The sequence below is a fragment of the Patella vulgata genome, chromosome 1 (genome assembly GCF_932274485.2).
Source record: "Patella vulgata chromosome 1, xgPatVulg1.2, whole genome shotgun sequence".
NCBI lineage: Eukaryota > Metazoa > Mollusca > Gastropoda > Patellidae > Patella > Patella vulgata.
Window position 1 is genome coordinate 17,285,325 of NC_065879.2, and position 72,089 is coordinate 17,357,413.

Below are 72,089 nucleotides of genomic sequence, written 5' to 3' on the forward strand. Positions count from 1 at the left end.
ACGTCACAGTACCATAAACTATAATAATTGTTATCCATAATTCGTGTTTTATTTGATTATGTTCCAATCCCTAAATGTGGGTATGGAATGGTGAAGCGGTAAGATGGGGCTGTATCTGGTGCAAATAGAATGGTCAAGCGGGCTGTATCTGGTGAATGGGTGTAGAATGACCAAGCGGTCAGACGGGTTGTATCTGGTGAATGAGTATAGAATCATCGAGCGGTCAGACGGGGTTGTAGTATCTGGTGAATGGGTGTGTAGAATGGCCAACTGACAAATTGTATGAGAGATAACGGACAGGAAGTGACTGATGAGGTCAATATAACAGATGTTTAAACCAGATTAAATAGTATCCAGTTGCCTAATTACAATCCACTCACTCGTAAATATATAATGATTAAAATAGCACCGGGCTTACAATATTGAGGATGTTAGTGCAATAAGGTGGATAAGTGCCATTTCACAAAATCTGCCAAAAATAGTATTTTTACATATTTTTAGACCAGGGCCCTGTTTCTCGAAATCTTAACTAAAGATAAAATCCAAATTTTAGTAGATACTTCGATTTTGATTGGCTAAGCACTAAAATCAAATTACTAAAATTTGGATTTTATCTTAGTTAAAATTTCGTGAAATAGTCCCCAGAACACTAAAATTGACATATACTGTGATTCGAGGAACATGTTGATAAAAAATCTGCTAAAATTGGATTTATTTGAAAAGATCAAATGATTTCATTTTTAAAACAACGGCACTAATTGTCTACCTTATTGCACTAACATCCTCGATTTACATGGGGGAAGTTGGATGGCCGAATGGTTATTGCGTGCGCTCTATATCATAAGGTCTGTCATTGAGTCAACTGGTGGGGTTTCGATTTGATTCCCCGGTTGTACGTGACAAGGAGTAGGGCGGCTGTCCAACCTCGTGGGATTTCTCCGGGTCCTCCGCTTTTTTCCCACTGCTAAAGACCCCTACGCGCAAGCGAATTATTGAAATAAAATTGAACCATATGTTATTCCCAAAATAACCTAGTTTGTGTCGAGTGGGCGTTAAACCCCATTTCTCTCTCTCTCTCTCTGCATGTCTGCCTATACCCCCCCCCCTCTCTCTCTCTCTCTCTCTCCCAATTTACCTAAAGAATGCTGTATACCCTAAAAAACACTAGCAACACTGTTAAAATATATAGTGTTCAAACTAACATTGTTGTTGTAATTAGTACGTTTAAAAATTCTCATATTTTGCATCCAGTTAAATAAAGAATTTAACTTGTGACTAATAACACTGTGGGGGCCACGGTGGCTTAGTGAATAAGCCATTGACTCGCTAACCTGGAGGTCCCGTGTTCGATCCCTGTGTTCACCGACACAGCTCATCGGAATTTTCCGGCATGGTTCCCTCTTGTCAGTGGTGCAGGACAGAGGGCCTACCTAACAAGGGACAACGTATAGTCGTTCGATTGGAACGAAAAACCGAGATCCCGTGTACACAATGGCGTGCACGTAAAAGATCCCTTGGCAGTTAGAATTGGATATAAGCGTAGGCCGAGAAAATTTTCCCTTATAGCACACTGTATGGCGTACGCCTGTCTTCATTAGCCCAATCGGAGCAGAGCAGTAGGACGTTAAACCCCATTTCATTTCAGTAAGACTGTGTTAATATCGTATTTCAAAACCACTCTAGGCTGTTGTAATACGTGACAAATACAAGCGTAGTATGGACAAGGAACCGACCATGACGCCATCGCAGCATCCTGAAACTTAGACGCCAGGTTTACTGTCGATGGCACTAGAATTGCTTGAGCCGAGATCATCACAGTATCCTGAAATTGCGACGTCATATTGAAAATCAAACCGTCAATCGATGCGCAATTGACCAAGGAGCAGATATGCCAGGTTTCATGTCGATCGTGCAATGGTCAGCAATATGAGTACCGCTAAGGGTTCAGTTCCTGGTCCAAAAATCAATCAACACCGGGATCGAGTCCTGGTTAGAAACTTTGAAAGTAGTCGTTGCCCTCGTGGATTTTCTCGGGGTCCTCCGGTTTCCTACAACAGACTATATTATGTTAGTAACTTTGAAAGGAATCGTTGCCCTATTTTATGTTCTGTCTACACCGCCTGTTATAGTAAACCATTCCAGTATTATAGGAAGCTGACCAGATACGATAGAACGAGTTTTCCAATACTACCCATTGCTAACACAATATTACCAAATACTACCACATTCTAACTCCTTTTTGTCAAAAAGTGGCAGAATACTTCAAATGTATAACAAAAATTGATTTCATTTGCGGAATTATCAAAAAGCTAAATTGATTTAATTCGCGGAATTTGCAAAAATTGTACGCTAAAGTCGAATGTTTACTTATAGAAGAGGATATTATCGGAAGCTGACCAGATATACGGTCAGTAGACCAGATGATGGTAGAAGATAATGACCAGCACGTGTTAAATATGTCACGTGGTTAACATTCTCTATCTGTCAAACTCAGCCTAATTATTCTACACATAAACCATTCCACATTCCATCACATCCTGATTCATTGTCTGAGGTGTACCCGGTGTTAATGCGGACTCTCGAACCAAGGTTTTTTTTTCTGATGTTCTCGTTGTATTATTGCCACACCGTAAAAATTAAAAGTACATTAACTGTCCAGAAATATATCACAGAACAAATAATAGGCCCACCTCGTACAGGAGACGGGTTGTTCAGGAGGGTTTGTATATCCGGTGTTTTCGGAGTTTAGCTTTCGGGGCATTTCAAACCCGCAGTTAGAGGTATTGTCTGGGGCCTACAAGAAACCTGTAGAGGTGTTTCAAAATGTAGGCCCATCTTTAGACACATATGCATACGCCTAAAAGAAACCATGGCAGTTGAAATTCGAATCGTAAGGATGACTTTCGATCAAGGGCGGACATAGCATAAAGCAGTGGATACATTAGCCGAATCGTTCGGTCGAATCAATAGGGTGTTGCACTTGGGGCTCTAGCTGACCGGTCACCCCTGGCGTGCGTATGTGGCTTCGAGATAGGGGCGCCTTCTCAACCTCGTGAGTGTACTCCGGGTACTCCGGTTTCCCCCCACAGGAACGACTCCTACGCGGGCGCTAATATAATAACAATAAGACAACGTGTTTGCGATATCACCCTCGGTGGAAGCGGACGTTAAACACCACGAACAACAACAGATACCCCGGGGTTATAATTGATTTGAAACACTTCTCTACTAATCTTCTATAAACAACACGCGATAAGCTTCTATATAGATCATAGATTAGACCACAGGTAAAATAAACCCGAGATTAGGGCGGATTACCATAAAGTGTTGACTTTACTTCGGTTGGATGCTCTAATGGTTTAACGAATGCGCGCTAGATCATGAGGTCTGTCATTGAGTCAGGTGGCGTGGTTTCGATTCCCCGCTTGTACATGACCGGGAGTAGGTTCGCCCACCCAATCTGGGTTTTCTCGGTGTTTTCCGGTTTCCTCCAACAGCTAAAGAATCATATGTTGGTACCGAAATGACCTAGTTGGACCCCATCTATATCTCTCTCTCTCTCTCTCTCTCAAATATTATCAAAATTGTGGATAAAATAAACACGCTACCTTCAGATATAACATCACTATTTTAATACACAACCAGCTCTTTGAACATAAACAACATAGACTCGTTCTTATTTGTATCAAAAACGACACAATCTTCTTTAGGTAAACTCAGAATTCTACCCTGTCATCACTATTAACACAATCGTCTTCAGATATACCCCACCAATAGGATGCTACCCTGCAATCACTATAAACACAATCTTTATCAGATAAACTACACCAATAGAATTAGAACAATCTTCATCAATTAGCTTATCATCTAGTGTTTGTAGATCTTATAGATTATTATAGAAAGCATTTAAACAATGACGACTGGAGAGCTGATCGAGAGGTCATCAAATACGTTATCGGAATGCAGTCACAGACGCGGTTATTGTCTCCAATATGAGATACTGCACAGATTTGTGTTCTTGAAATCGCGTTATCACTGTTTTTAAATACACAACAGTTTTGAACAAAAGGACCCAGTATTGCGGCTTAGAATACTACTTGTGATCATCTATGAGATAGCTCCTTCATAATATTATAAGAACAATCAATTTGGAATCGCGGTGACTGAGTGAGTAAAACTAGTTTGCTTGCTAACCCGGAGGTGCCGTGTTCGATCCCGGTGTTATCCGTAAAAGTTTATCGGGATTTTCCAATGGAGGACGGAGGACCTGACAAGGGACGACATATACTTGTTCAGATGGGACGAAAAACCGAGGTCCCGTGTACACATTGGAGTGCACGTAAAAGAACCCTTGACGATTAGAATTCGAAATAAGAGATGGCAGTATAGTGTACCCCATTCATTTCTTTCACCAATTAGCTATCTCAGTATTCACAGACGCTTGTAACACGGAAAGTCTCAGCTGAGGCTCAGCAGGGCTGTGTGGAGGACTGTACTATAAATAATAAACCTAAAACAACCCTCAAATTAATGTATTTTTAAATTCCACCCATATTTTGAAGTAAAACAATACATTTGTTAAATAATGAATTGGAAGTCACCAAAATCATAATGAAATATATGAAATGAAATTGGGTTTAATGTCCTACTGTTTTGCTCCAACTGGCGTAATTAAGACGGGCATACGCCATACAGTGGGCTAAAAGATCCCTTGGCAGTTGGAATTCGATATGAGACTAGGTCGTAGCTCCACTGCCCGGGCAAAAGTTCTCTAATAGTACACTGTATGGTGTATGCCCGTCTTTATTATCCCAGTCGGAGCAGAACAGTAGGACGTTAAAACCCATTTCATTTCATTTCGTTTTCAATATATAAATACATGCAGTCCGTATCGAACAAAAACAAAGTTTTGTTTCTTCAAATTGCAGATGTTTTTGCAGGAAAACAAGACATCTATTGGTAATTCTGCCTCCCGGTATAATACAGCGACTACTGTTTTAAATATGTCAATAATTCCTACTGTATATACTAGGTCTTTGTTTTACTGTGGTATTTAGACTGTGGTATATAGACGAATTTACCATGTGTTATAGGGTAGAGTATATATACATCGTCTGACTTCAGTAATTAATATTCACGCCACTGATGAAATCGGAGAAGCTCGGGAAAATCTTTTGAAGAGTTAAGGTAGCGTTTAAAATAATTCTTACCTTTTCCTTTGTTTGATCTTCTGAATTAGTAAAATATATGACGGACAATCTTTAGTTTATTAGTTTGACAGAACTATCGTTTTTCAAAAGAAAAAATATTATCTTGACCAAAGTCGAAAAAAACCCAACTAAAATATGTCGATCTAAATGACCGATGCGACCTTTAATGTATAATTCAGCAAAATCTCGTTTCTCCCAGCATGCATAGCGGTAGCTCTGTCTTGCCTTGAGTGATGGCGGTGTGGGATAAGTCCGGGGAACTTGGTGGAACTTTTTCTTATGGAATTTTTACAAGGAAAATGATATCGTTTGTGCTTTTTACGTACTTGGGACTTTTATCCCATTCTGTGTCAGCCCAGGAGGACCAATTTAGGGGACGTAGCAGTTGTTATGACGCTTATGGTCGGCCGCAAAGGTGTATGCCTGAGTTTGTTAATGCTGCCTATGATGTGAGTGTAGAGTCAACTAATACTTGTGGCTTGGACAAAACGGAGGAATATTGCTTACAGACCGGAGTCACTGGTGCCACCAAGTCCTGCAACAATTATTGTGATTCCCGTCGCCCAGGATACAATCACCCCCCGGAATTTATGTCCGATTTTAATAATAATTACAACTGGACCTGGTGGCAATCGCAGACGATGTTGGAAGGCACCCAATATCCCAATCAAGTTAATCTCACTATACATCTTAGTAAGTATATTTTATTCATTTAGTTATTCTTTCTATCTCTCCAAGGATCTTCATTTCTTCCGACTTCCATACATTCTTTTCACTCATTCAAAACACGCTTTTACATTTACACAGAACTGTGTATTATACACCAATAGACCACAGTTGAAAACCCATGCTTAGTGGACAGTATTTCATAGTCGGTGATTGGCATGTTGTCATAACGTTATACTTTAACTGGTGTATATTACATGATATTCCCGGCTCATTGTTGGGACTTGAGATTAATATTATGTATATTATATAGTTCAAAAACTGTGAATTACACTGGACCCAAGTGTGTATTGTATGATATTTCTACATATACGTCATATATTAATGTAAATTCCATGGTTCCAGATATATATTACAAGATATACCCTGACAACATTCAAACTGTTTTCTTCAAATAACTATGAAATATACAAACCGAAGTGTGTATTATATGATACCCTCCCCCACCTTATTTAATTATAAACATCATATATTGCATAGTCATGTTACAGTTAACAACATTGGCCACCCGTGTATAATGCATTATAATCCCTGTTAATGTTCAAATCTAAGTGTGCATTACATTTAATGTATGATATTTCTACTTACATGTATGTGTATATATTGCACTTTTAAATTTTATGTCAACTCCAGGGTTCTTGGTGTAGAGTACATGAAATTCCCTGGTAATTTTCAACAGGTCTAATAATGAAATCTATGACAAACACAGCCAAAGTGTGTATTTATGTAATTGAGTGACAACTCCATTATACTTGATGTATATTGCATGATATTCCCTGGTAATATTCAACAGGTCTTAGAATAAAAAATGTGAAATATACAGTCAAAAGTGTGTATTATTTATGCATTGTGCAAAAACTGTGAAATACACAGTCCCTGGTGTATTTGACATTATATTCCCTGGTGTATATTACATGATATTCCCTGGTAATATACAACCTTTGATGTGCTAAAGTAGCCTGACTTGGTGTATATTACTTGTAGTATACAACCTTTGTATGTATAATTAAGTGTGGAATACATGTAGAGCCAGTCAGATGTATTTTCAGGATATAACATCTGGGGTTTATAAAAAAAAAAGTGTGAAATAACATTGTCTGTATGTATTGACTGCCACAGTTCCTTGATGAAAATTAGAGAAAAGTGATATATTAACACTGGTACATCCCCGGATAGACTGAAACAGTCAAAAACTGGTGTTACTTTGAGCGCCTCAAACTACAGGAGATATATTAGATAACAAACCTTAATCTCTCAACCCTCCGTGTTTCGAGATAAGAGATGATGCCATTACTTTCAATGTAGCACATGCGGGAGCGATTCACACCCGGCATTTGTAAACAAAATTGACAATATTTTTAATCAAAACAACGATTGGTTATTGTTATTTATAATATTTCTGCCACACCCAACTACAATTAAGCATATACATGTAATACTACCTGAAACCGGTACAAATCCCCTCATTTTAAATCGAAGCGACAGTAGATTGCTTTTTCCGACATTTTAAATTTACGTCTGTAACACATAAAGGCGGGGCCAATCAAAGTACCCATCTGATCAGAGTTACGCAGTACCTATTAATACGGCGTAATTATGAACGTCCGAATCAATTTTGATAAAAACAACGCTTGATTTACTTTATTGTCAATATTTGCTGATAAATGAATGTTGTTTCAGTAGATTGGACTGTGTATGTGTAATAAGTACTAATAGTATAAAATTAACTTATTTTTAAGATGGTACATACACTAATAAAGAAATTGAGTTTGCCACTTGGAACTAAAGACATCTAATCGTAGCTAAAAACAAGCACATCAGTATATCTCGGCGTTTTTACTAGTTACGTTCTCGTAGCTAGAGATATATGTGAATAGCTTTCCGTATTATAGAACCATGTTGTTGCAGCAACAAAAGCAAAACTATATATTAAAATTAATCTGGCAGTCAACACGAATAGATCACATTTAACCCTTGCTGTCTGTGTGTGTATTTCTCCATGTTCATAGAAATTATGTAATCAACCCTTTAGCATTTGATACATATATAATATTGACTACCCCTGTTCCATAAAGATACATTAGTTAAGAGTTTAATAAAAATAGATGATCAAAAAAGAAAATATTGAAAATTTCATTCGAAATTACTTCATTCTCAGCCAAGTTATCATTGTTTGTAGTTTTGACAAAATGTGATCAGTCACAGTGGTAATCAGGGCACTGGTATAATCGGGACTTGGCCTCGCTTTCCCATTTTTAAATTGAATTTTTAAATGGCAAACCGTTTTAATCTAGTTACATCTTGAATATCCGATGCCATCGGGAGTTGATTATGGCCTTGTTTTGTTAATAAATGTCTAATTAATAGTTTATATAACATTTAAGACCTAAAGAAAGACCTGCTATAGGCAGATTTAGCTCTTGCATAGTGTATGTTTAAAGGAAGGAGGGTTGGGTGACCGAATGGTTAACGTGTATACGTGTATGAACATAAGGTCTGTCACTGAGTCAAGTGGTGTGGTTTCGATTTCCTGCTTGTACGTGACAAGGAATAGGGACTAGGAAGGTTAGGATGGCCTAGTGGTCCAGAGTGTAGTGCTTCAAGTTCAAGCTGGCCAGTCACCGCTGGTGTGAGCTTATGTGGCTTCGAGATAGGGGGTGCCTTCTCAACCTCGTGGGTTTACTCCGGTTTCCTCCCACAGGACAGCCCCTGCGCATGCGCTAAGATAATATGACAACTTGTCTACAGTGTCACGCTTGGTGGAAGCGGACATTAATCACTAATAGATGAAGATATGGACTACAAGAACAACACAAATCAAAACAAAACAATGTCAAGCCTGGAAATAAGGCACCTGTCACAGACAATGTCAGGCACAGATTCAGGCTTTGTCAGGCACTAAAGCTCTTGTGCCTGTCATTCTGTCTGACACTGATTTGTCTTTTTTATTGATATTATTAATACATGTCCTGCACTAAGTTGAAAATGTCAGGTACTATTTCATTAGTGCCTGACATTTTGTCAGGTACATCTAAAACCGTTATTTCCAGCCCTGACAATGTACAAAGCACCAACACCAAAGAGTGAACTGAAACCTTTTTAACTGCTGAAATGTACTTTAGTACATCCAGGCCCTTTCACAGATGAACATGTACTTCAGTACTGGGGGTTGGATGGCCGAATGATTAGCACGCGCACGCTGTATCATAAGGTCTGGCGTGGTTTCAATTCCTCAGTTGTATGTGGCAAGGAGTAGGATCGCTTGTCCCGCCTCGTAGGGTTTCTCCAGGTCCTCCGGTTTCCTCCACTGCTAAAGACCCCTACACGCAAGCAAATTATTGAAATAAAATGGAACCATGTGTTAGTCCCGAAATGACCTAGTTTGTGTTGAGCGGACATTAAACCCCATCTCTCTCTAGTACATGTACATGTATATTCATCCCCTCTCACAGATGAACATGTAAGAAACAGCTCAAATTTCTAGGTCCGTCAGACTTACCGCTTGATTTTACCTAGAGATTTATTGAAATACCATGTATTTAAAATATTTTATTTTTTTATTTTTAAATGTAGGCATATGTATTATTTCTTTTATTTGTGCCACAAATGAAATGAATGTTGGTATTCTTTATTTTTTAAAAACGTTGACAGAAGGTAGATTTATTATAATGAAATACTATACCACAGCCTTAAACCCTAGATAATAAAAAATATTCCCTCTAAAACCTCTCTAATACACCACAGTTTTATTTCATTCATCGGTTGACTATAAGTGGGCATTACGTGTGTATTGACTGTTCGTATACCATGGTTTGATAACATCAAAGGGTTTATTCATGTGTTATATCCCCTTGTGTACTTATATTTAACCAAATATTATACAGAGATCAAACTGTTTATCAACTGGTTGTTTGATTTATAAAATCCATATTTATATATTTACTAGTTTAATGTATAGAGGAAAAAAAGTGAGACATTGGAATTTACCAAATATATAAGTCTCTAATAATCTGTTCAGTTTGTACACTGGCTTTTGTACGAGGTGTAGAGTTTTTGTAATTTTGCTGAGCCGCATTTAGCAGTTGCTATGCATAATAAAAACACAATAACGTAATACAAATTAAATCCACATTTCCTGAAAATAATAGTTGTGTACTATATATACTTTTAAATTATATTATATTATATACTTTTAAATAATAAGTGTCTTTTCTTTGATAAAAATACATCATTTTGATATACACCTGAACTCTCTAGCTTGTTGTGCCTTTAGGAATGGAATAACCACTAAAGTATTTTGTATTAGATTAGCAGATGCTTAAAGATACATTATGTAAGATTTAGATAAAGAGCTAGTTGTTCTGGTTATAATAATTCAAAAATAGATAATGAAATATATATATTGAAAATTTCATTCAAATTACTTTATTCTCGGCAAAGTTATGACTGTTTGAAGAAGTATCGTAGATTGTTTATTATCATAGCAACGGTATTTGACAACCAAGACGTAGGCTTGATTATCCTTTATCTTTAAATCCATTTAAATCCAGCCATCTGATGAACTAGAGAGTGGATTATAGGCTTGTCATGTGATTAAATGCATAAATAATAGTTTATATAACATTTGAAGCCAAAATAAAGAACTGCAATAGGCAGATTTAGCGCTTACATAAGGCATCTTTAAGTAAAGGCAACCAGATTTGTATTAAATTAAATACAAGTGAATTGTACCAAAAAAAATAATGGGTGACCCTTTTCTAAAGTATCTAAAGATGTTATTTTTTGTTGCTCTTTGATTCATAAAGTTTTTGCTGTGTGTTTTATAATTGGTTTTCTTTTGTATACAAATACCAGGGCTCGACCCACTATTTAAACCGAAACAACCCAAATAATTTACACATTTTTTTTATAAATAATATACCCATATATATAAACACAAAATGTAGCAATATTGATATTTTATCAACCAACAAATCTACAATCTTTTGAAGTGCTTGGAAACCAAAGTTTGTAAACGTTGTGTATAGTCAGTGTAGGTTATATTGACTGGCCTCGTTGAATATCTGGGTCATTATTTCTGCCACTCAAGCAAAAAGACAATAACCCGACTTAAGTACAGTTCTTCAGCCCGCAATCAAAAATATAAAATATACAAAAAAAATCTTTTACTTTGATTTTGTACTTGTTGACATCCCCCATATTATTTCGTTCAATTTGTAAATGTTGATAGGAATTTGATTTGAAGGTTGAAATTTGGCTGAAAGTAGTTTTATCATGTGTTAAATGGTTGCCTCCGTAGATATAGGAGAGGGTGGGTGGCCAAATAGTCTAACAAGTCTGTCATTGAGTTAAGTGGCATGGTTTCGATTCCCAGCTTGTACTCAACAAGGAGTAGGGTCAGTTGTCCAATTTTGTGGGTTTTCTCTGGGTCCTCCAGTTTCTTCCCACGGATAAATGCATATAACCCTATGCGCAGTCGAATTATTGAAATAAAATTGAACCAAATTTTGTGAGTCAGTCCTGAAATGACCTAGTTTGTATCAGTTGGACAATAAACCCTGCTCTCCTCGTAGATAATACAGGAGTAGAATATGATATGTGTGAAGGTACATATGTTTTGTGTTAATTAGTAGTTGCCCTTTGACTTGTGACGTTAGTTGTATATAAATTTGGGGTTGTCCTTTGACCCGTGAAGTTATTTGTACATAAATTAGGGAGATGAAGGGTGACCTTTATAGTTCTGATTACATATACATGTAATTGTATAAAGTTGATGATAAACTAGGTCATTTCTTGATGTTTGGAATTTTAAGTCATCTTTTACATTGGCGTGTACGTAAAAGATCCCTTGACAGTTGGAATTCGATATAAGAGTAGGCCGTAGTGCTGCTGTCCAGGCAAAATTTCCCTCATAGCACACTGTATGGCGTATGCCCGTCTTTATTAGCCCAGCAGAACAGTAGGACGTTAAACCCCATTTCATTTCATTTCATTACTGGCCAACATTCTGCCAGGTTAATGGTTATGTCCAGTTATAGGCAACAATTAAGTTTCACAGTTCCTTCCTCCATCCCACCCCATTTCAGTATTTCAAAATTCTTGCAGGTCTGTCACTCTGTTAAGATAGCTAAGTATTTTGGCTGAAATTATATATTTTTGCATCAATTAATTTTATTCCTAACAGACCGTTTATGCTTATAAACATTTGTCTGAGTTTTTACAATGCATTTAAGTGACTTCTCTGTATAAATTTGTGCATATTGTGTGGTAATTTTGTGTTTAGACTTGTGTGTAATTGTTTTAATTTGTGCATATTGTGTGGTAATTTTGTGTTAACACTGTGTAATTGTTTAAATTAGTGCATATTTTGTGTTAAATTCATATAACTTTGTGCATATTTTGTGTTAAAACCATGTGTAAGTTTGTGTGTATATTTGATGTAGACATGCTATTTATATGTTTATCATATAACACACTATGTAGTACAGGTGTTTTAAAGAGTTTTTACCTGTTAACGAGATTTTTTACCTCCCGTCAGGTAAAACAAGTGACAGGATGAAACAAGGTTAATGGGTGATAGGAAGATCATAAAATGGTCTCTAGGTATTTTAGCGTGTTTGTGGTCATATATTTAAACTGACCAGTGAGAGACATGTATGTTTGAGTTTTTATGAGTTGTTGGTCTGTTTTTTTATCATGTCTTTATCTATATTTAAAATACAGATGCGACTTAATATTTTGATGTTGGTGTACCATTATTTCCAATAATGTACGGTCAACTTGCCAATCGTACATTATCTATACTAGATGGAATATTGGACTCGGGTGACGTATTTCATTTAAAAGCACGTGCAGGATAGTGTTTGTATTTTAAGTTGTTTAATGGTCTCAAGCTAAAGAAATTACGTAATATATTGAAACAACACACGGCTAACGCTCTTGACCATTAAACCATACATATACATGTATATCTATATACACACTGTAGTTTGTGTGTATGTTGTGGTAATTGGGTGTATAAGTTTGTGCATATTTTTTGATGAAGACATGTAATTGTGTATGGTAAAACTGTGTCATTTTATAAATTTGTGCATATTTTGTGTATGTGGTTGTATATTAAAACTGACCAGTAAGAGGGATGTGTGTTAGGGTTTTTATGAGTTGTATTATTGTCAGGTCTATATAGTAGATGTTAAAATTACTTACTACAGATATCAACAGGTGTTATAACTTTTATCAATAAAACAGTAAAGATGTAGGTTACTAACTATAGATGAAATGTACCATGAGAGTTTTGCTCACTGCACAATAATCAGAAATTCATTTCCTTAAAGGAGCTAAATCTGTATTCTTTTGCACCTAGAAATGGACACAAATGGGTCGCAACACATATAATAATGTAATATGAATTTATATAAACTGATTTACATTCAATCGTTTCTAATCAGTTATGTTCGGCGAAATACATGAAGAGTCCCAATTTAATGGCAGTCTACACCGATAATATTCTCCTGTGGGATGTGTTTAGCCTCGTTCATTGAGTTGCTTCATTACAAATGGCACCCAAAATCATTCTGGCACACGATTCGTGTGCCATTTTTAAAATTTTCATTTTGTCTTAAATAATGGATATCAGAAGCCCATCTTTTCACGGTAAGATAACAACATCAATGTTAATTTAAATTGACCAATATAAGTCCGTGTTTGCATTGTCGAAGACTGTGGATGATATTGAGTTAAAGACTTGCCTCCTTTAAAACTGTTAAATACCATTCATGTAAAGGCTGTTAAGATGTGTTGACTCAGTAAGTTTATGGTTGAACTGTTATCACTGTGGGTTATGTTAGGTTATAACTGTTATCTCTACTATGTAGATGTTAAAATTCTGAGGGGTTATGATAAAAATTGAGATGAAGTTGGAACCATTCCAAACTTTTATATAAACCACTAGATAGGCTGGCTACACTGTAAAATACCATAGGAATACAAACCACATAATAGGCTGGCTACACTGTAAAATACCCAAGCTTGGATAGAAGGTACAAATAATTACACAACATTTTTATTGTAATACATGCATGTATGGTTTAATGGTCGAGGGCGAGACATTAAGTAATGTATTGATACTGCACGAAGCATTAGCCGAGTGTTGTTTCAATATATTATGCAATGTCTTTAGCTCGAGACCATTAAACAACTTAAAATACAGACACTAACCCGCACGTGCTTTTCAATGAAATACATCACACAAGTCCAGTATTTCATCTAGTATAGATAATGTATGATTGGCAAGTTGCCCGTACATTATTGGAAATAATAGTAGCCAACATTAAAGGATGATGTCACATCTATATTTGAAATATATCTATAGATTTAAGTCATGTGATAATTTGTGTCTGACGAAATGTCGGTGACAGGTGCCTTCTGTCAAAGCTTGAAAATGCCTGCCAAATAAAATTTACATTTAAAAGTAACTCTCCATTTCTAATATTGAGGAAATCTGGACAGGTCGTGTGAAAACTACCAAAGGCAAAATGATTCTATTTTCTGCACTCAATGAATGTAATATGTGTACCGGTACTCAGTGAATATAATATGTGTACACTGTACAGTTGGTGAACAGGGCATATAAAATGGTTTTGAAAATTAAATTAAATATAAAGGTTTTAGCATCTTGATTTTCTGCACCGACTGGCCTAATAGTAATCAAGACAGGCGTACAACACACAGTTTTCTTTGAGGGAAATTTGGCCCTCGTTGCCTCTGATTTTAATTCCCATCTGTCAAAGGATGTTTAACACTATTGGTATACAGGGGACCTCCATTTTTAGGTTTTTGAAAAAAGGATGATTCAGTTAGGACTTTGGAAAAGCTAGAACTTTATATATTTATATACACATGTTCATGTAGGTGAAATTATGCTGTCTCCTTGTTTTTATCTTTTAAATGAAATAGAATTCAACAGTTCATTATTGTGCACGACAACGTAAACACAAGATCTAATTTTTTTTCCCCATCCGAACAACTAGATTATGTTCCTTGTCAGACCCTCCATTCTGCACCACATTAGACATACAGAAATCACTATCTGATTTTTCGGCCAAAGTTAAATCTGTTTTTATTTATTAAAGAGGTGTTGAGATAATTATGTAATGTAAATATTATTGTTTTATTATGTAATTATTTTATCATTGTTGATAGAGCTTGTTTATTTTCAACATACCGGTACATGAGCTGATACTGGTTACATTGAAGTCATTGGTCGTCATTTCCATTTTTTGAAAAATATCTTATCTTTCACGGCTTAATACATGCTAAAATGTACAGAAATTGAATATTTAACATTTTAATTAATAATATGAAATCAAAATATGAATTAGGTAGATAATCTCCCAGTTTGAATTCAGTCATATTAAACAGAGGCCCATAAAATTGTGAAGATTGTAGATATCAAACTATTTAAACAACAATTAGGGTATGTTAACAATAAAAATGAAATGAAATGGGGTTTAACGTCCCACTGTTCTGCTCCGGCTGGGGTAATGAAGACGGCTTACGCCATACAGTGTACTTTGAGGGAAATTCTGCCACGACAGCGGTGCTACAGCCTACTCTTTATATCGAATTCTAACTGCCAAGGGATCGTTTACGTGCACATGAATGTGTACACAAGACCTCAGTTTTTCATCCCATCCGAACGACTAGACAGTTATCCTTAGGGTACATGTATGTTAACAAGCATTGATACATAGAATGATTTGATCCTTACATGTATCTTGGACAGAACCCCAAATGGTGCAGAATAATTAGTAATTAGAATGAAAAAAATGAAATGAAATGAAATGTGGTTTAATGGCCTACTTTTCTGCAAGATGAAGTCAGAGGTAATTAGCATACAATTACAAATTCATTCATTCATTCACCTAAAGATGTTTCTAACCCAAATGTTGATAATGAAGCTATTATAGAACACAATATAATCATAAAATAGCAGACGGGTAACTCTAACATTTAAATACCCAGGTAAAAACTCGTTAGTTATACTAAAAACAGGTAGACTAAAAGTCAATGTTTACATATGGTTAGCTAATAAAGTCTAGACCAAACTCAAGTACTACATGTAGATCTGTATTATGTCTACATAAAACATTTAAAATTTACATATGTGATTCTTATTTTGAGACTTTTCCTTGCCATTTGATTACAATTCTGTCAGTTCATGATGTTCCAGACTGACAATTGAGCATCCCCAATCTAAGATCTAAAATATATAAAACGATCTAACTCTCCTTTAAACATATAAGTAAAATTCAAATATTAGAGAAAAAAACCACTAAAAATTAAATTTTTGGGCTAGCACTTTCATCGTTATCAAACGAATCGTCAGGCCATTTTAATGTGTAACGTGTATACATTTGGATGCATGTAAAAGAACCATGGCAATTGTAAATCGATATAAGAGTAGACCATAGCACTGCTTTCCGGGCAAAATTTCCCTCAAAGCACCCGGCATGGCTCCTGCCATCTCCATTAGCCCAGTCAGAGTAGGACAAGAAACCTTATTTCATTTCTATATATAAATATGTGTGTTGACATTACATGAAATAATCTGTCTAGACTAAACTGTACGACATGTATATTGTGTAATATTGATAGAGATATAGGTTTATACACTAAGTTGAACTAAATATATATACATTATCATATCACTGTAGAACATTAACAACAATATGTTCTATCGTATCATAGGAGTGTTCAAATACAAGGTATGCAACTATTGAAAGGGACCAGGTTATAATGTTAGTTTATATATTTTAACTGTCATGAGGTTTCTAGTGAAACTGTATAGATGTTTCTATGATGTCTGACCTGAAGGTCCCAGTTTTGATTGACGAGAAAATTTGTCTGTATTTTCAGATGTGGTTCCCGATTGTCAGATATGCAGGGCGGGAGAGCCTGGCATGGAACAGCGTTTAGCCAATCGAATAGTATGAAAAATTGAAGTACCATGTACACATTAATAGATACATAGAGTAGGCCAAAGTGCCACTGTCTGGGCAAAATGTCCTTCATTAAGGCATAGAATATTAAACCCCATATGATTTCTGTGTCATACTATATAAGGTATGAAAGCTTTGATGTAGAAGAAATAGTAGATACATAGACTGATCGACAGTTGTAATTGGAACTAAGAGTAGGCCGTAGCACCACTGTCCAGGCAAAATTTCCCTGTCCCGATATTTCATGCTATATAAAGGTATGAAGGCATTGATGTAGAATATATAGTATAATAGACTGATTGACAGCTGATATTGTATTTATTATATTAAACAGTCAGGTGAAGTTAATGTTTTACCTTTATTATTGTATACAGGTGAACCATAAACTTGTCAATTAATACCTGGAGGGCACCTGTTGGCTACCTGGGTCTCCTTATTACTACTGACCACCTACAATAACATCTTCACTTTATTTATCTATTGAAAATAATTTGATTTTTCAAACCTTGGCATATGTTTGTCTCAAGTTATCCTACATGTGAAATGAAATGAAATGGGGTTTAACATCCTACTGTTCTGCTCCGAACTGGGCTAATGAAGACGGGCATACAGTTTTTTTATGAGGGAAATTTTACCTGAACAGCGGCACTACGGCCTACTCTTATATCGAATTCCAATGTGTACACGGAACCTCGGTTTTTCGTCCAGCTGTTCTTGTCAGGCCCTCCCTCCTACATCACTGACAAGGGGGAACACCTGACCTCCAGGCTAGTGAACCAGCGTCTTACCCACTTAGCCACCATGACCCACATCCTACATGTAGATATTAAATATTTCAACAGCATTCCTCATCTTGGGTTTCCTTTCATACAAAAACAATGCATTGTTTTGTCACAAAATGGCCAGAGGTATTAATGATCAAGAGATATGTTGTTTTTTTTCAATGAATGAGGCTTTATTAAAGTACTTTTTGTTAAATTGTGATCTTTGTGGAACATCCTACAGTTGATTATAAATTATACACGGTATATGTTTGACACTGGTTGAGCATTATGATTATAATAGAGAGATGGGGTTTAACATCCAATTAACACAAAGCAGATCATATAGGGACTAAAATATAATTTAATTTTATTTCAATAAGCTTGTGTGTAGGGCTCATTAGCAACGGGAGGAGACATAGGATGCCAGAGAAAATCCACAGAGTTCAACGTGCGACCGTACTGCTTGTCACGCTAGGAATCTAAACCACACGATTTGATGCAGTGACAGACCTTATGATCTAAAGCGCACACATTAAACCTTTTGGACACCCAACCCCCTTCTGATTATGAAGTAATGACAATAAGAATTTAACAATAGCAATGAAAACCATTGCATTGAAGGTGGGGATACCAAATACTCTAACGTAATGACGCAAATCACATCATTTCGTCCCTGTCTCCTGGCACCGCCTTTGTTAATGTGTAACTGGATAAGATTAACTGAAGTGTAGGAAATTGAGGGGATTATTATTTCAAATCTTTTGCAACTTTCCAAAATCTAAGCATTTACACTCAAAGAAAATTATTGGCGAGAAAAATGTAGGCTGATTGTTTATTAAATCATGTCTGTTCATGTCACCATACATGTATATGGTAAAGCTGTGAGTCAATGAATTGGTTTATATACATCTTGCACTAGAAAGGGGCACCCGCTGCTCACCCGCTGCTCACCAACTTAAAAAATTTTCCAGGCAATATAGACCTAGTTACAGTTATTTATGTTCTGCAATGTATTTATATCCTGTAACTTTAGGCCTCCCAAATTGGGTCCACATTTTCTACAACTGGCCCTGTGCACTGACTAGTAAATGGTCCTATAATACGGAAAGATATTCACACATCTCCAGCGGTCAAAGGAACACCAGTTTCAGATGGTTTTGGTCTTAGAGGGGGTCATGGTGGTTAAGCGGGGAAGACGCGGTCTCGCTAGCCTGGAGGTCGGGTGTTCGATCCCTGCGTTGGTTGAGAAAGTTCATCCAGATTTTCCGGCGTGGTTCCCCCCTTTGTCTGTGATGCAGGACGGAGTGCCTGACAAGGACAGCTGTCTAGTCGTTCAGTTGGGACAAAAACCAAGGTCCCATTGGAGTGCAGGTTAAAGATCCCTTGACAGTTGGAATTCGATATAAGAGTAGGCCGTAGTGCTGCTGTCCAGGCAAAATTCCCCTCATAGCACACTGTATGGTGTAAACCCGTCTTCATTAGCTCAGTTCGGAGCAGAACACTAGGACGTTAAAACCCATTTCATTTCATTTCGGTTTCGGTCTATCTGGGGATGTACCGGTGTTAATATATCACTTTCTTCTAATTTTCTGCAAGGAACTGTAGCAGTCAATATTTGCATGTACCAAGAGCTAAAGGGTTAAAACTTGCCCAACATTGGTACACAATTTCTGATACCAAGTATTAAAAAAGGAATGAAGACAAGCCAAGGCAGATGGGGTGATGTTTTAAAAGCATGTCAATACACCTTGTTTAACAGGTGTGTTTATTCTCGTAAATATATATTAACTAAAATCAGGGTGGGGTACACTTTACTAACACTCATACGATGCATCAATGAATTCATTGACTGGCTACCTTAAAGATCATGAGGTCAGAGTTCAAATCAAACATTGTTTAAAGGTTGGAGATCTTGTGTGGGGTTAAAGGTCAATGTGATTTGATTGTAAGTTTAGCTAAATCTATAGACTCATGGCTTAATATTAAAGAGATAATCTTCATTGAACAATATATGTTAATGTGCAGAGTTCGTGGACAATAAATGTTAATGTGTAGGGGTCGTTGAACGGTCAAATAACCTGTGTTAAGTACAAGTTAAGAAGCTCCTAAGAAGCGCGAATCGTTGACTACCATTAAAGGATTAAAACTAGAAATTTTTGTATTTAATCAGTCAAATTCTTGATTGTTTATTTAAATCAACTACCCTAGTACTAAACAACATTGTTTATTACTATAGGGTGTTTGGATGGCCGAAGGTTTGTCACTGAGTCAACTGGCATGGTTTCGATTCCCCGGTTGTACGTCACAAGGAGTAGGATATCCTGTCCAATCTCATGGGTTTCCTCTGGGTCCTTCGGTGTCCTCCCACTGCTAACGGGTGGGGGGTGGATGGCCGAATGGTTAGCATGTGCGCGCTGCGCTGTATCATACGCTGTATCATACAGTGTTTCGATTCCCCGGTTGTACGTGACAAGGAGTAGGGTCGCCTTCCAACCTCGTGGGTTTTCTCCGGGTCCTCCGGTTTCCTCCCACTGCTAAAGACCCCTACGCGCAAGCGAATTATTGAAATAAAATTGAACCATGTGTTAGTCCCGAAATGACCTAGTTTGTGTCGAGTGGACATAAAACCCCATTTATCTCTCTCTCTTTTTTGTTTATTACTACAACCATTTCATTGTAGTTTCAGGACTAGTTTACATAATTCTTATTTTTAGCTCTAAGATGATTTTCATTACGCTAGATGTTACTGAATAATCAAATTTTGTTTAAACTGTAAACTTTGTCCAGTTATGAAATATTAAATTTGATCTTATGCATGAGTTCGTAGAATTCCTTGCTTCCACCTTGTCAGTGGTGCAGGACGTAGGGCCTGGACAATTTTTAGTCGTTCGAATGGTACAAAAAACTGAGGTCCCATGTACACATTGGAGTGCATGTAAAAGAACCCTTGACAGTTGGAATTTGATAAAAGAGTAGGCTGTAGTGATGCGGTCCAGAAAAAATTTCCTCGTAGCACACTGTATGACATGTCTCGTGTTCATTAGCCCAGTCGGAGCAGAACTGTAGGACGTCAAACGCCATTTTATCTCCGTTCAGTTTGATTAATAGAACTGCCAATAACAACAGGCACACAGATGGTACATAATATTTATTTACCATAAATTGTTAGATAACATTTTTTGGAATTCCTATGAACAATAAATATACTATTCAAAAAAAGTAGGGGATATTTGATTTTTAAGTGTTATTAAAGTCACCTAAAGAAACTGACGAAGAAACAAATGACAAAATGAAATGAAGTTCACATTCATCGATTTATTTCAAATGATCGTTAGACTAAGTGAGGCACAGACTGACCATTATAAGGGTAAAATGATACCTGGGGTCAAACAGCAAAGTTACCACAGCATCACAACCAAGTCAGTAACGGGTAAATCCTCCTCTGTTTGCCAAACAAGCATTGATCCAACGTGGCATACTCCTAATGAGACGTCTAAGGTCATTTTGGTCCAGATTGTCTCATTCCTGTTGCAACGCAGCAGCAAGTCCTTGGACATTGGCAGGACGTTGTTGACGTTGACGTAACCTCTATCCAAGCATGTCCCAGACATGCTCGATGGGGGAGAGGTCGGGACTCAGTGCTGGCCAAGGTAATGTGGTGATGTTCTGTTGTTGGAGGTAACCTGTAACGATCCTGACCCTGTGACATCTTGCGTTGTCATCCTGGAAGATGAAACGGCGGCCATGACGTCGTGCGAACGGCATAACATGGACTGCCAAGATGTTGTCCCGGTAGTACTGGCCTGTAACACGCCCTACAACAACATGTAAAGCCGTTCTTCCAGCAACAGTGATGCCTCCCCACACCATAACAGAACCACCCCCAAATCGATCATGTCTGATGACGTTAACGTCTTGGAAGCGCTCGTTTCGACGACGCCACACCCTCCTACGTCTGTCCAAAAAATCAACAGTGAACCTTGACTCATCTGAAAACATCACATTGCTCCAGCGTCGATTATCCCAGTGTTGACGATCCCTACACCAACGACGTCTTGCCTGAATGTGATGATCTCTCAAACAGGGATTACGTGAGGACGTCGGGCGCGAAGGTGACCCCTATGCAGTCGATTCCGAATCGTCTGGCCACTCGATCTCACACCAGTGTCTGTTTGAAGACGAGCGCTGATCTGATTTGCTGTGATGACACGATTTCTCAAGGCCAAGGTATGGATAAATCGATCCTGGCCTTGAGTTGTCGCCCTTGGTCGACCTGAGCGTGGTCTGTCCTGTACAGATTGTGTATCACGGTATCTGGACCATAGCCTGCTTATGACAGACTGAGAAACATTCATCGTTCGCGCCACAACCGCCTGTGTTGTGCCGATCTGTAGCATGCCAAGGGCACGTAACCTTTCATTTTGGGTAAGCCGACGCATATCAAAATTTGTTTTCTGGTCACTAAAACAATTAAACTGATGTTTCCACCCTGGAATTCAATGCCACAATGACTGTAACATTCAAAGTCAGAGTCGTGCAAATCTTGGGTTGGACCCCCATGATGATCCCAAGCATCACCTGCATTCCATGCGGTAGCTATTGGTGCGTTTGGGCGTCACATGTAACTGGAAATGTTTCTTCTGTTAGGTTCTATAGTGACTTTTTTCGTAGTCATTTGTATATTTTAGTATTATGCCCCCAAAATCAAATATCCCCTACTTTTTTTGAATAGTATATGTTAAATTATGACATACAGTATAGTATAAAGGTCTTGATAATAAAGGTGTAATACAATAATATGACATAGTTTTATAAATAAAACAGTTGTTATCTTGTCATATCCTCTCAAATACTCGGTTACTATTACATTTCTATAAAAGAAATCGTAGATAAAATACCCTCCTAATAATTTTATTTATACCGGGTTACGAAAAATGATTTTTAAAGATTGTAGATAAAATACATATCAGGTACCTGATACTTTTATTCGACAAAAAAACCCTTTTGTTTATCTTTCAAACTTTCAAGGCCAGTACATCATGCAATCTGATTAAAAACACAGATCTTGTTTCGTTTCGTTTTTTAAAGTTCAAAATTTCATTTTACTTAATGTCTTTACTGCACTAGGATCTGGAAGAGTTGTTATATAATCCGCGTTCTAGTTGATGTAAGGGATTAGCCAATGAAATGGTCTGTTGCAGCGAGCTCTTTGCGTGCAATGCACGGAACTGTGGTTATTCCACTAGAAACATTTGATTGGTTAATCAAATGTCTGATGTCCTAGGTCAAAAGCCTTTCTAATGTACTTTTGCTATAACAGTTCCAAAATAGGTAATGCAAATGAACATATTAAAAATTTCATTCAAATTATTTTATTCTGAGTGAAGATATCACTGTTTAAAGTTTATTATTGTAGCAAAGGTATAAAGTTGTTAAATCTGTTTAAATCTCTGCCATCCGAATATCTAGAGAGTTGATTATAGGCTTGTCATGTGAATAAATGTCTAAATTAAAGATTTTCAGAAGGCAGATTTAGCTCTTACATAAGGCATCTTTAAAACTTGTCACTTTTTCAATGTAGGCAATCACTGACAAAACTGCTGTCTCAAATCTATGAAGAATGAAATGAATTTTGAAAGGTTGAATTTTGAGTGAGTGGGTCAGTGTGTTTGCGGAATGTGGTTGGGTTGAGAATTTTAACATTGATATAATTTGATGAGAATACCAGCTACAGCCTGTCTACAGACTCTATATATGGTCGATGGTATTACAGTTATTATAAATATCATAAATAGTTTAGTCTTTACTCATGAAATGAAATCGGGTTTAATGTCCTAATTTTCGGCTGAGACTGGGCTAATGAAGATGGTTTACACACGTAACAACAGGTCTGGAAATTACTATCTGGCACAAATAGCGACTGTGCCAGAATAGCTTATAGCCTGTTCAGACGCTTAAATTGAACTGGTTTAACGATCCCTGTCTGAACGCAAATGTGGGACAAAAAAAAAAACTGTTTAAAAAACTCAGCTCGCGACCTGTCTTCGAGAAGGCTTTTTATTTTAAACTGGTTCATCTTGGCCGTCTGAAAGGGTTGGCTTAAAAACCCTGTCTCCAGCTCGCTTTGAGCATGCGCAGTACGCAGTAAGTTACATTCCTGGGAAAATGGCGGCGTAATGCATGTCAGTGTTACCAAAAGCGTGCCAGAACCGAATATACTGTAACCTCCGACCGAAGAGGTCAGAATAGTTAAATTGGTTTGACTTATAGTACGTGTGAACGCAACACAATGCTGTCTTAAAAATCCCGGCGATTATGAACTGGTTTAAAAATAAGCGTCTGAATGGTATATTACTCTACACTGACTACAACAGGTCTGATTTTAGTGGACAAAATGTCAGGCATTAATGAACCAGTAGCGACAGTGACGAAATAACTTAGTCTACAGTCATAACAACATTTCTGGAAATAATCAGTGTTGTAGTTGACAAATTATCAGGCACAAATACAGAGATGTATTATGAATGTCATAAAAACATGGATATGTATATAAAAAAAACAAATAACAGGAACCAGTGAAGTTGTGCTTGATGACACTTTAATTCCAGGCTTGTCTCAGCAAAAACAGTACAGTGAAAGAAATCACTTTGATGATTCTTCCATCTGCATGTAACTAAGTACAAAGACTATCAGTCAGTCATCCAATTACAGTCTCACTCCATGTGCAAATTAAGTTCATGGTTTAATACCTTGTTATCACTCTTCATTCATTCATTCATTCATTCATTCTCAATATATTGCTACAAAATATACAATCAACATATAGAATGTATGAATGGAGTAGTCTATAGTTGAATGATGACCAACTCCCCACCCACTATCTATCTATAATACAATGTAGGTATCTATATACCATAGTACATGTATATACAATGTAGATATGTATATAGGTATCTATATACCACAGTATATACAATGTAAATATCAATATAACACAGTTATAATACTTACATGTATATCTCACACTTTATTGATATATTTTTATTTACACTAAATACCCTCTTTAGTCGATTTTATATTTGTTTGAAATGGAATTTGCCCCAGATTAAAATTCTTGTTGCATAAAAAATGGAATAGTGCTTGATTAAGTTTGGTTTAACATTAACTGCACTTTAGATCATAAGTTCTGCCATGAGTCTGATTCCAGTGGCATGGTTTCGATTCCCCATTTGTACGCGACAAGAATTAGATTGCAGGTCCAACCTGTTCAATATACTCCGGGTTCTCCGGTTTCCCCCTACTGCTAAATACCCCTATGTGCAAATTATTGAAATAAAATCAAACCCAATGTTAGTCTCGAAATGGATGTTAAACTCCATTTCTCTATCTCTCTCTTTATGTTCAAGACATTGTGTGGTTGTACCACCATGAAGTAAATCTTTAATATAAGTCGGATCGGATATTCTAGAACCCCCTTCTTTTCTCTCCTATTTAAATAAGGTGTAAATCTCTACAAAAGCTAAATCGATAGAGGTCTGACACTGTCCGTTGTTCAGTCGGGATGTACGTACAGGTCCAAATATCTGATACAGTAACAACTCTGTACAATATTGACATAGCCTCAACCCATGGTGTGAAGCTTTGTTGATTTGACCCCTAGGGGTCACAGAGTTGTATGTAGTGACCACCCTTCAACCATCTTGACCACATGTTTAAACAGGCTATCAAATTTTCTAGTTTTTATCACATCAAAGACCCATTGATGTATTAAACATCCACCATTTCCTCAACTACATTAGAAAATTGACACTAGTATTTTTATAGCCATTTTATCAGTTTCCTTCCATTTCACTTCTATTTCTCAAATTGTGCTGCTGTTCAATTTATTTTAGAACTTCACAGAAAATATCAATATTATTTTTCAGACATTATCTTATTTTTTTCACAAGATGTACTCAACCAAGCTCATGACCAGAGTGGGGTCCATTTGGGACAAACGAACATGTGAAGTTTTGACCTCACCCCACTCTAATCCTAAATGAGCAAAAATATTCTCTCAGCTTTTGGGTAATCCCCCAGATTCACACGAAACCTGATGTCGTCCATTAGGACCCCTCTTATACATGTACTTAAGATCCTTAAAGATACCTTCCCACATACAAACTGGGTGATTTTATGATATATTTGGACTTAAGACATATTATTCAAACTAATTAAACATACATTATGCAAGAGCTAAATCTGCCCATTTCAGGTCTTTCTTTAGGCTGCGATTTTTAGTGGATTGTAAGCCGATTTACAGCATAACTTTCCTTCTCAATTAAACGATTAAATGGATAATCGAGACTATGCTGTTTATCGTACTGACTTGAGTAATGATGACCGAGGCTTATGGGAATTTCAGTCGCTTAGTTCTCGGTTTATATTGGATCAATTTGAATGAAATTTTCACCAAATTGCCTTTACATTATCTAGTTTTTAACTATTATAGAGAACTGCCAACTCGTTACCGAATCTCCCATAATGTATATTTAATCTATGAAAAATTTTGCTTCAAATCCTTCTAAAAACATTGTTTTCGCGAGGGAATACCCCAGCTATAAAAAAAAAAAGTCATGTTTGTGTCACGTGACTTGGCTGACGCGGTACCTAGCAACGGGTGCGAAGCCGGTGGAGAATTCATTGCATATACGAGACAATGTAGTCTTAATCGCTGTCCATTTGTCATAAATATCGAAGCATAATTAAATTCTCAGATTATCCACTGCCCACATCTTTTTCCGTGGTTATTAACTGAAAAACTTATGTACATTTAAGCTCACCCTCAAGTTATCAACATAAGCGCTCACTTCCGCTAAGAGATGAGACAGTCTTTGTGTGAAACCTTTTATGTCTCTCGAGCAGACATCCCTAATCGTCGGGTTGCTGGTTAGGGAAACCCTTACATTTTTGTCCTGTATGCACTCCATGGGTGTTTTTCAGGGAATCCAGTATTTTCTAGTTAGATTGAATGTCTCTTCATTCCATATATTCCAAAATTGCCATACTTTTATTGGAAATAACCACCCAATAAATACTTTTCTGGGAAAGTAACTTTAACACGTCCCTTGTCAACTTGAATATTTAACATTTGATGAAGTTAGCTCAATCAGTACAGAAAAGTAGGAGCTATTAAGCTCCCTAATTTCATTTCATTAGGAAAACAAAAACCAAACTATCATCAGTAGGTATAATCATCCCCTGTTCGATTCAATCTAATTAAAAAGGGGCTGATTATTGTTGGAATTCTGATCCGATATAATAAATATAGAATACTAGTTTATATAGAAAATGTCTCCAGTTCTTGTTATTTTTGTGAATCTATATATAGATGTATATCTATATACCAGATGAAAGTACATAGTCACAAGAGGCTGATATTCTTTTCATCTTTTACCAACTCTCTGTGAAAATTTTACTTCGCATCAAACTTTATGTATTTTAACACTGGAGTTGACGTGTAATTTGTGTTATTTATTTAACGGAACAATGGATTACGGGGGAGAGATGTGTTATTTTACTTTATATGGTAAATCATCGTCTGTTGACATGTAGCAGACGTAATACATACTTTATTTTACACACCAGACGACAATGTCTATAATTACTTAACGCAGCTTGAATCCTTTTATACTCGTATTTTGACGTCTGCTGTATATCTTCTGTCATTTCCTTATTGGGTCATTTCATCTTTTCTTTATGTACGAAATGTGAAGTACAAAATATTAAAATGTAGGTTGATGTCCTAACGGCTTGTGTACAAAATATTAAAATGTAGGTTGATGACATAACGGCTTCCGTACAAAATATTAAAATGGAGGTTGATGTCCTAACATAGATTTTACTATCACGATGGTTTTTTGTACAAAATGTTTGATTATTGATGAGGCAAGAAAGGTGCATCTTCTATCTGTCATTTCTTTATTGGGTTTTCTGTATGTTGAATGTCCTAATAGCTTACGTACAAAATATAAAAATGTAGTTTTATTGTTGTAATGGTTTCTGACCAAAATATTAAAATGGAGGTTGATATCCTGATGGTTCCGTACAAAGTATTAAAATGGAGGTTCATGTCCTGATGGCTTCCATACAAAATGTTAAAATGGAGGCTCGATGTCCTGATGGCTTCCGTACAAAATGTTAAAATGGAGAATGATGTCCTGAAGTTTCTGACCAAAATATTAAAATGGAGGTTGATGTCCTGTTAGCTTCCATACAAAATATTAAAATGGAGGTTCATGTCCTGATGGTTTCCATACAAAATGTTAAAATGGAGGTTCATGTCCTGATGGCTTCCATACAAAATGTCAAAATGGAGGTTCATGTCCTGATGGCTTCCATACAAAATGTTAAAATGGAGGTTCATGTCCTGATGGCTTCCATACAAAATGTCAAAATGGAGGTTCATGTCCTGATGGCTTCCATACAAAATGTTAAAATGGAGGTTCATGTTCTGATGGCTTCCGTACAAAATATTAAAATCAAAAAGTAGGATCATTTGCTAGCAGTCGAAATAAACTATTAGGGATTGACTAGGTTGATCTTATGAGTTTCTGTGATTATTAACGAGACAGGTAATAAATAATACACCTGGACTGTCACAGATATTGTCCGGAACAAATTCAGGTATTCTTGATTGCAAAACCTCACATAAGTACCAATTTCCTAAATATTGTGACTTTCAGATATAACAGAGAAAAAAGCCTTGTCATTTCTTTTAAAGACCTTGAAATAAGTATATAGTGGTTACTTTCACCATCAAATTGTCCAAACTCAGCTTTTTGTTGAGTGAAGGTTAAATTCCAACATGTTGTGACCTTAAATCACCTTGTCTCTTTGTCTACAGTCAAAAATATAAAACTGCCAGTTAAAACCATCATACATAATACTATCCTGACAAGGATTGCATTTTCACCCTCTACTCCCCCCCCTCCCCTTCCTCAATAATCTGATGTGTAAAATATTTCTCATCAGAAAATCAAATTCTTAATTTTTAAATGACGAAATGATTTTAATTTAAAAAAAAAAATTAAACATATGACCAAATAAAATCAACGAACAGTTTTACCAGGGCGAAAATACCCCCACCCGCCTGTTCTATAATTTTGAATGGAAAAAAAAACCCAATTATCAATAAATGGCCAAATAAAATGGCCAATCTTTTTTAACAGGGGTAAAGAATGCCAAGTTTGTAGTCTTTTTAAGTTTTGGAATTCTCCCCCAGTCCCCCCCCAATTATAAAATTTTAAATGAATTAAATCTTTTAAAAAAAATATATGGCCAAAGAAAATGGACGCTCAGTTTTACCAGGGGGTAAATAACTCTACCTTTGTAGTATTTACGAGTGTTGGATCTGTTTTACCTGGAGAAAAGAACTCCCACCTTTTAATCACTGGAGGAGACAGAAAGATATTAACTTGTCTCGAACATCAGTTTACCTGAGGATAAAATACAGGTAATAATCTTGTTAGATTAGTCAGGTGACATATAAACTTTCTTTTACTGACAGTCAACGTGTAAACAAGAGATAAATAAAAACAGAGATTTAACGTGACATATTTATTACTTACATAGAAATTTTATTTTATTTTTTACATCATTCTCGAACATCTTTGTGTTTGAGATGTGCAGGATGCTCATACTGGGGATCTCAATTTAATGACTGCAGGTGTATGTTGTCAACCCCCCCACCCCACCCCAGTAAATACCTTTTACCTGGTCGGACCCATATAATCTCGTTATCACAGTAAATAAATTTTACCTGATCGGGCCTATCAGTAGAAACTTGTCTATATTCAAATTTATTTTATACGTAGTTTTTATGATCAGTTTATTTCTATAATCAAATAGGTTACACCTTTATTATAATTAGTTTGATATTTATTCAAATATTGGTTTTATAAATTATATTCACTATTTTATACTATGTATACTTCTTGAAGATATATTAAACACGTTATACACACAACCCAAACTAAATAATTTATTCATGAATATATTTCTATATTCAAATTTGCTACCTTATAATAATTAGTTGATGCATATATCTATTCAAATTTTTGATCATTGGTAAAAAATGATGATAGATTTGAACGTCATACAACTAGCTATAGGAGATATATTAAACACATTCACACCACCCAAACTAAATAACATAAATAACCTATTCATTGATGTATTGCTGTATTCTAGACTTCTTACTACATATTTGTATATACATTGAAACCGCACCTTTGCTGGCCTTTATTGCCAATTGTCTTGCATTTTCACTGAAGTGATCAAACATTAGCATTGCTGGTTATGCTAGATTCCCACTGCTCTACGATGCGTTACGATAGGATTGTTCCTATTGAGTCCACGATCTGGTTCGTGCAGATACATTCGGATACGTTTCGATACAATTAACGAGATTATAACAACTGACCTCAATATATGATAAGGCCTGATAGGATAACCACAGATTACTCCACGATTAAAACCACAATTTCAATTGTAGCAGGAATCGTGATTGTGGGAATCTAGCAAAGTATATGATGTATATTTAAAATTTCTACATTAATCTTAAAGAACTACTATCATGAGGAGTAATTAATTAATTGATGCCCACAAACTATTCCAACTTCTTTAAACTAGTTGCCTCTTTGTGGATCAAAAGCATTTTGATGTTAATAGTTCCTCTTTAGCATGAATTCTGGTCCAGAATATCCTGCTTTTGTTCCACAGATGTGGTATGTATTGTATGTAATTTTATAGAGGGCTATAAGTAAAATATATCTACCATGATATACGAGCAATATACAACACCCTTTCTTTATTTACTACTACTTGAACATGACATATAAATACCCAGAAACAATATATCATACTGTGTAATTAGGTCAGAGGTCATAACATATTGTGGTCAGTTGTGACCTATTTAAGATTGTAAGGAAAGTAAAAGAACACCACATGGGTCTGTGAAGTGTTTGAGGGCAGATATCAGTTTCTAACTACATGTATAATTTTTATATTTGTCATATTTCACACAGTAGAAAATATTATCAATGAAGTTATACTACATTAAATTCTTTGTAAATATTTTGCATAATATCTCTCTTCTTGATAATATAGTATGGCCTACTCTTGTATCAAATTCGGGTGGTTGGATGGCTGAATGGTTAGCGTGCGCGCGCTGTATCATAAAGTCTGTCATTGAGTCGACTGGCGTAGTTTCGAATCCCCAGTTGTACGTGACGAGGAGTAGGGTCGCCTGTCCAACCTCGTGGGTTTTCTCCGGGTCCTCTGGATTCCTCCCACTGCTAAAGACCCCTATGCGCAAGCGAATTATTGAAATAAAATAAAACCATATGTTAGTCCCGAAATGACCTAGTTTGTGTCAAGTGGACGTTAAACCCCATTTCTCTCTCTCTCTTATATCAAATTCCAGCTATCCAGGGTTTTTTCATATCATATGCACATCAGTTTTTCATCCCAGCCAAACAACCAGACACACACGATTTCTTGTGAAGCCCTCTGTCTAGCACCACTGAAAAAGGGAAGTCACATTGGCGTGCACATAAAAAAAAAAAATTAGTGTGCACGTAAAAGATCCATTGACATGCACGTTAAAGAACCTTGGCATGCACGTAAAAACACCATTGGTGTGCACGTAAAAGATCCATTGGCAATTTGAATTAGAAATATTATCACACTGTTTGGCAAATGCCCATCTTCATTACATTAGCCTAGTCCCTACAGTAAAGCAGGAGAGGGAGAGAGGAATGGGTTTTAAGTCCACTGGACAGAAAATTAGGACATTAAACCCCTTTTCATTTCATTTCAATATATCAGCAATAAAGTAAATAATGTGTTTAGACTATTAGAAATGACATGGGTGTGTGTATATATATAGAACATGTTAATATCCAGTTTGTCGTCTGTTTTTATAAAACATTAAGAAACCCAACAGGGATTCTTATACAGCATTGTTAACGAGATTCATTTAAAATTCAAATTTATACCACGTCTTGAGAAAACACGTCTGTCTACTGTAAAACGATCAGCTAGATGAATTTCAAATGTAAATTTTAGTGGGAGGTTAATAGGCATTTGACTTTTAACCGACCAAGCAGAAAAGTAGAGATTTTTAGGTTTATTGTTGTACTTCATGGAGGTTTGTTAGAAGTATTAAAAGTGTGTTATTATTATGCTGGGGATATACCACTAGACTCATCAATGTAGATTAACACCATATTTATTAAGTAAGATTTAATTAAGATCCAACTGTGAGATTTGGAAATAAGAGATGCACTACTTAATACGTGGAACTCAAACCTGTATCTAGTCATGTAGGTCAGAGGGTTTGGCAAGAGACAATGTATATTCGTCCGGATGGAACAATAAACTGAGGTCCCATGTACACATTCATTGGTGTGCACATAAAAGATCCCTTGCCAGTCGGAATCTGATTTAAGAGTAGGCCGCAGCGCTGCTGTCTGAGCAAAATTTCCGTCATGGCTTATGCACATCTTTATAAGCCCAATCAAAGCAGTACAAAAGGACATTATTTTATTTCATATTTCATTTCTCTCTCTCTACCTGTAGGTCCATCCCTGAAAGTAACATGTATATTATTATATACTATAAAGAAGAGGTATATATAAGTACACGTTTTAATGTTACATTCTGTTTCACCCTAGTCAGCGTTTTAAAGTTTGTAACAAGTATAGTCTATATGTCTATTAAGTTTGTTTTTATCTTCAAAGTTGATCTCTTTAATCCTCTATAAGCTAGTGTAACATTTACATTACCGACTGTTAACACATACAATACAGCAAACTCTCGCACTTTAAGGCATGACTAGGACAACTGTCTAGTCATTAGGATGGGCCCAAAAAAAACGAGGTTCCATGTACATGTTGGTGTGTGCATAAAAGATCCCTTGGCAGTTTGAATTCAATATAAAAGTAGGCTGTAGTGTCACTGCCAAGTAGACTGTATGGGGTATGCCTGTCATCATTACCCAGTCGGAGCAGAACATAAGACATTAAACCCTATTTCATTTCATTTCATTTCACATTAAACTGTTGTTAATCATTTATAAATTATACAGAATGATAGAAATAATAATAATAAAACACAATTCATATGGAAAACAATCACTGAGTTTATTTGACACTATGTTTCAACAAGTTTCACTTGTCGTTCTCAAGTAAGTAATGGCAGTATAATACTACAATAGCAAGAAATCAAATTATATACAACAAGGTAACAAAACAATAACTAATATGAAACCTTCCTGCATCGCATCAGATGTCAATCTGGAGACGAGGTAGTTAAATGTATTAGTGTAATTAGTAAGATTGATAGTAGATACTTACAAGTTAGAAATAAGGTGACTTTTCTGTTGTGAGGCTGGATGGTTTCATATTAGTTATTGTTTTTGTTACCTTGTATATAATTTGATTTCTTGCTATTATTATACTGCCATTACTTACTTGAGAACGACAAGAGGAACTTGTTGAAACGTAGTGTGAAATAAACCCAGTGATTGTTTTCCATATAAATTGTGTTTTATTATTATATCTTCAATTACTAAATGCCGTATAAGGATTTCAATGATAGAAATGGGGTTGGGTGGCTGAATGGTTGAAGGCATGTGCTTTAAGTCAAATGGTCTCAATTCCTGGGTTGGTCATGACAAGGAGTCGAGGAGTAGGGTTTTATCTGCGTCTTCCAGTTTCCTCCTATAGCTAAAGACCTTTATGTCGATCCCGAAATGACCTAATTGTGTCGAGTAAATGTCAAACCCCATTGCTCACTCTCTTTGTGTGAATTCACCCCATAATAATGTTTTTAAAAGTATTCCTTTGGTTGTCAGCCCTCCTGGACTGCTCCCATAACACTTATTGACATTTTCACACATACTTATTACTTCACCAAATTTTTGTCATAGATAATTATAGCCACTTATCATCCATTGAAAGATTGATGGATGGTCTTTTATAAACTACAATATTGTGAAAGTTGAATCTCTAAAAGAAAATAAAATAAAATGAAATGGGATTTAACGTCTTACTGTTTTGCTCCATCTGGGCTAATGAAGGCAGGCAATCCTAAACTCAACTATCTAGACCATCGAATGTCCGAGAGTTGGATGGATTTGAACACCCGCAAGATTTAAAATTAACAATAAAATGGATAATCAAGGCTGAGTCTTGGTTGACAAGTACTGTTGTTATGATAGCAAATGATCTACGCTACATCTTCAAACAGTCATAACTTCACCCAGAATAAGCAATTTTTATGAAATTTTCAATATATTCATTTTTCATTTTGAACTAGAACTACTGTGAGCTCTTTATCTAAATCTTACACAATGCATCTTTATTAAATTTAGTGGGGGTAGATGGCCGAATGGTTAACACGTGCACGCTGTATCATAAGGCCTGTCATTGAGTAAACTGGTGTTTCGAATCCCCGGTTGTACTTGACAAGGAGTAGGGTCGCTTGTCCAACCTCATGGGTTTTCTCCGGGTCCTCTGGTTTCCTCCCATTGCTAAAGACCCTCTACGTGCAAGCGAATTATTGAAATAAAATTAAACCATATGTTAGTCCAGAAATTACTTAGTTTGTGTCGAGTGGACGTTAAACCCCATTTCTCTCTCCCTCTCTCTTTAATAAATTTTTATATTTTTTCCCAAGCATATTCTTCATTAGATATTTTTTTCTCTTTTCAGGAAAAGCTTATTCTATAACCTATGTACGAATTAGATTCCATTCTCCGAGACCAGAGAGTTTTGCTATCTTCAAGCGAAATGGAAATGGACCCTGGATACCATATCAGTTTTACAGTGGTTCTTGTGAAAAAACATACAATTTACCTCGTCGTGGAGTTATAACACGTGAAAATGAGGCTGTTGCAATATGTAACGATGAATTTAGTGATATTTCTCCGCTTACGGGCGGTAGCGTTGCATTCAGTACGCTGGAAGGAAGACCCAGTTCCACTTCTTTTGAAGATAGTCCTGTGTTACAGGTAAGTTATCAATTTGATTTTCAATAATCATGGCTGTTAGGTAATGTCATGTCTAACAGATCACGTAAATATATCATCAAACCAGCATTTCTCGTTTATAAATTTACTGTCGGACATATTTAGACAGATTTATGTTTCTACATGTAAGTTGTCAGTTTCAAGAAGTAGAGTCAATAAGCTTTTATTTCCTTTAAAGTGAGAGAAAGGGGGCGGGGGGTAATGTCCACTGCAGCCTACTTTTATATTCAATTCCAACTGCCAAGTATTCTTTAAGATGCACGCCAATGCGTACACAGGGCCTCTTGGGTTTTTTTTTCGTCCCTTCCAAACATTTGTATAGAGCTGTCCTTGTCAGACCCTCCCTCCTGCACTCTGGCTTGGTTTAGTAGGGTCGTCCAGGGTTGCCTGTCCAACCTTGTGGGTTTTCTCCGGGGCCTCTCGTTTCTTCCCACTGCTAAAGACCCCTAGGCGCAAGCAAATTATTGAAAGAAAATTGAACCATATATTAGTCCCGAAATGATCTAGTTAGTGTCGAGTAGACTTTAACCCTCTCTCTCTCTCTCTCTCTCTCAACCTGATCTACAAAACTATCAACTATACAGTAACAATAACAATATTTATGATATCAATGATATCAATGAGAATTAGACATGATTTATAAAACTTGATGACCTGCCATGTGTCACAGTTTGTGTCTTCATGAACTGAATCCTGGTATATGTAAATCAACAGGTGTAACTATTTTTCATTAATTGTTGGGTAGTAATCATAAATATTATTGAAAATATGATATACTAACAAATTACATAACAAATTATCAAGACACATTAAAGGGAATAGGGGAGCATTGGGTGGCTGATTGGTTAACTGAATTCACATTAAATCACAAGGTTTGTCACTTGATTCTCAGCTTGTATGTGAATAGAGACATCTGTTCAACCTTGTGGGTTTACTCCGGGTCCTCTAGCTTCCTTCCACTGCTCAAGACCCTATGTTTAATTAAATTATTGAAATAAAATTGAACCATCATATGTTTGTGTCAAATGGAGATTAATCCCCTTCCCCTTCCCCCCCCACCCCCTTTGCCTTCTCTCCTACACAAACACACTACTACTACTACTACTTGTTAGTTGTGTTTTACGTCCGCTTCCACTGAGGTGATATCGCAGACAATTACATGTTATGTGTTCAAGGTGCATTAATTTACAATGTGGTTAGTGAGAAATATTAGGATGGTTAGGTTTTCATATATATGTACACAGGACAATAAACAACAGTAGGATAACATGTGCAAAGGACGAAACAGGTGTTAGTAGACATTTACAAGCATGCGATTTGACGCAACAGACATGGACAAAGACGGACATTTTCACAGACAAAGACATAATATGTACATATATATATATTTTGGGTCGTTTGGGTTGGTCTGGTCGTTCTGTCCGGTAGAATGGCAGGGCGGTGCAACTCTACCTTGGGGCTTTGTTGGTGAGTATGAGTCCTGGTCCATTCTTCCTTCCATTTGGGTATGTTGTCCGGTATGGTGGCGTTGTTACATCTTTATTTCTGTTATTCATTCCTTTTATTGTTGGTTCTCTGAAGGAAGAATCCAGCACCTGAAAAAGAAAGCTAGAGAAGAGAGAGTATTTGATCTTACTTTGATTTTATGGTTATTTCGTCTAGTAAGGCTTCGTGGGGGGGGGGGGGCGGGGAATAAAAAAAAAAAAAAAAAAAAAAACTGAATTGCAGATAAATAATAAGAATGATAAATTACTCATGAATTTAATGGTGATAATGAGAATAATAAATTACTTATGGATTATAATAATGATTGATTATACATTTTAAAAGATACTGGTTGATTCATGGAAGAGACTTAGGCAGTTGTCAATCTTCCATGGTTTACCTATGCATTGGTAGGGCTTATCTATCCCATAATAGTGTTGGGCACTTTCGTCTATCATGATTCGAATCATGTCCAGTAGATTTTGGTGTTCTCTGTCGTTCAGGTGGATCATATCTTTCTGTAGCATCTTTTCTGAGGCCGTTCTCCAGTTCTTTTTCTGGTAGGAGTAAGTTCCCCCGTAGTGCAACATGGGGTATGGGGCCAGTTTCCTCAGCATGTGCTGGTTTAACTTCTCTTGTATATGGATATACTCGAGAGGACCAGCGAAGTATCTGGGTTTAAGCCTTGGGTAGGAATTTATCCAGATGACAGGAATCATCCCGACTCTGCCCTGAATGGCTAGCATGACCTCGATGATATGGTCAGCGAGTATTCCGGGGTTGGTGTCGGGCTGAATGTCATTGCCCCCGATATAAACAAGTGCTATATCTGTGGCTTTGGATATTCGGCTCAGTCTACTTCTGCATGATGAAACCCTGGCCCCACTTACTCCGTAGTCCAGTATGTTGTGGCAATTGTGGATAGGTTGTTTTGTTTTCTTGGCGTACTTCTGGAGATGTCTGATGTAGGATGATCCAGTTAGTGCGACGTTCAGTTTACCGGCCATGATGAAGAATGATTAGACTATTTTGTTTGTGGTTTTATATCCTGTGCTTGACACTCTAGACCTGATTGACTAGTGTAAGCTGGGTCATGACTGTTGGTAAGATTGTCATGACAATCGGCTTGCTTTCGAGCTTCTTTGTTTGGTCCATGTTCGATCAATCGTCATTGATCTTTGGGGGAGTTTGTTTAATTAATCAGTGTGGTTTCATAGATTGGTTGATTGGTCTGTTGAATCTTGTTAATGAGGTAGGGAGGTTTACGCTTCCTTCTAGAGGACATTTTTGCGCTCCACCCTACTGTTGATTAGTTGTTTTTATTAGTTGATTTATTAATTTTATCGGAGTTATATTAGTTGTGTAGGGCGGATTACGCTTCCTTCTAGAGGACATTTTTGCGCTCCACCCTACTATTAATTAATTAGTTTTATTAGTTGGTAGATTAGTGGGTTTTATTATAAATGTAGGGAGGATTACGCTTCCTTCTAGAGGACATTTTTGCGCTCCACCCTACTCTTGATTAGTTGGTTTTATTAGTTGTGTAAGGCGGTTTACGCTTCCTTCTAGAGGACATTTTTGCGCTCCATCCTACAGTTAGTTAATTGGTTTAATTAGTTGATTTGTTAGTTATGTCGCAGTTATATTAGTTGTGTAGGGTGGTTTACGCTTCCTTCTAGAGGACATTTTTGCGCTCCACCCTACTCTTAATTGATTATATTCATTATTTTATATATCACAAACACACACAACTATCTGGTTTATGGCCTGACTCCGTTGTATTATAAACATATTTTGTGTTCAATGTTTATTTATGAAACTGTAAACAGTTCAACTGGTGTTTTGCTGTGTCCTGTAGGAAGTATATCCTGAGGTATATCTGGTGTTATTGTTTATTATATATACCATGTAGATATGATAATATACAAACAGTTATTTATGTGTTTGTATGTAAAACATATGTAACATAATATACATGATATACAAGGATAGGTTGTGACTTACATATAGAAGACAAATTCTGATTGAGCTCTCTCGGTATAGACCTGGGCCCTGTTTCTCAAAATCTTAACTAAAGATAAAATCCAAATTTTAGTAGATACTTCAATTTTGATTGGCTAAGCACTAAAATAAATCTAATGTTATCCAATCAAATTACAATGAACTAAAATTTGGATTTTATCTTAATTAAAATTTTGTGAAACAGGCCCCTTTCCAGAGAGTTAAAACTACCGGTATACACAAGCATACAGAGGTCATAAAGGACAAATTCTGGTGGGCCCCACATACAATTTGAAGTATAGCTTGTGACCAGACAAATTCTGGTGGAGGATAAATTCTATATAGAGAGTTAGTATAATTCTGGCAAAGGACACTCATTCTATGGACCTGTCCAGTGAGTTAACACATAATAATCCACAAGCATAGATTGGGACTAAAGGGAATGAATACTATTGGTTCCACTGACTATGTTTAACCTTAAAACACATCAAAACATATTTCTGGAAAGATAATTACAAAATGGAATTTTAAATTAGCATCAGCAAAATATTTAAATGCCTCTCATGTCGGTACGGGACAATTCGTCCCCATATGATTCGTCCCTGGATAATTCATCCTCTGCGAATTCGTCCCCTGGGACAATGCGTCTCTTATCCAACACCATTGATGTATCTTGAGATTAATGTATTTGTATTAAAGCAGCATGTTGGTAATAAAACAACATCCTATAGATCTGACCTGTGGTATTTACCACACATTATGTTGTATATAGATAATAATAAAAACATGTTGTATAGATAAAACATTATAGTTCAGCTGATTCTACAGGAAAACAACAGATTCTACACCATCAAATCAAATGGGTTTAGCGTTCTATTATTCTGCTCCGTCCGGGCTTATCAACATGGGCGTAATGACATGCTGTGTCGGACATATTTAATTCTAACTGTCAAGGGTTCTTTTATGTGCTTGCCATCCCATCCGAATGGCTAGACACTGTCCTTGATAGACTTTCTTCCTGCACCACTGACAAGGGCTACAAATACCAAATACATGTAAAATGGCTGTTAAACTAGAGTGACTTAAAACCACTGATTATCATGATGGTTTTTTTTTATCCCATCCGAAAGACTAAGACACTGACCTTGACAGACTCTCTGTCCTGCCCCACTGACAAGGGCTAAAAATACCAAATACATGTAAAATGACTGTTATATAAACTAGATTGACTTAAAACCACTGTTTATCATGTGTATTCAAAAGGTCTACATATATTTCTAATATGGGAAGATATGTTAAAAGATAGAATTTTAAATTAGTATTGGTGAAATATCCCACCAGTGAATCTAGTCTCGAAAGAGTACATTGTATGTAGAAATGAGAAACAATTACAATCCAATTGATTCTCTAGGAAAAAACAATCAACACAATCAGTACATTACCAAATAGATAACACATTCTTCACTTGATAAAGATGGGAGAACCCTAGTCGCTGAGATAAATCCTTCAAGTAACTTGTATTCCATATAATTGTTTCATCTATTAGATAAACACATGCATGTACATGTATAATAGTAGGAGAATGAATCCTTATCTGATACCAGTTGTCTACTTGTATTGTTAAAGTTACAAAAGTAGATGTCAGTTCTAAAATAAAGGGTCTTTATAGGGGAGGGGTTATGGTTTAATATTGTACACGATTGCTAAATGCCTCTCAAGGATTAGACTGAAGTATGGTTCATATTATGTTTATTGAAAACAGTATTGTTAAACATATATTATTCAAGACCTAAATCTGCCTATTGCAGGTCTTGCTTTATGTTATATGAACTATTAATTAGACATTTATTAACAAAACAAGACCATGATCTAATCAACTCTCGATGGCATCGGATACATGAGATTTTAACTAGATTAGAACGGTTCGCCATTTGAAAATTTAATTTAAAAATGGGAAAGGGAGGCTAAGACTTGAATTTACCAATGCCCTGGTTACCACTATGCACCCATCTTGTCAATACTAAAAACAGTGAAAATGTGGCTCAGAATGAAGTAATTTGAATGAAATTTTAATATTTTCATTTTTCATTATCTATTTTTGAGCTATTATATATATAGCAAGAATGGTCAGCTCCTTATCTAAATCTTACATAATGTATCTTTTTAAAAACGTCAGATTCCATTCGTCACACTAGTTTTGTTTAGGCTACCATAAACGACTCCACAATTTTCACAGTATAACAATTTTCAGACATTGTATCAGAAATATCTAACATTGTGTCCACATGGCATGAAAATAGAGAATGGGGGAGAAAGGAAGTGCAGGATTTGATGTTTATGTGTAGAATCTAGTTCGCACTTGTTTCTTTTATCTGGTTCTCCTTAAATCACAATCTTGTTGATTTTGACACTGAAACTGGAAATGTGTAATTTCCTTCCACTTTCCTGTTTAAAGAAACATGTCTTGTTTCCTGCTAAATACCTCAAACGATGGTCATCATTGTGGAATGTCTGAAAATACTTTTATGGAATTTTATAAGTTACATATTATACCTTTTCATGGAAACATAAGGTTTTAGTAATTGAGAAATGTTGATATTCTTAACATAGACTACTTGTACCTACTAACTTAAAGGGACTAATATTTACAGTTTGTTATAAAAATGTTTTGACACCTATTTACATGTAATATTTTCTACGTTTTTAATGTAATTTTTTCTGGTCGTTATAAATTTCAAATAATAATAGCTTCAGAGGACCTAAGGAATATATATTTATGAATTTTAGCCAGAAATCTTAATTCATTTTATTGCAAAATATATGTCAGTCCCGAAATTTATCTTGGTTTGTGTTGCTTGCTCATTAAACCCCATTTCTCTCTTATTCTTTATCTTGTGTCCTTTTTATATGCCCACATTTTCATGTGGACGTATTATGCCGTCGCCCCTGACCGTCCGTCCACAATTTGTTTGTGGACACTCTACAGGTCACAATTCCTATCCGATTTTGACGAAACTTGAAATATAGGTTTATCTCCAAAAGATCTCGGCTGCTTTCGATATTGGCATGTATCGGATCGAAACTTCATGGATTATGGCCCCTGTTTGTACGAAAAATCACGTTTTTAGCTTGTGGACCCTATAGAGGTCACAATTTTTATCCGATTTTGTTGAAACTTGAAATGTAAGTTTATAACCTAAAGATCTCGGTTCCTTTCGATATTCGCGCATAACGGACTGTAACTTCCTGAATTATGGCCCCTGATTGTACGAAAAATTGCGTTTTTAGCTTGTGGACCCATAGAGGTCATAATTTTTATCCGATTTAAAAAAAACGTATTATTATATCACCGTTACACCCTAAGGACGACTGAGTTCGAATTTCGTGAAAATCGGCCAAAAATTGACAGATAAAATGGCCGCCGTTCGTTCTCAAATAGCGTAAGAATATGGTATATCAAGGTTGTGGACCCTATAGAGGTCACAATTTTTATCCGATTTTGTTGAAACTTGAAATGTAAGTTTATAACACAAAGATCTTAGTTCCTTTCGATATTTGTGCATATCGAATTGTAATTTCCTGAATTATGGCCGTTGATTGTAGGAAAAATCACTTTCTATCCATCTCTCGAAAATGTGGGCGTATCCTGCCTGGCAGCCGCTGGTAAACACAGGAGGCCATTGTAACTTACTTAATTTAAAATTAACCATGTATGTTTAATTACATTAATTTTTTTCAGGACTGGGTAACGGCAACCGATATAAAGATAGTTCTAACACGTATGAATACGTTTGGTGATGAGGTGTTTGGTGATCCACAAGTTTTAAAATCGTATTTCTACGCCATATCAGATTTATCTATAGGAGCCAGGTAAATATAAAACAAAACGGCATGTAGTCCTCACAAAAATAATTTTATAATAATGTTTATTCTCTGTACAGTCTTATTGCCTACAATTTGGAAATTAAGCAAAAGAAGTGGCATGTTATAAAGTTTCTTCAGCTTTCACCTGACGGTAGCCTATGTTCACATTGGCATAAAAGAAGCCTTGACAGATGGAAATTGATAAAAATGTATATTCCCTGTACAGCCTTATTGCCTACAATTTGAAAATAAAGCAAAAGAAACCACATGTTGTAAAAGTTTCTTCAACTTTCACCTGAAGGTATATCCACATTGGTGTAAAAGAAGAGTCGATCAAAAGTCATTCATATTTCACCTATGAATAAGGGTCTAACTCACTGACTAGGACGTCCAGGGTTCAATCCCGGTGTAGTCCACTAACCAGGACGTCAAGTGGTTCGATCCCAGTGTAGTCCAAGAATGTTCCTCCGGATATTTCAAATTGGTTTCTCCCTTGTCAGTGATGCGGGATGGGGTTCTGGCAAGGAATGACATAAAAAAGTAATGTTTTGTGTACATTTTGGCGTGCATGTAAAAGAAAACTTGACGGTTGGAATTCAATAAATAGATGATGGAAAGACCGCTGGAAGTCGTCTTCATTAGTCTGGTTGGAGCAGAAGAAAAGTAGGACGTTAAACCAGATTTCATTTCATTTGCAAACATAACCACAATAAAAATTGTCATATAATTGTCTCTTAACGACCAAATTATTATATTTATGAGACATTAAACCCCAGATTTTTTACAGTCTGAGCCACCATGGCTCAGTGAATATGATGTTGTCTTGCTAACTTGGAAGTCCCGTGTTTGATCCCTTTACCTTGTTTGAGAAAGTTTATCAGGATTTTCTGACACTGGCAAGGACAGTGTCTAGTCGTGCGTATGGAATGAAAAACCAAGGTCCCTAGTACACATTGGAGTGCACGTAACGGAACCTTTGGCAGCTGTCCGGGCAAAATTTCCTCATAGCATACTGTATGGAGTATGCCCGTCGGAGCAGAACAGTAGGACAATAAACCCCATTTAATTTCTATTTACAGGCATGTCTAAATAATACACAATATTCCAAATGTCAATGTAACTCATGTATAATTAATATATTATATTTTCAGATGTCGGTGTAACGGTCAGGCTAACCAATGTTACACAATAATGACACAGGGTTTACAAGATGCCGATGTAATGGTCATGCATAATTAATTGATATATTTTTTTCAGATGTCAATGTAACGGTCATGCTAACCAATGTTACACAATAACAACTCAGGGTTTACAGGATCAACAGATCTGTCGATGTGAACATAATACAACAGGACCAAACTGTCAGGAATGTCTTCCATTCTTCAATGATAGACCGTGGTCCAGAGCTTATGAAACTGAAGCTAATGAGTGTAGACGTAAGTTCGAGTTATATTTTGTTTATGGTTTTGCGGTGTGCTGCGTCATATAATTAGTTTTCCATACAGTTAATGGTTAGCATGTGCGCGCTGTATCATGAGCTCTGTCATTGAGTCAACTGGTTTCGATTCCCCGGTTGTATGTGACAAGGAGTAATGTCGCCTGTCCAACCTCGTGTATTTTCTCCGGTTTCCTCCCACTGTTAATTATTGACCTGGTTATGAATCATGATACGAATCGTATCGTAGCACCTGAATCGCAAAACGTATCGTGAGTACAGTGGCAATACCTAGCACTAGGCCGAGTGGTGTAATATGTGCATTTTAGACCATATTGCCTGTCACTGAATCATATTCTAGTCCCAAATTTATCTCTCATAGAATTTAGCATATACATCTTGCGCTCAATCACCCCTTTCATTCTAGATATTAACTTTTCTTGCTTCATAATATATATAATATAAACAAATAATTTTATGGATAACATTCCCTAGGTTTATTAACTGCAACGTTTCATTGCTTGATAAAGGTGAGAGCACCCTAATTGAAACATTGCAGTTAATAAACCTAGTGAATTCCCCTTGTCAGTGATGCAGAACAGAGGGCCTGGCAAGGACAGCTGTCTAGTCATTGGGATGGTACGAAAAACCGAGGTCTCCTGTACACATTGGAGTGCACGTAAAAGATCCCTTGGCAGTTGGAATTCGATATAAGAGTAGGCCGTAGCGCCGATGCCCGGGCAAAATTCCCCTCATAGCACACTGTATGGGGTATGCCCGTCTTCATTATCCCAGTTTAGGAGCAGAACAGTAGGACGTTAAACCCCATTTCATTCATTTCATTTCAAACCTAGTGAATATGTTATCTATAAAGCTGTCTGTTATTATAGATAGTGCTTTCACTAATTGCCTTTTAAAGATAATATTTAGACATTCACTAGGTTTATTAACTGCAACGATCAATGAGGATACTCAGCATTGTTGATAAAGGTGAGAGTATCCTCATTGAAACGTTGTAGTTACTAAACCTAGTGAATGTTATTATATACCGCTTTCACTAAATGCCCTTTAAAGGTAATCTATAATATATATTTGAGGAATGGGATGATGATTATTATTTAATATTTCTCTTTATGCTACATTAAAGGATATATTTAAGGCAAGTATCAAGACTAAAATTAAGATATTTTATGAAGATTATTGGATATTGAGACTCACAACTCTTTTCCTGTTTCAAAAACAAAAGGTCCACCATTTTTATGATTGGAAAACCCTACCATTTTTTTCTTGACTTCTAATTCATTTATGCAACTTAAACCATAATTTTTCAATGCCATACTTGTACGTGACAGGGAGGAGGTTCGCCTGCCTTCAGCCGTAGGTTTTGTCCAGATCCTCTGGTCTCCACCTTTGCTAAAGCCAATTATTGAATCATGTTAGTCTCATTGTCTCTTTTATTCGACTGTCTCTTTGAGTTAATTTCAAACAGTTTTCTTATTTAAGAGCCTGGGAACCTATTTAAACAGTAATTGTATTGTTTGATGATTTATGTGGGAAATAAATATCAGTCGATTCATCTCCATAATGACTCACAATACATTCACATGTTACTTGTTTATACAGTAGCAGATGATATCCTACAAAGTCTCTTGAGTCTTAGAGTTTTCCTGGTCAACAAAACTAGGTTATCTTGGTTTCCTCTCTCTCTCTCTCTCTCTCTCTCTCTCTTGAGACCATAAACTGTCTTTCAACTTTACTAGGTCAGTGTGGACCAGGGTTAGGGTTCTGATCATTTTAATGGGCATGCACTTTAGATAATAAGGTCTGTCATTGAGTCAGGTAACATGGTTTTGATTCCAAGATTGCATGTGTGCGCTTTAGATCATAAGGTCTGAGTCAAATGGTGTGGTTTCGATCACACACTTGTACGTGACAAGCGGTAGGGTGGCCTGCCAAATCTCTGGAATGTTCTCCTGGTTCTTTGATTTCCTCTCACTACTAAAGATCAATACATGTAAGCGATTAATGAAATACAATTGAACCGTATGTTAGTCTGGAATCAATCTGATTACAACACAGTTCAAAATTTCGATTTTTACTTGTCTTTACTACACTTGGATCTGGAAGCGTTGTTATTAAACTCGTGTTCTGCTTGAAATGAGGGGTCAGCCAATCAAATGGTCTGTTGAATCGAGCATTTGAACTTTTTTGCGCGGAACTGTGGGTAGACATTAGCAGCAATAGAAATCAAAACAAAGCAAAAATAAATAAAAAATGCATGGAGGTCGCTAATTGGTTAATCGAATGACTGACGTAATCGGGTCAAATGTCGCTTGCTTGGTACCTATAACTTGTTAGATCTACATGTAGTGTAGGCCATCGAAAGTATAAAAAACGAAACGAAATATAGATCTATATTTTAATTAGATTGGTCTGGAATTGACCTAGTTTGTGTCGAGTGGACATTAAACCTCATTTCTTTCTGTTATTCTCTGGCCTGACAAGGGAAGCTGTCTAGTCTTTCGGATGGGACGGAAAACTGGGGTCCAGTGTACAGATTGGCATGCACGTGAAAGATTCCTTGGCAGTTTGGAATTTGATATAAGAGTAGGCCATAGTGCCGCTGCCCGGGCAAAATTTCCCTCATAGCCCAGTCGGAGCAAAAGAGTTGGACGTTAAACCGCATTTCATTATATTATTCTCCAATCATTTTAATGGATATTCCTTAGAAACAACCAAATATTATTTTTTATATTTTCAGCGTGTAACTGTAATGGATTATCCAATCAGTGTTATTTTGATCCTGAACTGTACAGAGCAACAGGTCATGGTGGCCATTGTGAGAATTGTCGCGATAATACCGATGGTGTTAACTGTGAGAATTGTCGTGTCAATCATTATCGAAGAGTACCAGAAAATAGATGTATAGATTGTCAGTGTAACGAAGTCGGTAAGTTTTAAGTTTTATTCTCGTTGTTGATGAATTTTGGGAAAACTCGACAACAAAACACAGTATTTCACATCTATTCAATCATAAGGTCTGTCCTTGTGACAAGTGGCATGGTTTCGATTCCCCGCTTGTACGTGACAAGGAGTAACCTCGGTTCCCCCCACTGCTGAAGACTCCTATGTGCAAGCAAATTATTGGAATAGAATTGAACCATATGTTTGTCCCGAAATGAATTAACTTGTGTCAAGTGGAATTGGTTGTCGCAGACAGGCTAATATGGAAATGTTAAACTAAAGTATTTCGGTATATCAGTATTTCCACACCTAGAGGTAATTTTGCACACGGTCAAGTTGGTCAAGCTGCTTACTGTTCACCAGAGCCTTGATCTGTCTGTGCCGGTCCTTAATATTAACCTGAAGTTTAAAACACAAGACAATAATTGATTGTATATTGTAGGATCTGAGAGTATGCAGTGTAATGGTAATGGTCAATGCCGATGTAAACCAGGTGTCGCAGGAGAGAAATGTGATCGCTGTGAAGCTAATTTCTACGAGTTTGGTCCTCTAGGATGCAGGTTAGCTTCAATTTCAATAAACTCGGATACCTCAGTTCCCTAAACTTTGGAACTCAGCTCCCCCCAGCTCCCTAAATAACCAGTTCCCTAAAAAAACTTGACTACCCCAGTTCCCTAAATAACCAGTTCCCTAAACTAGACTCCCCCAGTTCCCTAAACCTGGCTCTCCCAGTTCCTTACCTAAACTCAGTTTTCTAACTTCGACTACCCCAGTTTCCTAAATAAACTTGGCCCACTCAGTTCCGTAAATAAACTGGACCACCCCAGTTCTCTAAAAAATTATAGAAGAGGGGTTTTGTAGCTCATTTTATTTTCAAACCACCGGAACTACTGCTTCCAAGATCACCTCAAATCAAAGAAATAATCAACGAATGTTGTTGTTCTTAGGGCCTAACATTCCCTTTCACCAAGAGTCCTGTTACCTTCATTTGCGGCGCATTAGTTATATTCGACATCTCTTCACGATTGACGCCACCAAATCTCTAGTACAGTCACTAGTTCTGTCTAGAATAGACTATTGTAACAGTTTGTTGTCTGGGATTAATCAAAAAAGTCTCTACAAGCTACAGAAAATAAAGAATACAGCAACCCGAATCATATCATGAACCAAAACATCATCCTACATAACACCTATTCTAAAATCCTTACATTAGCTCCCAATTCCAGCTTGCATCAACTTTAAAGTCCTGTGCCTCACATACCAGGGTCTATGAAATCTTGCACCCAGCTATTTATCAGAACTACTAACACTATATCAACCAAATCGGTCATTGAGATCTTATAACAAGAACACTCTTCCGCAGTCAAAACTAAAACATTTTGATGTAGTTGCTCCTAAATTGTGGAATGATTTACCTCTAAAAATCCGAAATTGTGAAACTTCGACTATTTTCAAATCATAGCTAAAGACTCACTTATTTTAGGAATGCTATTAGACTTTCTGTTCACTGTGTATATAACTATTGTCTCATTGCACTTTGAGCATGCTTTTGGATGGATTTGGCACTTCACAAATGTACATTATTATTATTATATTATTATTAAGGTTGATATCGCAAAAACAATATTCAACCTGTTCCCCCAAAGATTGTTCTATTCTAGGGTCCTGTATAAAAACTATATTTAACTGTTTTATTCTAGAGCATGTTCCTGTTCTGCAGCTGGTAGTGTAGACGGAGTATTACGATGTGATCCTAGAAACGGGGCCTGTTCCTGTAAGGTCAACGTAGAAGGCCAGAACTGTGATACGTGAGTCATTTATAATTCATCTTTATATCTGTGTTATTAACAATCCTGTCACAGACTTCCTCAACTACAAGTTATCACATAATGTATATAAACAATCCTGTCACAGACTTCCTCAACTACAAGTTATCACATAATGTATATAAACAATTCTGGACATAAGGCACCTGTCACAGACTTTATCAAGTACAAATCATCACACAACGTTCTTTTATGTTGTATGATAACTTGTAGTTGAGGAAGTCTGTGACAGGATTATACGTTACGTGATAACTTGTAGTTGAGGAAGTCTGTGACAGGTGCCTTCTGTCCAGGCTTGTATATATACGTTGTGTAATAATTTGTACATGATAAAGTCTGTGGCAGGTACCTTATGTCCAGGCTTGGTTATAAAGGGACAGGGGCATATTGTCTCAGTGGGTAGGGCGCTGGCTCACTGACCTTGAGTGCTTGATTCAAACCTTCTCGGCCAATCAATTTTTTAGTAGTGCAGATTGGAATGGCTAGCAAGGAAACGGCTTATAGTTGCAAAACCGAGGTTCTATGCACAATTTGGAATATGTACCTAAAATAACTCTTAAAAGTTGGAATTCAAGAAATAGTAGGTTGAAACAGCTGTCCAGACCAAATTCCCTCATTGTGCACTACATGGTGTACGTCAATCTTCATTAACGCAGAATGCTAAGACGTTAAATAACCCCCATGTCCTTACGTTTATTGTAAGCGCTGTATCATAAGGCCTGTCATTGAGTCAGCTAGCGTGATTTCGAATCCCCGGTTGTACGTGACAAGGAGTAGGGTCGCCAGTCCAACCTCGTGGGTTTTCTCCAGTCCTCCGGTTTCCTAACACTGCTAAAGACCCCTACACGCAAGCGAATTATTGAAATAAAAGTAGACCATATGTCAGTCCCGAAATGACCTAGTTTGTTTCGAGTGGACGTTAAACCCCATTTCTCTCTCTTTCTCTTGAATTAATTTAGATTTCTATCTGCTTACATCAGTTTTGGGAGATTACACATATAAAATATGTTACATTGTTTGGTTCTAATCTTGGTAACTACTTTTAACTCGTCTAGCTCGTCTATAATGTAAATAATTTGACTTTTGGTATTAAAAGATTTAACATAATATGGAGGAAATCATTTAATGTATATATGTTTAAAAATATTTTCCAGATGTAAACCCGGTTATTTTGGATTAAGTGAAGATAATCCGTTTGGTTGTTTACAGTGTTTTTGTTATGGACAGGCGTCTGTTTGTGATGCTTCACCATCTTACTTTGCTCGTAGTATCTTAACAGACTTCGAAACAGGTGAGATCCTCATCAGTCATACACACAAGTCAGTTAAGTTCCTCCTCAGTCATTCACACAAGCCAGTTAAGTCAGTTAATTTCTTCCTCAGTCATACACACAAGTCAGTTAAGTTCCTCCACGGCCCTACACACAAGTCAATTATGTTCCTCCTCAGTCATACACACATTCTGGTTAAGTTCCTCCTCAGTACAACACACAAGCCAGTTAAGTTCCTCCTCAGTACAACACACAAGTCAGTTAAGTTCCTTCTCAGTTCTATACATGACCCGGGTGAATTCCTTGTCAGTTCTACACACAACTCTGGTGAATTCCTTCTCAGTTCTACACACAACCCTAGTGAATTCCTTCTCAGTTCTACACACAACCCTGGGGAATTTCTTCTCAGTTCTACACAAACCCTGGGGAATTCCTTCTCGGTTCTACACACAACCTAGGGAAATTCCTTCTTGGTCCTACAAACACCCCTTGAGAATTCCTTCTCGGTCCTACACGCAACCCTGACTGTTCTCTTATCACTTCCGTTAATTATTGTCATAGTCAATAAGTCTCCAGTGTTTAAACCCCATCCTTCTTTACTTTATTTGTTTTACTCAACTTTAAAATAATCGCAATGTTAACTTGTATTTTTAGGAAAACAAAGATGGACGGCCGTGAACAGAAGAAATCAACAAATTCCTATCATGTACAACGCCATTTTACAAAATGTTGGTGTATCTGCACCAGATACAGATTCTGTTTATTTCCTAGCTCCAGGTAGATTTTCGTTATTATTGTATTACGTTTTGTCAATATTTGGGGAAGCCAACTTACTCAGTGAGTATGGTACTGGCTAGCTAATGAGGAAATACCGGGTTCGATCCTGATGTTGACTAGGAAAATTCCTCATGAATTTCCTGTATGGTTTACCCTTGTCAGTGGTGCGGGACGAAGGGTCTTGTAAGGAACAGCATCTAGTTGTTCCGATGTCATTTTACCTTAAAAGAACCGGGGGAGAGGGGGGGGGGAGTGAATTGCCAAATGGTTAGCGCTTGTTCCTTGAAACATAAGGTCTTGTCATTGAGTCAACTGGCATTTCAATTTCCTGCTTGTATGTGACAAGGAGTAGGGTCACCTGTCCAACCTCATGGGGTTTCTCCGGGTCCTCCAGTTTCCTCGAACTGCTAAAGAACCCTAAGCGCAAGTGAATTATTGAAGTTAAGTTAAACCATATGTTAGTCCCAAAAATGACCCCTATAAAAAAAATTGTATTCTATTCTCAATTGCCAAATGCCACTTGAAAATCATGAAAAATGAGATATTGTCCCCCTTTAATGCCACTTTAAAGATATAAATTATTTTCTGTTTTATTTTTCAGCTCGTTACCTTGGTGACCAGCGCTTCAGTTACAATCAACATCTGTCTTTTAAACTGAAGATTGGAGAAGATTCAGCCAGAGCCTCGGTGGTAGATGTCATGTTGGAGGGTGCCGGGCAGACAGTTTCACTACCCATATTTGGTCAGGGTAACAAGGAACCAAATATCATGTACCAGGAATACAAATTCCGTTTGATGGAAGACCCCAAATATCAGTGGACACCCAAACTGAATTCGCAGGATTTTATTTCAATTTTAGCCAATTTAACCGCCATAAAGATCAGGGCTACATATAATGTTGAAGGTAGAGTTATCCAGAATTTCTGCTGATATTTTCTTATTTAGTCTGTGTGACAGTTGTGCACTATAGAATGATAATAATACAGGGGGGGGGGGGGGGGTTTGAGTGGCCGAATGGTTAAAATGTGCACATTGCATCATAAGATCTGTCATTGATTCCCTGCTTGTACTTTACAAGTAGGGTCGCCTGTTCAACCTCGTGGGTTTTCTCTGATGCCTCAGGTTTCCTCCTACTGCTAAAGAACCCTATGGGCAAGCGAATTATTGAAATAAAATTGAGCCATATGTTAGTCCCGAAATCACCTAGTTTGTGTCAAGTAGATGTTAAATCATTTCTCTCTCTCTCTCTCTCTCTCTCTCTCTCTCTCTCTAATAATAATAATACACCATTTTGAAGCTAGCAATAGCTATGCTTCCAGTGATAAATGTAGCCTTAAAAAGAACCGTGGGTTTAAAAAATGCAAGGGATGTCAAGCAATGATCTTAATCCATTTTAAAATAAAGTTTGTTTATTTGTAGAATGTAAGAAATTGTTTGTTTGTTTGTATTATAGGTGTCGGATTTGTGGATGATATAAAACTAGAGACCGCCAGACGTGGATTTGAGGGTGGAGTTGAAGCATCATGGGTAGAAAGTTGTACATGTCCTAAAGGTTTTGTTGGACAGTTCTGTGAATCGTGTGGTCCAGGATATAAACGTGATCCACGTAATGGTGGACCGTTTGCTCGCTGTGTACCATGTGAATGTAATAATCACTCAGACAATTGTGATGTAAATACAGGTGAGAGTACAGACATTATTTAATTCTGTTTTATTTTTCTAAATTTTTGAATATCATGTGATCTGTTCATCTGATTCCATATTTGGGGCCATGGTGGCCCAGTGGGTAGGGCGCATGCTCGCTAACAAGGTGATCCCAGTACATACATTATATAATTCTGTTTTATTGTCAAAGTTTATGAATATGATCGATTTTGTTGGTGATTTCTTTATTGGGAGCCGTGGGGATCACGTGGGTAAGGTGCTGGCTCGCTAGCCTGGAGGTCGGGTGTTCGACCCCTGCATTGGCCGAGAAAGTTCATCTCGATTTTCCGGCGTGGTTTCCCCCTTGTCAGTGATGCAGAACGGAGGGCCTGACAAGGACAGCTGCCTAGTCGTTCAGATGGGACGAAAAACTGAGGTCCCGTGTACATATTGGCGTGCACGTAAAAGATCCCTTGGCAGTTGGAATTCGATATAAGAGTAGGCCGTAGCGCCGCTGCCCGGGCAAAATTTCCCTCATAGCACACTGTATGGCGTATGCCCGTCTTCAATTAGCCCAGGTTAAGTGCAGAAGAGTAGGACGTTAAACCCCATTTCATTTCATTTCATTTATTGGGAGCCGTAGTGGTCTAGTGAGTAAGGTGCTGGCTCACTAACAAGGTCCCGGAATCGATCCTGGTGTTTTGGCTAAGAGAGTCCCTGTGGAATTTTCCAGCATGATTTCGCCACCCCCCACCCCCACCCCACCCTCACTGGTGTGAGATGGCGGACTAGTCCCTCGGATAGGATATTGCCACAAACCTAAAATAATCCTTAAAAGTTGCATTTTGATGAGGAGTAGGTTAAAACGCCGATGTCTCTGCAGAAGTCCCTTTATAAATCATCCACTTAAATTGATTAAACGGTGGAAAATTGGCGTCACTGTGCCGAGTGGCCAATTAAAAAGGTGTTGTGATATTTTACCTGCAAGTTTACTATGTTTGAATCTGTCGTGCTTCTGCTTTGATGCCGTCTGTTCCCTTTAATGGATTTCTGTCACCTGACCATGTTAGTTTTACTGAATGTTAGTTTTAACGAATGTTAGGGAGTTAACTCTCATGGCACGTTTAACCGAATTGTTTGTGAAACTGTTTTGGGATGTAGGAATTCAATTAGCATCGAGCCAAATGTTGAAATATGAGCAGACCATATCATTTCTGGAACCATAAAACACTTAATTCCAAGAGTATCACTCTCTTAATCGAGTAGCCCCTATTTTACATTTTAAACCAAATAGAGAGCCGCCACGGTGGCTTAGTGAGTAAGAAACTGGTTCAATGGTGAAGGACAAGGGGCCTGACAAGAACCGTGTCTAGTCATTCCAATGGGACAAAAAAAACTAACTGAGGTCACAAGTACACATTGACCTGCAAGTAAAACAATCCCTTGACAGCAGGAATTTGATATAAGAGTAGGCTGTAGCACTGCTGTCCTGGCAAAATTTCCCTCATAGCAGACTTCATTAACCCAGTCAGCTAAATGTTAAATCTGTTTCTGGTTGTAGGAGGATGTATCTGTCAACATAACACTATGGGTGATTTCTGTGATCGTTGTAACAACGGTTACTATGGTGATGCTAGAGGTGGAACACCTGACGACTGTCAACGCTGTCCATGTCCAGGTGGTGGAGCTTGTATCCAGACCAGGAATCAAGAAGTTGTATGTACAGAATGTCAAGACGGATATGGAGGTTTGTAGCCATGTTTTTGTTTTCAACAAGCCTCGACATAGGCACCTGTCACAGCCTTTGTCAAGTACAAATTTTTTAAAATGTTGGACATAAGGCACCTGTCAGATGCAAATTATCACACAACATTTATATTATAATAAAATTATTATGTGATGATGTGTGTCTGACTTGAATAACAAATAGAATGGATATCACTGATATAGGTTTATAACTGAGTAGACTTCACCCATCATCATCGGCCTTGCTAAGATCCTGTACATCGAGCTTGACTCTAGTCAGACATCATCATCAGCCTTGCTACGATCCTGTACGATCCTGTACGGGGAGCTTGACTCTAGTCTTGCTTCACCAATCATTATCAGCTTTGCTTAGATCCTGTTGAGCTTGACTCTAGTCAGACATCACCAATAATCATCAGCCTTGCTAAGATCCTGTCGAGTGAGACTATAGTCAGACTTTTCCAATCATATTGACTTTGCTAAGGTCCTATTAAGTCGAACTTGTTGTCACTTGTCAACCATAGACATGAATTAAGCATGTGATTCATTTTATTTAATTTGTTGGTGTGCAATATGTTGATGTTGTGTCCATGTTGATCAGTTATAAATTACAGGAAATCATTGTGAGTTCTATACTAATGTTAATTTTGCACATTATAGGAAATCATTGTGAGTTCTATACTAATGGTAATTTTGCACATTATAGGAAATCATTGTGAGTTCTATACTAATACTAATTTTACCCATTATAAGAAATCGTTGGGATTTCTATACTAATGGTAATCTTGCACATTATAGGAAATCGTTGTGAGTTCAATACTAATGGTAATTTTACATTTTATAGGAAATCGTTGTGAGTTCTGTACGGATGGTTATTTTGGCGATCCTGAAGGTCGATATGGTGAAAGACGGCCATGTCAGAAATGTTTTTGTAACGAAAATATCGACCCCAACGCTGTTGGCAACTGTAACAGGTTTGTACACCTCAAAAGTTATTGAATTCTGTAATCAGAAATTCATTGGTCAAATTAGAAAAAATTGTATTAAAAAATAGTGAACAGGAAAAAGTGTTGAATGTTGACAATTCGAATAGGATTTGTATGATTGTATATCTACTTTTATGATTGGGTCTAGCCATTTGGATTGGACTAAAATCTGAGGTTCAGTGTACACATTGACGTGCATGTAAAAGAATCTTTGACAGTTGGAGCCCGAAATAAGTAAGCCATAGCGCCTCTGTCCAGGCAAGATTGCTACATAGAATACTGTTTGGCGTATACCCATATTCATTAGTCCATGCAGTCTTCGGAGTAAAACAGTAGGATGTTTAAAAAACCCATTTCATTTCATTTTATTGTGGTTTTATTTTACAGTACAACAGGAGAATGTAGGAAGTGTATTTATAACACTGCTGGATTTTACTGTGAAAAATGTCTGCCAGATTATTTTGGTGATGCCCTTGTTCTTCCCCAAGGAAATTGTCAAGGTAAGAAATATAAATAATTCAGTTTTTATACGCCCATGTTGAAATGTGGTCGTATATTGTTGTCACCCCCGTCCGTCGGTCCAGCATCCATAATTGTGTTTCACCGATTCCAGAGCTGTGGCCCTGTTATTCTTAATCAGATTTTAGTGTATTATAAATGTTTCATTACCAACAAAAGTAAAAATATGCAACAACTCTTGTTGACTACCCGGACAATTTAGCTGCTATGGGCATATGTTTTGTTGCCTGGCAACCTACCTTTTAAAATGTCTAATACCATTTCTTGTTTGAGGAAGTTCACATAGGTCTTGTTATAGTTTGGACCCTAGAAACAACCAAGATATATGTACCATGTTCATTAGAATAATATTTTCATGGTTATCAGTTGTTTTGAAGAACTGACAATAAAACAGTGCCTAGTCATTTGGATGTGACAAAAAATTGAGGTCCACCCATGTACAGATTGGTGTGCACATCAGTAAACCTTGACAGTTGGAATTCCGTCAAACACTGCTGCCTGGGCAGAATTCACCTCACTAGCATTGTACATTTGACCATAGAAAAAAGAAATGAATTGTATGTTAGTCTCATGTATTTGCGTAGTGTTAATCCCAACCTTCTTCCAATCGTCGAGGGTTGGTTGGATGGCTGATTGGTTAGCGCGTGCGTGTTGTATCGTAACGTCTGTCATTGAGTCAACTGGCATGGTTTCGATTCCCCGGTTGTACGTGACAAGGAATAGGGTCGCCTGTCCCACCTCATGGCTTTTCTCAGGGTCCTTTGGCTTCCTCCCACTGATAAAGACCCCTATGTGCAAGCAAATTATTAAAATAAAATTGAACCATGTGTTAATACCAAGATGACCTAGTTTGTTTGAGTGGAATGGTTAAATCCTCTCTCTCTCTCTCTCTCTCTCTCTCTCTCTCCAATCATTGATTATTATAACCATTGATTATTTCAGCTTGTAATTGTTATGTTAATGGAACAATTGAAGGATCTCGATGTGATCCGAGAAATGGACAGTGTCAATGTTTACCTCATATTATCGAAGAACGATGTGATGCTCTAGAATTAGGTTACTGGAATATTGACAGTGGTAAAGGTAAGTCGTTAAAAGACAGTTTGATACATAACAGAATACAAAAAATACTTCAAATAAAACGGGGGAGCCGCAGTGGCTCGCGGTTTTATACCAGATTTGGTCAAGAAAGTTCAGAAAGTTCCCATATGTCATTGGTGGAGGCAGAGGGCCTGGCAAGAACAGTGTCTAGTTATTCCGATTGACAAGACCACAAGAGAACTTGATAATTTGAATTCGATACAAGAGTTGGCTGTATAGCTGTTTGAGCAAAACTTTCCTCATGGCACACTGTATGGTGTACGCCCATTTTAGTAATAAAAATATAAAATAATAAGACAGTGAAAGTAATACTGGATGAGAGAATACAATGATTACTGATTTATTGTGTAGGTGGTGAGCCATGTGAATGTGATAGGATTGGTTCAACTAACGTCACCTGTGATCCTTACTTCGGACAATGTCTGTGTAAAGTTGGTGTGTCGGGACGTAGATGTGATTCTTGTCAACGCTATCACTATGGTTTCTCATTCGAAGGATGTACAGGTAAGTTTGTTTACACTTTTGCTCAAAACCAAACTTCTTAATCAAATATACAACTGATTGAATACGGTACTAGCTGTGTTTGTGTCAGACTTTTACCATGTGTACTAAATAATGTTCTCTATTTTTTGTTTGTCTATATTATGGATTAATGTGCTATATAAATTATTAATTAAATTATTATTAGTATTACTTTTCACCAACCCCTCATCTTTTTAGCGAAAAAGTAACTCCCAGTGTTGGCTGGCATAGGCTTCTGTGGCGTCGTCCCCCCTTGTCAGTAGTGCAGGACAGAGGGACTGACAAGGACAGCTACCTAGTCATTCGGATGCGCCAAAAGACGAGGTCCCGCGTACACATTGGTATGCACTTAAAAGATCCCTTGGAAGTTGGAATTCGATATAAGAGTAGGCCATAGTGCTGATGTCCGGGCAAAATTCTTCATTAGCCCAGTCGGAGCAGAACAATAGGATGTTAAACCCCATTTCATTTCATTTTTTTGCAAAAAGAGAGTCGCTGTGGCTCAGTGAGTATTGCGTTCCAGGTTTCATCCTGATGTTGGCCAAGAATGTGCTTGGGAATCTTGGTCGCTTCATAAAATAATTCCAATGTCGTTTTCAAAAAAAGCACATTGCACAATCATTGTATTTCCTGGCCTCTCTCAGTTGGTTTGTGAGATTTGGAGGTATTCGATGATTGTACATCGTCAGGCCTCTTACCATACCCAACAACCAATACCAAACACTACTTTCAGAATAATTTCCACCTATTAAGATATTTATAAAGATGTCTCTATTATTATCGATTATATGCCTATATTTTTTCGAGGATTGGGTGGCTGCATGGTTAACGTGTGTGTGGTGGAGCAGAAGAAGTAGGTTGCCTGTCCAACCTCTTGGGTTTTCTCCGGGTCCTATGGTTTCCTCCCACTGATGAAGACCCTCTATGCGCAAGCGAATTATTGAAATAATATTAAACCATATGTTAGTTCTGAAATGACCTAGTTTGTGTTGAGTTTGTATGGGCTAGGAATCCAATTCATATTTTATTTCTTTGTTTATTACAGCATGTGATTGTGCTGCTGAGGGATCATTAGATTATCAGTGTGATGAGTATGGTAATTGTCCGTGTAGAACTAACGTTGATGGAAGACGATGTGATCGTTGTGCTGAGAACAAGTTCAACATCTCTGCTGGCTGTATAAGTAAGAATGCTTTATATATTAAAATGGCTTACTTGTTGTCCCATGGGAGCTACAGTGGCTCAGTGAGTAAGACATTGGCTCATTAACCCTGATGCCTCTGGTTAACTCCCAGTGTTGACCAAGTAAGTTGCTCACGATTTTCTGTCATTGAATCAAGTAACATATTTCGATCCCTTACTTCTACATACCCTTGTGGACTTCCTTCGGTTTCTCTGGTTCCTCTGGTTTCTTCCCACTGTTGAACACCCCTACACGCAAGTGGTACCACAAGTCCTGAATTGACCTAGATTTGTTGAGTGAATGTTAAACCCCATTCCTCTCTCTATGCTCTAGCATGCCCAATAAAGTGGTAGAACATGTTAGTCCCAAAATTACCTACTTTGTGTACAGTGGATTTAAAACACCATTTCTCTCTCTATCCTCTTATTAGCTACGAGAATGTAGCTAAAAACATTGAGATATACTGATGATGTGCTTGTTTTTACCAACCCTGCCTTTTAGTTAAAACTTAATTTCATTGTTAATACATATAACATCTTAAAAATAAGTTGATTTTATACTATTAGACCTTATTAAACATGCGCAGCCCAATCTAGTGAAACAACTTTCTTTATCAGCAAATATTGTCAATAAAGTAAATCAAGCGTTGTTCTTATCAAATTGATAACAGACATTCATAATTACGGTGTATTAGTCCTGTGCAACTCGTATCGGGTTAGTACTTTGATTGGCTGTTGTACATGACGCCCTGTCTTCATGACATCAAAGATGTCAAATTTAAAATGCCGGAGAGCCAGGCTTTTATTACTTCGATTTAAAAAGACATGATTTGTACCTGTGTGAGGTAGGATTATATGCTTAATTGTAGTTAAATAATAATAATCAATCTTAGTTTTGATGAAAAATGTTGTCAATTTTGCTTAATGAAGTCTTGACGTATATCACGTCGGAGTTTGCCAGGTAAATCTATATAGCACCCTCTCTTCTTTCAAAACACAGAGGGTTGAGAGTTGAGGTTTCTTATCTGTCCTCTTACATGTGAAAACTTTAATCTGATAGTTTGTCTTAAATTTCAGATTGTCCGACTTGACCTAGTTTTTGTGTATTGTGGATGTTAAATCCCATTTCTTTAGCATTTACATGTGAAAACTTTAAACCAATATTTGTTTTAAATTTCAGATTGTCCCCCTTGTTATGATTTAGTACAGGATCGCGTCAACCTTCATCGAACGAAATTACGTGATTTATTTAATCTCATCAGAAGTATCGAAGATAATCCAGGTCTATTTAACGACACAGAATTTATCAGTCACCTGACTGCCGTCAACAAATCAGTGAATATTTTACTTGAAGATGCAAGAAGTGCCTCCAGTAAGTTTAATTTCTTCTCATCTTGTCTGTCTACATACAAACTCACTTTCTAGACATTTCTTTTGTGTTCCGAATAATAACTGTTGATTTGTATTGCGTAATATTTATATATGAGCATACTCAAAACGCAGCCCAAAAAACAATCATAACTGACAACCGAGCATCCCAGCCTTTTTTCAGATCATTGGTGCCTAAAAATAGGACATTAAACACAATTTCATTTCTGTGCTTGAGCATGCTCAAAGTCCTTCATTAGCCCAGTAGGTACAGAACAGTAGGACGTTAAACCCGATTTCATTTTGATTCTAAAAACGATCACACCTGACACCTGGTGAAATGCTTTCTGGAACACAAAAGTTTTAAAACTGGATCTAAACACAACAATATCAGGACAGTTCTGTATTCCCAGTCACAGATCATTGACCAAAATGGGCTGTTTTGTGTTTAGACATGATAAGAAGTTTCTTTGATGCAGTACCATTTAAACAACAAAATGATAAACACAAGGTTTTAAATTTAATTCTGTAACTAACAGGAAGACAAAGGTTTCATTTATCTCATTTGTGCAGAAACATTGCATGTCAATCGCCATTTTATTTCATTGAGCAATTATATTTTGAACTGACATCAAAAATCGCTTTTTTCACTGTGTTCTTTAATCTGTCATGTTCCTGAAGCAGCGACTACGAGTTTTACAACATCTTGGCGTTGCTAGATTACTTCACAATTCCCGAACGTTATTTACAGACAGGTGAACAGTAGCGTCCAATCGGAGGTTATGACATCGCGACCTTCACGGAAACCTTGACATTGAACGAACCTTGAACTTTGCAACTCGATTATCACAGGTAGACTTTTAGCTTGAAAGCGCAAGACTTGGTATTCGCGATGACCGAGGAATCTGGTAGGCTCACAAGCTGGGCTTGTACCCAATCGAAATTAGTGCCGAAATATGCAGGGTATTACATGAAGGCCTTGATAAGATGTACGTAGTTAAAGCAAGATCAAGCCTTCTATTGAAGATGTTAATCTGTTGACTTAGTTCTTTTAATGACAGATTATATTTTTAACTAAAATGTCTTTTTTCACTCACTCAAACCAGACCATACATTGGTCCTTTAATCTATCTTGATACTTTTAATGACAACCAATTTAATTTATAATTTTAGCTGGAGATGGAACGATTGGACAGCAACTTGTAGAATTACGAAAAGCATTAAATGATGTCATCGATAAATGTGCTCAAATAACCAAGAGCATCATGATTGCCGATGGTGTCTCTGAACAAAGTAAAAATGATATCCGACAAGCAGAAGAAGCCATTGACCGAGCAGAGACAGCATTACGCGCAGCAGAAGATTACATTGATCGTGAGGGTAAAGTGGCTTTAGAGAGGGCTCTAGAAGCTTTAGAACGTTTTGGTCGTCAATCGGAGCAGATGACTCAGATCTCACAGAAAGCAACCCGTGAATCAGAAAGGTGAGACTATAGATTCATGTTAAAGTAAATAAATTTTATTGATTCTTTTATTGGCTCAGTAATTAAGTTGCTGGCTCACTAAACAGGTTTTAATAGCGTGGTTTCCCCCCTGTCATTGGTGCATGACATAGAGCGTGGCAAGGTGGGGATTTTTCCGCATGGTTCCCGAAATTCAGTCATGCAAGACGCAATGCCTGGCAAGGTGGGGATTTTTCTGCATGGTTTCCGAAAGTCAGTGATGCAAGATACAGGGCCTGGCAAGGTGGGGATTTTTCCGCATGGTTTCCCAGTAATGCAGGTCGCAGTGAACAGTTTCGAAAGTTGTTTTATTATTTCAGACAAATGGAAGATGCTATGAGAATAGACGAGGTGGCTAGAAGTGCCTTGAATACGTCTCGTGAAGCATTAAATCTGGCCAATGAAGCTTTCTCTCAACCTGACAAGACGGCCAGAGAAATACAAAAAATTAATCAAGAGTAAGTTGTTTACTACAAATATTGCTTTAAAACATTTTATAAGTGGTGTCTGTTGGTTACGTAATGTTCTTGACTCCAATGATATGTAGTTTCTCTGCCAAAGTTTTTCAACAGAATTATTTCTGTTTCGTCCCCTGGCCAGAATCATAATCAGTCGTACAACATATCTATCTATTGAGTTTATTATCTTTCTGGGGATCACATGGCTAAGTGGGTAAGACTCTGGCTCGCTAGTCTGGAGGTTGGGTGTTCGATCCCTGCAGGAGCCACGGTGGCTAGGTGGTTAAGACGCTGGCTCACTAGCCTGGAGGTCGGGTGTTCAATCCCTGCATTGGCCGAGAAAGTTCATCCAGATTTTCCGACGTGGTTTCCCCTTGTCAGTGGTGCAGAACAGAGGGCCTGACAAGGACAGCCGTCTAGTCCTTCGGATGACACGAAAAACCGAGGTCCCATGTATACATTAGAATGCACGTAAAAGATCCGTTGGCAGTTAGAATTCGATATAAGAGTAGGCAATAGTGCCGCTGCCCGGGCAAAATGTCCCTCATAGCACACTGTATGGCATATGCCCGTCTTCATTAGCCCAGTATAGGAGCAGAACAGTAGGACGTTAAACCCCATTTCATTTCATTTCATTTATTATCTCCCTGGCCGGTGTTTTCCATTCCAGGCTTGCACATAAACAAGAATTAAGGTCACAGCTTAAAGTAGCTAAGTCTTTAACTCTGTATCATCCTCAGTCTTCGACATTGAAAACACGAATTATTTGTCAATTTAAATCAACATTGATGTTGTGATTTTACCGGGAAAGATGGCTTTCTGATGTCCAATATTTAAGACAAAATAAACATTTTACTATTGGTACATGAATTGTGTACCAGAAAGCGTTTCAGCGCCATTTGTAACAAGGGAGTCGAAGAACGAGGCTAGACATATTTCACAAGTCATGTCAAATGGTGACACTGTATTCTTATCTAGAGAGTATGTGCAATAAATACTATCAGTGTAGACCGGAATAACCAGAGCCTAGAGATTGCCATTCGATTGAGATTATTTCGCAGAACATAATTGATTGAAATTAGAGTAAAAACGGAAACGATTAAATGCAAATCATGTTTATATACATTCATATTGCATTATTATATGCATTGCTACCCATTTGTGTCAATTTCTAGGTTCCAAATATTAGCGATTTAACTCCTTTAACCTTGTGCGTTTTCTCTGGTTTCCTCCCACGCCTCTGTTGAATAGTATGTGTTTAGTTGTATCATAGCTGGTCTTTCAAAGAGAACAAAAAACATTGAATCGAACATAGAATTTGAATTATGTTTAAAAGAAATAGAAGTTAAAAAATGTATTTTATTTTAGCTATGGTTCTGCTGATCGTCTATACACGCAGACACAGTTGATTGCTGAACGTGCACAGGATTTAGCCAAGGAAGCACACAGTGATGCTTTAAAACTTTATTCCGAGGCCCAGAGACAAGTACCGAAGTTTGACGTTACTCAGCTGAACACAGATGTTGATGACATCAAAGCCGAGGTGGGTTGAACAATGGAAACGTAATTTTGCTCATTGTGTAGTCCTGGTCAACCAGTCATCTAACTACCAGTATGAATATAATAGTTTTGCTCAACCAGTCTTGCAACTACCAGTACATAATAGTCTTGCTCAACCAGTTTTCTTACTACTAATAATCTTGCTCAAGCAGTCTTATGGGTATATAATAGTCTTGCTCAACCAGTCTTCTAACTACCAGGACCTGTATATATTAGTTTAGCTCAACCCATCTTCTAACTACTAGTAAAATGATTACAAGTCTTGGTTTAAATCTGGCTGACAAAAGATGACTGGATATTCTAGTCTTGACCTGTTACTGGGACATGTTTGATATAGTCACTGGTAGACGAAATACATCAGACCCGTTCTAGCAGAGCCTTATGATTAGCATAAAAGCCAAAATGGGGATGCCGGCCGCTTGATCCTTGGGAAAAAGACCCCCCAAATATGTACATGATGATGTGCCATACATGCAGAACTGCCATACCAAAAAAAGTTTGTCTTTTTTTCCAGAGGACAAACTCTCGGATCTGAATTGGTCTAAAATAAAAGTAAGATGTTGAGCAAAGGGGTAGGGTCGCCTGTCCAACCTCGTGGGTTCTCTCCGGGTCCTCAGGTTTCCCCCCACTGCTAAAGATCACTACGTGCAAGCGAATTATTGAAATAAAATCAAACCATATGTTAGTCCCGAAATGACCTAGTTTGTGTCGAGTGGATGTTAAACCCCATTTCTCTCTCTCTCATAACCAAAAATAGTTGGTCTTTTTCACAGGCGCACGTTTCGGAAACATCAGGTTCTGACTGGTGTATAAATACTTCAGATCAGTGATGGGATTTTACCCGTATATTCCGGACTTGTCCGAATCTTTTTTCGAAGCGCCCAAAATTGTCCGACCGGGAATATGCCCAATCGGACATCAAGACATGGTGAATAATATTCAAATTCCAAAATTAATATAGTGTACTGAGTGTATAACTACCGTGCAACCCGATTATCGTTGATAATAGGCTGGATTGATTAGGTAATTAAGTGATCGACTATTTATCGTGTTATGTCGTCTACACACCTACCTTGATTAACTACTATTCTGCCTTGATTGGCTGACTTAATCCTTTGTCGGACAATTCATCAAATCAATCCTGAACAGATGTCATTGCTTCTTCTTTGTCGGACGATATATCAATCCAATAAGAGTGATTATAAACTTAATCTGATTAACATTGTCTCACGTTTTAATCTCCTTTGTGTCGGACAATAACACGTAGAAATTAGTCATATATGTCACATATCCTGATAGTATATAACACCTCAAATCAACATACATTGTATCCGATAACTTGTCTGTGATATATTTTCAGTGGAAGCCGAAGTTAAATAAAGATATTTCACACACACGCATATGGCGCTTATATAGTTCAGTAATTAAAATGAAAGTACAAATCTCAGGAGACACGTGAAATTAAGAGATGTATACGTGCCGAATCCAATACGACTGATGTCCGGGAAAAGATTCTATTTTGATGGCATATTGTCGGATTTATGATCATATTTTGAAGGGGGTTTATGTCTTTAAATAAATAAATAAACATGCTAAGAAATGTAGACAAATATTTCGATTGGAATGATGTAAGTAGTTAATTGTTTTAGACGATAGCGCCTGCTACAGTCGAATGCAATTATTTAGCAGTTGGTGTCACTCACTCGCTCGTTGTATTAGAGCGTCGTTAACTACGGTTTACGGCCAAATAAATTTCGGGATGTCATTTTTTTACCTTCCGTATATAAATCGAAACGGAGTATCAGACGAATGTCTGACTTTGCTGAAAAATGTACCAATGTATGACCCGAAAAATACGGTAATATTGGGGGGTTTGAAACAGATCGGCAGCAGTCGGCACGCTGCCATTCTATAGTATTGCGATGTCATGTAATTTTGTAGGAATATTATTGACATAACTTTGAATACCGTACGGGTTTTAAACATGAAATATAACGAGGTGCACCTATTTTTTTTTACATATGAATTTGAATATATTTTGTTGACACATGATTCTTTATTGTGTTTTGAAAATGTCTGCTTAAATTACAATAAGAGTTATGCCCCAATATTTTCGGGAAATCCCATCACTGCTTCAGATGATTGATTAGAATATTCTTTATTTCAGGCTGCTCAGATTAAAAATGAAGCAGAGCGACTTATCAACCAGAATCAGGATCTGTTAAACGATATCAATGATAAACAAGATAAAGCCCAGGCAAGATTAGAGAATGGAGAACGACTGCAACAACGTGCTGATGAATTATTGGCCGAGGTCGATTCAGCTCGTGCCAAAGCTCGTACAGCTGTTGATATGGGTGAACAAACACTGACAGAAGCCAACGAAACTTTAAATACACTCATAGGTACTTTATTTCAATATTTGACGCAAGGGACAATGTATAGTCGTTATATGGACGAAAAACTGAGGTCCTGTATTCACATTGTTACGCACGTAAAAGAACCCATAACTGTTGGAATTTGATATAAAAGTAGGTGGGTGTCCGGGCAAAATTTCATCCAAAGCCAACTGTATGGCATATGCCCGTCTTCATTAGCCCAGTCGAAGCAGAACATTATGATGTTAAACTCCATTTCATTTCATTTTATTTCTGTTAGTCATTCACTCTTGTTTCACTGCTAAAGACCCCTGTCTGCAACCAGTTTAAAGTTTTGTGTGGACTCTCTCTGTTTCAGTTAGTAAATGTACTTTGTGCCACTGAACAGCACATCAATGATGTAGTTTAGTCCCTCTATAAATTAATTTCAAAACTATCAAGACTAAGTTTTATAATATGTTCATCAGTAAGTGAGATGTTGGCTCACTAACCTGGAGGTCATGGGTTAGATCCCGGTGTTGATCCAGCGTGGTTCCCTTATGCAGTAGTGGATTATCAGTGAGGCTGATGAGGCTGCAGCCTCAGGCCCAAAGATTTTGTAAAAAAAAATTTTTTAGACTTGTCTGATACGATTAAAAACGCATAGACAATGAATGTTAGGGGGTGGGGTTTAGGCTCAACAGGAATCAACATAGGCCCTGACCTGAAATTAATTAGGCCCACGCCATTTTAAATAGGCCCTATTGTTTGGAGATCTGATCTTATTTTTTAAAGGTAGGCCTACAATGTACGTTAAATACGGGAATCAACATAGGCCCTGACCCGAAATTAATTAGGCCCACGCCATTTTAAACAGGCCCTATTGTTTGGAGATCTGATCTTATTTTTTAAACGTAGGCCTACAATGTACGTTAAATCCTTGTAAGTTTTCGATTATGTCTTGCTTAATATATTGTATCCACACGACGCCATTTATGGGCATATAAAGTTACATTACGTTTATAATGTTAGCAACTACCTTGGCTCTAACTTTAAAAACTAAATAGGCCCTCCAGCAACTGCCGCCTCAGGCCTTGCTGGAGCTTAATCCGCCACTGCCCTTATGTCTGTGGTGCAGGAAGGAGAGCCTTACAAGGGATAGGATGGGGTGAAAAATCTTGGTCCTGAGTACACATTAGCATGTATTTAAAAGAACCCTTGATAGTTGAAATTTGGCATAGGAGTAGGCTGTAGTGCCGGCCAAAATTTCCCTCATAGCACACTGTATGACATATACCCGTCTTCATTAGCTCAGTTGAGGTGAACAGTAGGAAGTTAAACCCCATTTCATTTCATTTTTATGGTCATCTATCAAACAATGGATCCACCAATGGTTAATATTTTGAATTTAGAAATATGTTTCCAATTTATTTTATTCTCCAGGTTTTGATCAACTGGTACAGGAGAGTCGAGGCAAAGCAGACGAGGCTTTACAGATGATTCCTGATATCGAAAATACAATTCGCCAAGCTGAAGAGACCACATCTAACGCACGTAACGCCCTAAGTGGTGCTGAGATCGACGCACAAGAAGCACTTCGTCTTGCTCAAGAAGCCCAAACTACAGCTCAGGAAGCATCCAATGTAAGTTTAAACTAAAAGTGAATTTGTATTTTTCATATTTATTCAAAGATTGTGAAATATTAATACTCATGGTAGGGTGCCCCATGCAGTCAATATTTACACTATTAAAAGATGAACTTTAAAAATGGGGGTAGATGGCCAAATGGTTAGCACATGCGCGCTACATCATAAGATCTGTCATTGAGTCAACTGGCATGGTTTCGATTCCCCGGTTGTAGGTGACAAGGAGTAGGGTCGCCTGTCCAGCCTCGTGGGTTTTCTCTTGTGTCCTCCGGTTTCCTCACACTACCCCTACGTGCAAGAAATTATTGAAATAAAAACCAAAATGACCTAGTTTGTGTTGAGTCGACGTTAAACCCCATTTCTCTCTCTCTCTCTCTTTAAAAATAAAAGTTGATTTAGGGTCAGGCTTGTCAACCAGACCCATCTGAACGACTGTACTTGTCCCTTGCAATGCTCTCAGTCCTGCACCATTGACTAGGGGGAATCACAAGGCCTGTTATTGAGTTAAGTGATGTGTTGTTGTTAGTTAGTTGTATTTTACGTCCGCTTCCACCGAGGTGATATCGCAGACAATCAAGTGATGTGAAATCGACTTCCCACTTGTATGTGACAAGTAGTAGGGTTGCCTGTCGAACCTTGTGGGTTTTCGTCAAGTCCTTCGGTGTCCTTCTACTGCTAACGACCCCCTACGTGTAAGCGAATTATTAAAATAAAATTGACCCATATGTTAGTCCCGAAATGACCAAAAGTGGACATTAAACCCCATTTCTCTCTTTCAAGGTTGATGCACATCCTCATTTGTGATATCGTTGGTGAAAAGTCAGACTTAAAACCCCAGGTTATTGAAAACAGATATTTCCCCCTACTGCTACATACACCTCCACAGGGGGTTGGATGGCCGAATGGTTAGAACGTGCACACTGTATCATAAGGCCTGTCATTGAGTCATCTGGCATGGTTTCAAATCCCCGGTTGTAGGTGACAAGGAGTAGGGTCGTCTGTCCAACCTCGTGGGTTTTTTTCCGGGTCCTCTGGTTTCCTCCCACTGCTAAAGACCCCTACGCGCAAGCGAATTATTGAAATAAAATTAAACCATATGTTAGTCCCAAATGAACTAGTTTGTGTCAAGGGGGATGTTAATCCCATTTCTGTCTTTATTTTCAGGAGGCGAGTAGAATACGAGGTGAAGCTAGCACAACGAAGGATAAAGCCGTAGAATTAAAGGAGGAAGCTGATGAAATGGCAGATGATATCGCTAATACAGATGCTAGACTCACAAATATAGAAAACCAGGCCATGGATGATACAGAACTTTCTAAACAGGTTGGTTTCAAATTCGCATGGGAGATTGGTGATTCCAGTGGTCATAAGGTCTGTCATTGAGTCAAGTGGCCATCAGGTCTATCATTGAGTCAGTGGTCATAAGGTCAGTCATTGAGTCAAGTGGCCAACAGGTCTGTCATTGAGTCAAGCGGCATGGTTTCAATTCCCTGGTAAGAAGTAGGGTCACGAGTCCAGCCGTGTGGGTTTTCTGCTGATCCTCTAGTTTCCCCTAACTTCTAAAAAACCTACAGGGAAGCGAATTATTGAAATAAAATGATATGTTGGTGAAGAAATTACTAGTTTGTGTCAGTGGATGTTGTCAATATCTCTCTCTCTCTCTCTCTCTCTCTCTCTCACTCTCTTATTTGTGTATTATCTATTTGTGTATTTTACAGGCTCTAGAGAAAGCAAACCAAGCTAAATTAACAGCAGAAGAGGCATCAGATAAAGTAGCCAAAGCTTTGAATACTGTAGAAAATATTATAAGAATATTAGGTAAGATTTATCTCCCTTTGATGATAAAGTTCTCATGGTTTGAATGAATTGGGGTTATGATTAGTACTTAGTAAAACACTGTGACCATTGACAACTTGAGACATTTTTATCAACCACTGATTAGCCAAAGAGATGTGCATTCAATCAAATTTTCATCTTTAACATCCATCTATTGATTTTCAACGATTTCTGATAATAACTGCCAGAGTTAAGGCACTTGATCACTTTGCAAAATGTTGTGGACTCTCTAAAAGCTAAAGTTAATATCTGATTGACTATAAATTTATACAAGGTGTTTAAGGTCATAAGATGAAGAAGCTTATTAATTTTCAATGATTTCCACATTGATTTTTAATGATTTCTGATAATAACAGCCATAGTATTGGCCCCTTGATCACTTTGAAAAATCTTGTGGACGCATTAGAGGCTAAAGTTAATATCCGATTAACTTTATATTTGCTGTGTTCACGGCAATACTATATACCGGAAAACACCAGAAAACGACCGGAAAACAACCAGAAAACATCGGAAAACAACCAGAAAACACCATTTTATACTGAATACCGGAAAACACCGGAAAAACACTAAATACCGGAAAACATCCTAAATAGGTAACCCGGAGCCTGGTCCTCTGTGTGCGGTTTTGGACCAAGTGAGCGCCGATGAAGGAAGGTCAAGGTCATGTTCGTTTTACAATATCGATTGTCGGAAAAAACATTTTCTCGGGGACATTTTTTTCCGATTACGCATTCAGTGTAAGTCTTCAGCCACCAGGAAGTGGTTAATATAGCAATGTTTTATTACGATAGTAGTACATAAAACAAATTGGTTGCCTGAGGTTCTCGAGGGGGAAAGTAGCCTCATCGTCTAGAGTCCTCTATTTCACAAACAAAAACAACAATTGCTTCCTTGAAAATTTATGGATCAACCCTTTTCACAGACGTCCAGCTTACCACTTCCTGTCAATGCAGTAAGATAGAATATGTAGTTTCCTCATGGACAATTGGGCGAAAGTTGGGGTTTTCTCAAGGAAAACTGGTCAACGAGTTGGGGAATAAAGCTCGAAAAGTAATCCAGAAAAAAAATCCTGTGTGCGGCCCTCGGATTATGATGGAATATGTTGAATATTATTATGGTTCAAGTGATTATATTTGACCCTGGAATGAAAGTAGGCTCAGAAACAAGTAGATTTTTAGCCCTTCCAACGAGATGGATAGCTCTTGGAAAGGATAGACACTTTTCAGATTACAGCCTGTCCGAGAATTGCGTGGCATCCATTTCGTTTGGTGATTAGGACACATAGGGGTTAAACCTGGAACTTCAACTCGAACTATTCAGAGATTTATTAACTCGCTTTTGATGATACTTGCTGTTTTATGATGCGATTTTTTGTTACCTAGGAAGGAGTTGGCCTAATCGTGCCTTCCACTAATTCGTACCACCCTGATGCCAGCGTTACTGGTAAGAATCAGGAGACCGGCGCAACCGGCATATAACGGGGCCCTCAGAGGGCTGTGTTTAATCTACTGAAATACTGAAACACTGAAATCTACTAAAATTTACTGAAAACTAAAATTAAAATACAAAATAAAATATGGTCATTGATGGAGGTAGACTGATTGCGTCTTTTAAAACATTCAAAACATAATAGGCATCAACAAAATTTTGGAGAAAAAAAAATCGGAATTTTTTTTTTTTTTGCGGGGGGGGGGGGGGGGGGGCTATTTGTAAAACGAACATCGTAATGACCTTGACCTTCCTTCATCGGCGCTCACTTGGTCCAAAACCGCACACAGAGGACCAGGCTCCGGGTTACCTATTTAGGGTGTTTTCCGGTATTTAGGATGTTTTCCGGTATTTAGGATGTTTTCTGGTATTTAGTGTTTTTACGGTGTTTTCCGGTATTCAGTATAAAATGGTGTTTTCCGGTTGTTTTCCGGTTGTTTTCCAGTGTTTTCTGGTTGTTTTCCGGTGTTTTCCGGTATATAGTATGGCCCCTGTGTTCATGAGAGAAAGAAGCCTATCAATTTCCAACGATTTCCAATGATTATGGCATTTGATACTAAATGTTTTGTATGTTAAATGTTAGAATAGGACAGAACTAGAAGCTATATGGGTTTTTACTTGTAATTAGATTTTAGTGTGTTGCGAATGTTTTCATTTCTGACAAGAAAAAATTATGTGACAACCCTTGTTAACTCCTCAGACCACTTGCTGTGGGCGCATGTTTCGTTGCCAGTTAATCTATCTTTACCAACTATGTCCAGCTGGTTACAGCAAATCGGCGCATTTAACAAACTTGTCAAAGTACTTTGAAATCGACAATACTGTCACATGACATCTCCACTAAATACAAATTGATTTGGCACGTCGATAAAAACGGCTGTCGGTCCTGATAGCTAAGGTAGTATGAGTAGAGGTATGATGTAATTAAATACAACGTATAGCTTTCAGCTGTCATGGTTGCTGGAGATGTTTTCTCGAAGTATGTTTTTTTTTGCCCAAATATTGTCACTACTGTTGAATATGCCCAGGTTGTGACCGCATCCTCCAATATCTTCTGAATCCCCGGTTGTACGTGACAAGGAGTAGGGTCGCCTGAACAACCTCATGGGTTTTCTCTGGGTCCTCGGTTTCCTCCCACTGCTAAAGTCCCCTACGCGCAAGCAAATTATTGAAATAAAATTAAACCATATGTTAGTGTTAGTCCCGAAATGACCTAGTCTGTGTCGAGTGGACGTTAAACCCCATTTCTCTGTCTCTCCAATATCTTCCAATAACAAACGTAGAGGGACATATACAAATTGAAAATCAGTATGTTCTCCGTGTTTAATTGGCAAAGGTGGTAAGGATGGGAGACAAGGTGTGCCATCATAGGCTGTGCACTGCATTTCATGTGTGTGTGTTATAGATGCAATGGAGTGGGGCTTAGTGAATGGTCTAACATGCACTTTAGATCATAAGACCTGCCATTGAGTCAAGTGGCATACAAGGAGTAGGGTCGCCTGATCAACCTCCTGGATGTACATCAGGCACTCTGGTTTCCTCCCATTGATAAAGACCCCTACATGCAAGCAAAGTATTGAAATAAAATTTAGCGTAATATGTTAGTCCCAAAATGACCTAGTCTGTGTCAAGTGGATGTTAAACCCCAATTCATTCCATTTTGTACTGTGATGAGTGGATGTTAAAACCAATTGTTATTGATGTTAAACCCCAATTTAATCCATTTTGTACTGTGTTGAGTGGATGTTAAACCCAGTTATTATTAAAACAAATTATTTT

At 37.4% G+C, this 72,089-nt stretch overlaps 1 protein-coding gene across 1 annotated transcript; it reads left to right on the forward strand.

Annotated features, from left to right (window-relative positions):
• The first annotated feature begins 5,430 nt into the window (after window positions 1-5,430).
• On the forward strand, window positions 5,431-51,013 carry LOC126811981 (laminin subunit gamma-1). Its single transcript, XM_050538080.1, has 9 exons — window positions 5,431-5,903; window positions 34,458-34,756; window positions 42,000-42,130; window positions 43,382-43,560; window positions 46,321-46,509; window positions 46,966-47,083; window positions 48,224-48,331; window positions 49,504-49,668; window positions 50,998-51,013. The coding sequence occupies exons 1-9, from the start codon at window positions 5,444-5,446 to the stop codon at window positions 51,011-51,013; spliced, it is 1,665 nt and encodes a 554-aa protein (XP_050394037.1). The 5' UTR covers window positions 5,431-5,443.
• The last annotated feature ends 21,076 nt before the right edge of the window (window positions 51,014-72,089 follow it).

What these genes read in the sequence shown, in the direction of transcription:
- LOC126811981 (XM_050538080.1), top strand. Translation starts at nt 5,444, where the DNA reads ATGGCGGTGTGGGATAAGTCCGGGGAACTTGGTGGAACTTTTTCTTAT. An exon ending in AAGATAGTCCTGTGTTACAG is followed by an intron (nt 34,757 to 41,999) that starts GTAAGTTATCAA and finishes AATTTTTTTCAG; the next exon opens with GACTGGGTAACGGCAACCGA. An exon ending in TGAAGCTAATGAGTGTAGAC is followed by an intron (nt 43,561 to 46,320) that starts GTAAGTTCGAGT and finishes TTATATTTTCAG; the next exon opens with CGTGTAACTGTAATGGATTA.